At 39.2% G+C, this 72,089-nt stretch overlaps 3 protein-coding genes, 1 long non-coding RNA gene and 2 pseudogenes across 4 annotated transcripts; 3 read left to right on the top strand and 3 right to left on the bottom strand.

The window, feature by feature from the left end:
* Positions 1-17,453: 17,453 nt before the first annotated feature.
* On the bottom strand, positions 17,454-18,074 carry LOC122046418 (histone H3.2). Its single transcript, XM_042607103.1, has one exon. The coding sequence runs from the start codon at positions 18,010-18,012 to the stop codon at positions 17,602-17,604; it is 411 nt and encodes a 136-aa protein (XP_042463037.1). The 5' UTR covers positions 18,013-18,074; the 3' UTR covers positions 17,454-17,601.
* An 882-nt stretch (positions 18,075-18,956) lies between these two features.
* On the bottom strand, positions 18,957-19,634 carry LOC122046417 (annotated as a pseudogene).
* Positions 19,635-30,425: 10,791 nt separating this feature from the next.
* On the top strand, positions 30,426-63,882 carry LOC122048464. The gene is made up of 5 exons (XM_042610029.1): positions 30,426-30,450; positions 38,789-39,275; positions 40,785-40,884; positions 40,973-41,068; positions 63,485-63,882. Exons 1-5 carry the CDS (start codon positions 30,426-30,428, stop codon positions 63,494-63,496), a joined length of 720 nt encoding a protein of 239 aa, XP_042465963.1. The 3' UTR covers positions 63,497-63,882.
* Positions 37,152-37,296, top strand: LOC122049754 (annotated as a pseudogene).
* On the top strand, positions 50,302-59,624 carry LOC122046416. The gene is made up of 2 exons (XR_006130290.1): positions 50,302-54,718; positions 57,927-59,624. It is a non-coding gene; the product is annotated as an uncharacterized LOC122046416 (long non-coding RNA).
* A 2,327-nt stretch (positions 63,883-66,209) lies between the features above and the next one.
* On the bottom strand, positions 66,210-67,682 carry LOC122049298 (phospholipase A1 EG1, chloroplastic/mitochondrial-like). The gene has a single exon (XM_042610698.1). It carries the CDS (start codon positions 67,657-67,659, stop codon positions 66,361-66,363), a length of 1,299 nt encoding a protein of 432 aa, XP_042466632.1. The 5' UTR covers positions 67,660-67,682; the 3' UTR covers positions 66,210-66,360.
* Positions 67,683-72,089: the final 4,407 nt, after the last annotated feature.

Raw genomic sequence — 72,089 nt, 5'->3', positions numbered from 1 at the left:
TTGTCCCACATCAAGAATAGAACTCTCTCACGAGTGTCAAACATCAACATGCAACACAACTAGGTCAACCTTGACCTAAGGTTGCACTGACAATCTTCCCAAGTCAAACATCAAAATACAACTCGAGTCACGTCAACTCGAGTCGGGTCAACCAGGTCAACCTTGACCTAAGGTTGCACCAACAATAATGATAAAATGACATATTTTCCTTTCTCCTTTCTTAGGTAAGTACAATGATCCTCATTGACCATTTCGAAACCATAAGACATTATTACTTCATTAAATTTTATGTTCCATTGTCTTGACACTTGCTTTAGCCCATATATAGACTTCCGAAGTCTACATACTCTTTTCTCTTAGCCTTCAACAACATAACCTTCTGGTTGTACCATATAGATTTCTTCATCAAGATTACCATTAAGGAAAGCCGTTTTTATATCCATCTGATGTAATTCCATGTCATATTGTGTTACTATAGCTAATATGATACGTATTGACACAAACTTCACAACTGGGGAGAATGTCTCTTCAAAGTCAATACCCTCTATTTGGGTATATCCTTTTGCAACTAATCGAGCTTTGTATCGATTAATCGATCCATCTGCTTTCCTCTTTACTTTGAGAATCCACTTATTCCCAATAGCCCTTCGGCCTGGAGGTAGATCGACTAAATCCCAAACTTGATTCTTTCTCATTGACTCCATTTCTTTATCCATTGCAATTTTCCATTCTTTTCTAACTGAGCTTCTCAAAGCTTCCTCAACTGTTCGAGGTTCCTCATCATCAACTGGGAGAACCATCAATGCCTCATTCTCAATATCAAACCTTCTCCGAGAAATAATCTGATGACTACTTCTTCGAAGGTTAGACTGTTGAGAAACTGACTCATTCGGTGGCAAATTACTCTCACTCAGTTGACTAGATTCAGGCATCTCCTGATCTGTTGATAAAGGAACATTATCCTCCTCCTCTATCTCATATAGAGGAATTATTTTATCAACTTCACCTCGTGTTGGGAACTCAGTTTCAAGAAAAGTAGCATCTCTTGATTTTATTTCAGAGATGGTTCCATCTTGTCGCTCACCAATAAAAACATAACCCTTAGAAGTCTCAGAGTACCTTATAAAGATACACTTCTTACCTCTGGGTCCTAATTTTCCATGTTCGTGAGTCTTATCATGAACGTAGCCAGCTGACCCCCAAGGTCTCAGATTACTTAAATCTGGCTTTCTGCCTGTCCAACGTTCATGTGGGCAAGATGGAACTGACTTTAAAGGTACTTTGTTAAGTATATAGGCCGCAACTAATAATGCATCTCCCCAATAGAAGATTGGCAAATTAGCCTGCGCCATCATAGACCTAACCATTTCAAGAAGAGCCCTATTTCTTCTTTCAGCAACCTCATTTTGCTATAGAGTTCCCGGGATAGTTAGCTGTCTAATAATCTCTTTCTCATTACACATTGTCTTGAACTGATCAGACAAATATTCACCTCCACGGTTAGTGCGCAAGGTTTTAACCTTATATTCCAATTGATTCTCAACTTCATTCAAGTAACCAATAAAGCAATCCAATGCTTCAGATTTGTGAGAAATCAAATACACATGACCAAAACGTATGAAGTCATCAATAAATATAATAAAATAAGAACTCTCATTTCTAGTCTTCATATTCATTGGACCACAAATATCCGAATGAATTAATTGCAATGGTGATTCAACCCTAATAGCCTTACCAAATGGTTTTCTTGTCGTCTTTCCAGCAAGACAATGCTCACATATAGACAAGTTAATCTTAGCATGAGTGTTTAAAAGGTCCTCCTTAGCTAATCTATTCATTCATTCTTGTCCTATATGTCCTAGCCTAGCATGCCAAATTTCATCATTAACATCAGCATTTCTAGTAAGAGCAATGTTTGAAAAACAACCATCATTATTATTTGGTTCTACATCAAGAGCCATAAAACCATTTGTTACATAATCATACCCAATTAACACAGAGTTAATTTGAAGTTCCACACAACGGCTATAAAAATTTACAATGTAACCTAAATCAAGAAGACAAATGATGGAAACCAGATTCCGTCGAATCTCAGGAGCATACAAGACATCATGTAGAAACAAGGTGCCTCCACCACGTAGGTTGAGTTTACAAGTGTCAATTCCTTTGACTTCAATTCTTGTATTATTTCTTACATATATTCATTTATTGCCAACTGGTACCCGACGGTACTCCACATATGTAGCTCGATCACGTGCTACGTGGTTCGTTGCTCCTGAATCTACAATCTACAACAGATACGAATCAGCTAACAACACTATACTTGCAACATATTGCTCATGAAAAGAAGATAAAGTTGGATCTTCCTTTTTAGGCTCAGCACACTCCCAAGCAAAATGGCCCTTCTTGCCACAGTTGAAGCAATTCAACTTGCTCATAGGTCTTTGTCCATATCTCTTTCCTTTCTTCTTGATTTGGTTTTTAACAGCAACAACACTAGCCTCCTTTCCTTTTCCCTTTCCTTTCTTAAACCATCTTTTCTTATTCTTAGAACCAGAACCTTCAGCTACAAAAACTTGACCAGAAATCCTTACGGATTCAATACTCTCCGCCTCAAGTTCAACATGCCGTGAGACATCAGTGAAAGTCTTGATACTCTCACTGTGGGTCATATTCTGTTTCATCGTTTCCCAAGAATCAGGAAGGGAACGGATAACTACTTGAACCTGCTGTTCATCGGTCAACGCATGACCAGCAGTCTTAAGCTCTCGAATCATGCTACCCATCTCCCTGAAATGTTGGGCTATGGTAACATTCGAGCATTTTTTACATCTATCAAACTTGATAGTTAGCTGACGGAGCTTGCTCAGACTGACTCCACTGTACTTCTCTCTAAGGGCTACCCAGACAGCATGAGCAGATGGTAATGGCTGATACTCAAATACCAGGTCATCCACCATTAAACTAATCAATATACCCTTAGCAATGGAGTCCTTCCTTTTTCATATCTTATAGGCATCAAGGTCACGTCTGTGCTGTGCTGTAGAACCATTAATCGGTTCCTCCATGATTTGATTTACAGCCTTTAGAACTTCTTCTTCCTCAAGAACGTATTGTATCTTGAGGTGCCAGATTTTGTAGTTATCCCCATATAATTTCTCACTCTTATTGAGTTCAGCTATGATGTTTTTAGTTACCATGATCTACATAAATAAACACATTATTTATTATTTCAGTGTAATTCATATATGTGCAATTATTTATTGACTCAGTGTAAATTAGAGTTAGTTTACAAAATCAAGTGATAACATTGTTTCCACTCATCATTTGTATGTTCTAATCTCATCAACATTGATTAATCATATTACACACATCCCATCTAAAGAACGAATCATTATTAAAATGAACTAATCATTTTTCATATGAACTAATCATATGGATATATGAACGAATCATATTCACATGAACTAATCATGTCATGAAATGAACTAATCATTTCCAAGTTTGTTAACATATGATCCGGCGGTAAAAATCCGGAACCCCATAAGGAGTCAACGCCGAGGGGAGGTCACAAGGTCCAATGGCTCGCCGGAAAAGGGCGAGCCGACCGGACTCAGAAGAAAGGAAAATCTGATAGTAAAAGGCACCCTGGTAGGGACCAGGGGTCCGACGCTCAAATAAAGCAGTGCGTAATGACCGAGCGGAAGGAGGTGCCGCCCGGACGGCGCAAAGAATCAAGGCCGCCCGGACGACGTTCATCGCCCGCTCGGCGGGCCGGGCACCCTAGTCAGACGGTGGGTAAAAGACGGGGACATCTTCTGACAGTCGTCAAGTCGTATGGCTGTGCCATACTTCTAGTCTGACAACGGGTGGTCCTGCCGTCCCATCAAAGAACATGCTCGGACTGTGGCAGCATGGTGTCAGGTAAGCTCTCTGACAAGTGCATACCGTGGTATGGGTTCTTGACACGTACGCACCTCGGTGGGCGTGCATCGGTTCCTTCTCCGTCTTATATAAAGAGGCTATTACTTACAAAGTGCATAAAATCTGAATTTGGCGACCACTTTCTCCAACACTTACACGACTTGAGCGTCGGAGGACCGTCGCCGGGACACCCTCAGCTCGGTTTTGTTGCAGGTTCGCGGAGCACTCGAGGATCCATCGAGGCGCCACGTGCCCAGCATCCGCTGATTCTTGATTCGGACGAGGATCAAATTGGCGCCGTCTGTGGGGCACACGCACGCATCAGCACGACAATGGGCGGTGGGCGACAACACACGGTGGCGCTTTCGGCGGAAGAACTCGATGCTGGTCGAGATGAAGGCCGCCAAACTCATGGAGCAAAAACAAAAAGCATGCGGCCTGAGCAACAAGCAACATCTGCGTCGGTCGGCGGAAGCACCTCCGACCACCGTCGCATTCCATCGGGCCTTATTTCGCACCCTGAAGCCATACCAGCCCGAAGAGATAAAGGATCTTCCTCGGATGAAATGCCAAGGCGGGATGACAGGAAGGGGAACCGAGCTCCTCCCAGCGGATCAATCGCCAATTTTCGGAGGCTATCCTCTGCCCAAGCACTACGTGCCTCGGCGATCGGCGAATACAATGGAACAATAGACCGGATGATCATCGGGTAAGTTCGACAATCTGACCACGCTCCATGATTACGGATGGAGTAAAGTGTAAGTCTTCCTTACCACCCTCTGGGATCGGCTCAGCGGTGGTTTCGGAGGTTGCGGACGGATCCATCACGAGCTTCAAGGAATTCGAGCGGCCTTCCTCCACCACTTCGCTAGTAGTCGGCGTTATCAAAGACAAGTGTCGACATTCGCCATCAAGCAAGGCCGAGAGAATCGCGAGGCTATATTCCGATTCAACCAAGTGGCGATGGATATCCCCACGGCCACATCGGAGGCGATGATGAATGCCTTCACGCAAGGCCTTGTGGGTGGGGACTTCTTCCGGTCGCTCATCCAAAAGCCGCCGAGATTATGATCACATGTTACATCGAGGCCAGCGAATATATAAATGTGGAAGAAGCGCAAGCCGCTCGGAAAAACTCAACGGCGTGCACTGTTCATGCCGTGAGCGGACACCGCTCGTGACCACCCGGAGGACCGAGGGCGAGCAATTCGATCCTCACGTCGGATCGCACGCAGAAGTGGGTGCCGCTCATTCAAGCCAAAGAAGAGGTGGACCCTATGTTCGCAAATTCCACCAGACGGATACGCACAACACGGGATTGCGAAGCCTTCCCTTTGTGTCCAATCATGTTCCAGGAAAGCCGAACGGTCGCCTCCCATCGACAGGAGACATAGGACTCATGAAGGTGGCCGGACCCGCAGGGCGACATCAGCAGAACACCGATCGGCGCGATCCCAAGGCGGGAGAATCGCGGGCGTCGGAGAGCAGTCATGACCGTCCGCTCGGGAGGAGGAAAATAGGAACAATACTTCCCGGGGCGAGATCAACGTTATTGCTGGTGGGCCGACCGGAGGAGATTCCAACCGAGCCAGAAAGGCGGGCGTCCGGCAGCTGCAGATCCACGCGGTCGGCTGCAGCCAAGAGCGGGCAAGTGGACCGGAAATCACTTTCGGATCCGGGGACTTAGAAGGAGTAGAAGTGCCCCACGACGACGCGCTGCTCATTAAAGCAGTAATAGCAAATTACACCATTCACCGCATATTTGTTGACACAGGGAGCTCGGTCAACATCATATTCAAGAAGGCGTTCGATCAGCTGCAAATTGATCGAGCCGAGCTGCTGCCCCCGCTCTACGGGTTTACGGGCAACGAAGTTCAGCCGGTCGGACAAATCCGGCTAGCCACCTCGCTGGGAGAAGAGCCACTCAGGAGGACAAGGACAATAAACTTCGTGGTGGTCGACTCTCCCTCATCCTACAACGTCATTTTGGGACGACCGGCGCTCGGTGAATTCTGAGCGGTTGTCTCAACCTTCCACCAGAAGATAAAGTTCCCCGTGGAGGACCAAGTAGGAGAAGTGCCTGGAGATCAGCTAGCAGCTCGGCGGTGCTATATAGAGATGATCCGAGCAGAAGCTTGTTCCGCTCGGAAGGCGCCCCGAATTGAGGTACACGCCATAACCGAGAAACCTCCTGCTTTAATTTATGATGAAAAGGAGGAAGTCCAGATCCATCCGACCCGATCGGAGGCCACGACTTTTATCGCCTCTGATCTGGAGAAAGAACAGAAGGAGAAGCTGATTCAATGCCTCCAACGAAATCATGATGTCTTCGTCTGGTCGACACATGAATTACCTGGAATTTCCCCAAGCCTAGCGCAGCATGAATTGCATGTCCGACCGGACGCTCGGCCAGTGAAGCAGAGAAAAAGGGACTTCAGCGCCGAGCAGAATGCCATTATCCGGGCGGAGGTGGAAAAACTTCTGAAGGCCGGCCACATACGCGAGGTGCATTACCCGAGTGGCTGGCCAACATAGTCTTGGTCTCCAAGCCGGGCGGCAAGTGGAGGGTCTGCATCGACTTTCGAGATTTAAACAAGGCATGCCCCAAGGATTTTTATCCTCTGCCCCGGATAGATCAGCTGGTAGACTCCACGGCCGGCTGCGAACTAATTTGCATGCTTGACGCTTACCAAGGATATCATCAAGTACCGCTCGCCCGGGAAGATCAAGAAAAAGTAAGCTTCGTAACTGCTGACGGCACATATTGTTACAATGTGATGCCGTTCGGATTGAAGAATGCCGGAGCCACCTATCAACGCTTGATGAACAAGGTGTTCAAGGAGCAGATCGGGAGGAATCTGGAAGTTTATGTGGACGACATTCTTATCAAATCCGTCCGAGCGGCCGATCTTTTCAAGGATATGGAAGAAACCTTCCGAACGCTGCGCAAATATGGAGTCAAACTAAATCCCCAAAAGTGCCTGTTCGGAGCCAAAGGAGGGCGTTTCTTGGGGTATATAGTGACCGAGCGGGGAATTGAAGCAAACCCCAGCAAGATTAAAGCACTGCAAGACATGCCGCCCCCAAGAAATACAAGAGAAGTGCAAAGGTTGACCGGTCGGATAACTGCTCTATCGAGATTCATCTCCAGAACCGCCGACCGGAGCCTGCCATTCTTCAAGATCCTGCGCAAGGCTACTAAATTCCAGTGGGATGAAGAATGTGACCGAGCATTTGAAGAGTTGAAGACATATCTTAATTCTCTACCAGTGTTAGCCAAGCCGGTCGGAAGTGAGTCACTTTATATGTATCTGTCGTCAACTGAGCATGCTGTAGGCTCAGCACTTGTGAAGGCGAACGGCGGAGAACAGCCGGTGTATTTTCTAAGCCACATTTTAAAAGATGCTGAATCTCGTTACACTGGGCTCGAGAAGTTGGCCTTTGCTTTAGTTCTAGCCGCTCGGCGCCTGCGACCGTATTTCTTGGCTCATACCATTATTGTCCGGACGAACAGCCCACTTGGAAGAGTGCTGTTGAATCCAGAAGCGTCCGGACGGCTTATCAAGTGGACGACAGAATTAAGTGAATTTGACATCCAATATCAGCCCCGCTCGGCGATTAAAGCCCAATCCTTGGCTGATTTTGTGACCGAAGTGCAAAGGCCAGAGCCGGAAGCTATGTGGAGAATATATGTGGATGGATCCTCCACTCGGCTTGGAAGTGGGATCGGAATATTACTACTCTCACCTCAGGAAGAAAAGATGCACCTATCCGTCCGGCTAGATTACAAAGCTACTAACAATGAAGCAGAGTATGAGGCCCTCATAGCCGGATTACAGGCAGCACGGCATGTGGGAGCAGGTCGGGTGACACTCTATTCCGATTCGCAGTTGGCCGCTCAGCAACTTTCCGGCACCTTTGAAATCAACTGTGTTCGGCTCAAACTCTACGCTGAGGCCTTTGAAAAACTCAAAGCTGCTTTCCGAGAGGTGCTTATTCAGAAGATTCCCCGAACGGAGAACCAGGCGGCCGATGAGTTAGCCAAGCTTGCGAGCTCAATAACGCCGGTCGCCATTCAGCAACCAATTGAAAAAACGTTGCTGGTGGCGCATGTCGACCGGATGCAAGGCCTCACGTTTCCAAGTGACTGGAGGACACCTATTATAGAATTCCTCCGTTCGGGCACCACACCATCTGAGGAATATGCAGCCCGGCTCCTCAGAAGAAGAGCCGGTCGGTTCACGCTCATTGGAGACCAACTATACAAGAAGGCTTTCTCCCGCCCATTGTTGAAATGCGTGAACTCGGAAGACGCGGCGTACATCCTCCAAGAAGTGCATCAAGGATCATGCGGAGGTCATCCGGGCGGACGATCGCTGGCCAAAAAGATCCTGCTGGCCGGATACTTCTGGCCAACCCTGCAATCAGACGCCGCTCGGACCATTTCTACATGCCTTTCATGCGAAGTATCACAACTTCTCCCACCGACCGGCAGAGGAGATGAAGGCATCAACCATCTCATGTCCGTTCGATCAATGGGGAATGGATATTGTGGGTCCATTTCCGATGGCGACCGGGCAGAGGAAATTTTTACTAGTGGCGGTAGACTATTTCTCCAAGTGGGTGGAGGCCGAGCCGCTGGCAAAGATCACTGAACAAATGGTTAAAAAATTCATCTGGCAACACATCATTTGTCGGTTCGGCATCCCTCGCCGACTAGTGTCCGACAACGGGCGGCAGTTCACAAGGAAGATGTTAGAGGATTGGTGCAAAAGCTACGGCATTGAGCAACATTTCACGTCCGTGGCCTATCCTCAGAGCAACGGTCAAGCTGAAGTCGCCAACCGGGAAATTCTTCGTATTCTGCGCGCTCGGCTCGACCATTTGGGAGGGAGTTGGCCGGATGAAGTGCCGAGCGTCTTGTGGGCCATCCGCACAACGCCAAAAGAAGGGACGGGAGTCACACCGTTCCATTTGGTATATGGCGGTGAGGCTGTCATACCGGTCGAAGTCGGCGTTGAGTCAGCCCGGATCCAGAGCTATGATGATGACAACGCCGAACGAAGAAACATGGAGCTGGACTTTGTAGAAGAGGAGAGGGCAAAGGCGTCCGTTCGGCTGATGGCATACCGTCAGCGGATGAAGCAAAACTACAACCGACGCGTAATTCCCGGATCGTTCCAAGTCGGCGATCTTGTGCGGAAGAAAGTCTGGCCGGTCGGCGTCGACAAGCTTGAAGCTCCATGGGCGGGCCCTTTCAAAATCATCGAAAGCTCAGCTCCGATCTGGAGGACGAGGACGGACGGCGGCTAGATAGGCCGTGGAGCGCGAACCACCTCCAGCCTTACAAGGCGGGATGAAAGGTGTATCACCGTAGATCACCCTGTATTTCATTTTCGACTAAATACTTGAAATGCAGAGATGAAAAGTCAAAAAGCGAATATAAGGCATTATCATCGTAAGCGAAGGCCCCGAGCCGATCGGTCGGAGGTTTATATCCGAGCGGAAGGCCGGCGAGCACCGTCGTTAAAGATCGAGGCGCCGATCGGCTATAAACCTCCGGCGAGCACCGTCGTTAAAGATCGAGGCCGCGCCGATCGGCTATAAACCTCCGCCGGCGAGCACCGTCGTTAAAGATCGAGGGCCGCGCAAATAACCTCGCCGGCGAGCACCGTCGTTAAAGATCGAGAGCCGCGCCGATCGCTCCTAGCGAACCGGCGAGCACCGTCGTTAAAGATCGAGAGCGCCGATCGGCTATAAACCTCCGCGGCGAGCACCGTCGTTAAAGATCGAGCCGGCCCGGCGGCTATAAACCTCCGCGCCGACGAGGACCGTCGTTAAAGATCGAGAGCCGCGCCGACGAGCACCGTCGTTAAAGATCGAGAGCCGAGCAAAGGATGGTTAATCGGAATTAAAGAGGCAAACAAGTTTGCGCGCTGAGCGGTTGATCAGGCGCGTAATGAGACATTGAAGATAATTCGTTTGTCTGGCATAGCGAGGTGCCGAGCGGAATGGTTATAAAGAATACTTAGTAAGTTCTTGCTACAATAAAAGGTGAAAGGAACAGAAGATCATCTATTACGCAAGCTAAAAAAGTCATTACAGAGATAGTCCGGGCCGAACGGCTGGAATACAAAAAAGTTTATAAAAACGCTCCTCAGACATCAAAATCAAAGAGAGCGTCGGGGATGGTGTCCATCACGCTCGCTATATCTTCGGGGGGGATGGTCAACTCGGCAGGCAAGTGACCTTTGGTCTTTAGATATCCCACCGCCGCCTTGATCGCCTCCTCGAACGTGAGGGATATCTTGTCAGTGAACTTCTCTCCGAAGTCCTCCGAACAAAGGAACGCTTTCCTCACCTCGTCAGAGCGGGCCGACTCCCCCTCCTGGTATTCCTTGAGCGCGGCATGGGCGGCATCGCTGGCGGCTTGGAGCTCGGCCAGATCTCCGTCGAATCTTTGGAGATCCGCCGAGCGGCCCTCCTTCTCGGCGGCCAACAGGGCGTCCAAGTCTTTGATGCGTTGTTCCAACCCCCTGATCTCCACCTTCATACGGTCCATATCATTGATGGCCTGTTGCTTCCGAGTGGTCGCCGTTTTGAGCTCCTTCTCTCATTGCTTGATCATCGTTTCGAGCCGAACGGCTTTGCTCGCCAAATCGTTAGCCCTTTTCCGTTCGACATCTAGCGATTTTTTGGCCTTCGCCAGAGCGGCAGCCGACTGCTCGTTACCCCCAACGGTTTTTTGTTTTTTCAACTCGTCCTCCAGTTCGGCCAATCGATTGCTAATAGCGATCTGCACCACCCAGTTCTACCAACAAATATCCACAGGTTAGAAACCTAATTCGAATATGCAAATAAAGAAAAGGAGAGCATACCCCGGTGGCCTGTTGAAGGTTGCTATCGCCGAGCTGCCCGGGAGTCATCTTGGCTATGCGACGCCGAGCATCTAGCCAAGCTTGGGCAAGAGGGCCCGTCAGTGTCTGCTGCTCGGGAACCAGCGTCGGCGGTGACCATATGCGCCTCGGGGAGGCGCGAGCAGTCTTTATCAAGTTTTGGCCGCTCGGCTCGTTCGAGAATCGTGACCTTATCGGACGACCGGCAAAGGAGGAAGCTCACCTATCGCTGATCTGGCGCAAAGTTGGAAGGGCGGCATCTCCGAGCTGGCCCTCGGAGAGCCCTGAGGAGTTGGGGTACTCTCGAGGGAAACCGTCCCGGATAGCGCCGGTGCGCCCGCGCTCCGCTCGGGCAGTGGCTCATCAAGATTAGAGGCAGGGGCAGAGGCAGGAGCAGATTCTGGTTTTCGGCGCTTCCGAGTGCGTAGTGGCGCATCATCGGCCGAACGGCCCCCTACCTCAGCCTCGGTAGGAGGTTCCAGGTCACCCGCGGCCTCATTGTGAAAGGCAGGGACATCTGAGGCTTCGAGGACAGTTGGTGCCCCCTCACTTTCTCCACCGGTCGGATCGGATGGAGCAAGGCCCCGCTCGGCGGCCTCCTTGTTCGTCACCTCCTCAATCTGAGCAGCTTTCAGTTTGAGCTTCTCGGTAGCCTTGGCATGCCACATGACTTCAGCTGCAGAAGCAAAAAATAAATCAGTTAGAACAAAACAAATGGGAAGATAAGGAAACTTACTCATGCTGTAGGGCAGATCGGCGGGGATAGAAGACAAGCCGAATATATGCATTACTCCCGGAAGGAGCATCTCGTCAATATGATAGCGCTGACCGACTAGCCGTTCGGCTGCATGGAGATAGTCCGCGTCACCTCTAAACTTGCCGAGCTCCGGTTGGGGGCATAGCCGTCTGCCACTTGGTGCGGAAAGTCGGCCGCTCGGGAAAACGTATATAGAAAAAATGCTCCTTCCAATGTTTGTTGGAGCTCGGCATATGATCAAAAAGCACGAAGCCTATCCTAGACTGGAAAACAAAGGTACCCCACTCGGCTTGCTTGGGATAGTAAAAGTAATGGAATATTTTTGAGTCCAAGGGGATGTTGTTCAGCTTGAACAAAACTATCACTCCGCTCAGCAGCCTAATAGAGTTGGGAACTACCTGGCCGAGCGGAATGCGGAAATAGTTGCAGACTTCTAAGAAAAATTTGTGAGGTGGAAAACGCAGTCCGGCCAGAAATTGGTCTCGGAAGAAAAGCACTGTGCCGGACGGCGATGCATGAGGCCGATCGGCTGGTGTGGCTAACACTATTTGGTGGTCGGTCGGCAGGTCATAAGTCCGGACGAGACGCAAGGCGTCTTCCTCATCGAAACGGCTCTCCATGGTCGTGTACCATAGACCTGGAGCTCCGCCAGTCGACTGTGAAGTGCTAGTCATGGTCAAGGGACGAGAATATAGGATGCCGAGGGAAGGGGTGAGCAAAGAAGGGAGAAGAAGCCGATTGAAGGAAACGGGTAACAAAAAGAAGAAAGCGCTGGGAAAAGGCCTTACAAACAAAGAAGATGATCGACGAAGGGCCGAGGTTTGCCGAAGAGTTGAGGGGCGAGGTTGCCAGAAGAGAATACGAGCAGAGAAGCGCCGGAGAAGAGTGAAGCAGCGAGGCGGCGGCGGAAGCGGAGCCGCAAGCTTTATATGGCCGCCCGGAAGCAACCTCCACCGTCCGATCCAGGTCGTCGATATCGAGGTTGTCATCGGATCGTCCGTTTCAAACGGCGGCTGTCCCATCGGAAGTGACGTAACCGCCATACTCTGACAAATGTACGGTCGCCACGTGTCAGCCGGGTGCTAGCCGCATTTAATGAGCTCCCCTTACCTCGCGCAGAGCTCGTGATGGGTAGTATGGGAGAACAACGGACATCGATTCCCAGAAAATACAAGGCATGGACAAAGTATCGCCGGACAGACAGATATCGCCGCACGGATGAGCATCTTTATGCCTGGCCGAGCGGCCTAAGGCAATGATCATTGTTCGACAGATCGGCAGTCCAGTCAGTCGGACTTTGCCTCCTTCGACTAGACTCGAGAGGAAGGCAAGTGATCCGGCGGTAAAAATCCGGAACCCCATAAGGAGTCAACGCTGAGGGGAGGTCAAAGGGTCCAGTGGCTCGCCGGAAAAGGGCGAGCCGACCGGACTCAGAAGAAAGGGAAATCTGATAGTAAAAGGCACCCTGGTAGGGACCAGGGGTCCGACGCTCAAATAAAGCAGTGCGTAATAACCGAGCGGAAGGAGGTGCCGCCCGGACGGCGCAAAGAATCAAGGCCGCCGGACGGCGTTCATCGCCCGCCGGCAGGCCGGGCACCCCAGTCAGACGGTGGGTAAAAGACGGGGACATCTTCTGACAGCCGTCAAGTCGTATGGCTGTGCCATACTTCTAGTCTGACAACGGGTGGTCCTGCCGTCCCATCAAAGAACATGCTCGGACTGTGGCAGCATGGTGTCAGGTAAGCTCTCTGACAAGTGCATACCGTGGTATGGGTTGCTGACACGTACGCACCTCGGTGGGCGTGCATCGGTTCCTTCTCCGTCTTATATAAAGAGGCTATTACTTCGCCAAAGGTACGCAAAATATGAATTTGGCAGCCACTTTCTCCAACACTTACCTGACTTGAGCGTCGGAGGACCGTCGCCGGGACACCCCTCCCGGCTCGGTTTTGTTGCAGGTTCGCCGGAGCACTCGAGGATCCATCAGAGAGCGCCACGTGCCCAGCATCCGCTGACTCTTGATTCGGACAGGATCAACATATAACATAACTTTTCATTATATAATTCTATTTGTACATAACGACAGAAATTATTACATGACTCAAAAACTAGATGAGCTAACACTGTTCGTACATAACAACAGTAAACAGAACACTAATAAACTAGATAGGTCAGCACTACTCCCACTAGGACAAATACTAGTGCAGCAGCCAATATTATTCCTATTAACCTGGACTCATTTGGGATAATCTCAGATGGGGCAGCTTCAGGATTCTCTATCAAATCCATTTCTGGATCTTCCTCGAACATTTCCTGGTCCTCTTCAGACTCTTCAGGCTCTTCTTCACCCATATGGTGAAGCAGTTCCTCACACAGTTCTGAATATGTGACGCGTCCTTCATGACGTCCCCATACATAGTCTGCTATTATCCTAGGATACTATGCCAATGATTGCATTAATGCCCAAATCCTATAACTGTCTAGGATTGAAAATTCTTCTTGCTCAAGTTTCCAAAATAGTCTATCAAGCCGTCTAACATGTCTGCCAACTCCATAAGCAGACTTATACTCTATCTCCTGAATCTCCTCTCGGAGCTAGTTTCGCCGCATTTCGCGACGAGTCAATGTGGTAATAGTCCGTGCCATCTGAAAAATTGAATTTAAACAAGTTAGTACAAAACCGACTAACCAGTACAAAACCAGTTTAATTCAATTCATATAGGCATAATACCATCATTATAAATTAAGAAAAATAAATCTTCTTGATTTTCAGGAGTTTAAGTCGACTGACCCATTGGACCGATCAATCAGGAGTCCGGATCTTAAGCTTAGTCTATTGTCCTTTTTAAAACTAATTTAATTGAACAGAGATTTCTGACCTATGTTCTGCTATTGTTTAAGCTCATTTGAGTCAATCTCAAACTTATTGATCAAACTTAGGTTCGTATGATTCATCCAATGCCCATTGAATTAAGTCTGACCCAGTAGAACAAATCTAATCTTTTTTATCAAATCTAACACAACAGAACCAATCTGGTCATATTTGATCAACCCAACTTCTGTAATCAAGATCACCCCAATTAATTCAATAATAATCCGATCAAGTTAAACCAACAAATAATTTGAACCAGTTTTAGGTATCATTGAATCAAGCTGGTCTGCTTAAATCAACTAATAATTTAAACTAGATCTGGGTTTGATTGGACAAGTTGGTATGGTTCCATTTGCAGTAAATTGAACCATAACTTAATTAAATATTTATTTATTAATTAATAAATACATTTCCTTATATATTTAATTAATTAATTAATATATTTAATTAAATTTTATGCACTGTTCATGCACGTGAAGAAGAAAAAAAAAAATTAAAACATGCATGCATTTTATTTACACGTGTTTTTTTTATCACTGTGCTTCGTCAAAGCCACTGTGCATCTCCTTTTTTCAATCGATTCATGAATCGATCGAAGAACTCTGTGTAATTTTGAATCGATTGAATAATCGATTCAATTGATGAACAATATTCACTATTCATATTCTTCTTCATGACATAAGAAGAAAAAATACGAGAGTGATCTCCGCATCGATTTTCATGCATTCAAAACTATGCTCTGATATCATTGTTGATCTTTTTGAGAGCATGAAACAAAAAATGAAACGAAAGCGGTAATCACTCACAGTGATTTCCCGAAGAAATCGCAACTGAAGACGTCGGTCGACGAAGAGGTTGCCGCTGTCAGAAGCACGATCACGAGGCAACCGGAAAGTACTTCAAAGTTCACGAGACAAATCCCAACCTCTGGACGTTCACCTTTGCTCGCTGATCACCTCACACTTCGCTGCGCTCCTCTTTGATCATCTTTCAAAACCTCTGCACCCTCTTCCTCTTCTCAAAGGCTTGGACGTACCTTTATAAGAAGACTAAGAAAGACGAAGGGGAAAGGATGCCCCTTCGTCTCCTTGACGTTTGCAGCAGTTTGCAGCAATAAGAGAGAAGAAAGGACTCCGTTTCCTTTCGTCTCTTGTAACGCCCAACAATAATTTTCATCTGCAAATGGTCCTAAGTTGCCTAGGGTTAAGGTTAATTAATCTAATCTAATTAATCATTTTTTTTTTTTGCAATAATTATGAGCAAGCATTGCATGCTCCTTTGTGAAACCACTCCTATCATTTGTCTCGCAAATGAGAAATTACTAAGTTAATGTTTGTATTATCAGATTAATTGTTGATGGACGGAGAGTTAATATGTTAAAGGGTAATTCGATTTATGAATCTTTCATTACGAGGTTCCGAAAAAAAAATCTATTGTACACCACCTTATTCTACTTTTAAAAAAAACTATTTTAAATTATATATTAATCTATAAATAAATTATTTTTTTCATTAATAAAAGTCTTGCCTTTTGTATTATAAGGATATAATCATAATTTACAAAATTGATATGCGGATCGCATACTACAATCCAAAAATAATAAATCAATCCAGGATAGATTGAAATCGGATTTTGCAATAGAATTGGAAAAGGATCATTGCAATTGTACCAAATTTATGAGATCGGCATGACATTAAGTTATAAACTAAGTTATAAACAATTCTAAACACTCTAAAACCAATAACAGCATCTTCATTGGCGGGCAACGACAATAGAGTGGTCCTCGTCGGCAAGCAACTAAAGCGAAAGGGGGCATGCAAGCATTCACAAGGAGACACTAGTTTCTTACAACCAAAATCTGACAATCAACGGAGGCTATTCTTCGACTACTAACAATCAGGAAGAGAGATAGGCTTCAACCAACTGCTAACAATGGCAAGTGAGGGTAGCAACAATCGAGAGCGCACAAATAAGAGGAGCAACAGCACGAACACAAATGAGAAGAGCAACAACGAGCACACAAATGAGGAGAGCGGTGAGCAACAAGCATGTAAGTGAGGAGAAGTAAATTTTAAATTTTTAATTGAAATCTTAATTAATTAAAATATGGATAAATTTATTTTAAATTTTAAAAATCATAAATAAAATATAATGATTTATTATATATTTTTAACCTATTATTATAATTAATATCATTAATAATAATAATATTAATATTTATTATTTTTATTATTTTAATTTATTAAATCCATTTGATCATTCTATTAAATACTAAATTAAATTTTAAAATTTTTTTGATAAGATGAATTGTATTATACTACAATCAATCTCAATCTAACAATTTTAATTCCAAATTAATTCTACATAAAATCACAATCCGACAAACAATGAACATAATATTAATATTAAAAAAATAAATGGTTATAATTTAGAAGATAATGAGTTAATAAATCAATTATTTAAAGTTATATTTTAATCCATAAATAAATAATTTATTAACAAAAATGAAACAAAATTTATCTGTCTTCTTTACTTTCTCAACTTTTTCCTATTACTATTATGTAATTAGACAAAACTATTTACATTTTTTTTATTATAACGTCGTGCCAGACAAGAAAAAAAAACTACAGAAACAATTTAAAATCTAACTTGGGATGTTGATCCGTGCTAAATATATCAACTGAATTAACTAACAAGGATCAGTTTGGGATTAATAAAACCTAACTTGTCGCCATTTTATTTATTTTTGCACAGTAGAAGCTTCGACGAAACTCACACATGAAACCTTCTCCAATAAGATATTATTTTGTAGACATCGTCTATTCAATTCTGATATACTTAAAAGATCACACTCACACAGTAATAATTGAGAAAGTTTAAGGCGTGAAAACGGTTGTTCAGATCAAATGAAAGGATTCAATAGACTATTTTTGTAGAATAATTCAAAAAAAAAAAATATCAAACGAAGCATTACTAAAAGTTTAGAACAGCCGCAACAACCAGCTAGAAACGAAGTAATAAAACTCTAGATTTATAAACTATTAGAATTACATATTAATAAGTCAAAGAAAAGCAACACGTAATGTTAAGAAAAATCCATCGAGCCTTCGGGAAAAGCCTAGAGAAGACAACATCGAACAGAGAAATCGCACTCAAGCCCTCTCACCGCGGATACGACGAGCAAGCTGGATGTCCTTGGGCATGATGGTGACCCGCTTGGCGTGGATAGCGCACAGATTGGTGTCTTCGAAGAGGCCGACGAGGTACGCTTCGGCCGCCTCCTGGAGCGCCGCCACGGCCGAGCTCTGGAACCGGAGGTCGGTCTTGAAGTCCTGCGCGATCTCACGAACGAGCCGCTGGAAGGGCAGCTTGCGGATGAGCAGCTCGGTGCTCTTCTGGTACTTTCGGATCTCCCTGAGCGCCACCGTCCCCGGGCGGAAACGATGGGGCTTCTTCACGCCGCCAGTCGCCGGCGCCGACTTCCTCGCCGCTTTTGTCGCCAGCTGCTTCCTGGGGGCCTTGCCGCCGGTAGACTTGCGAGCCGTCTGCTTTGTCCTCGCCATCGCTTGCCTAGCCGACGAGGAATCCACGAACCAAGGGCGAATTGAGGGATGGAGAGCAGGTACGGAGAGGCAAAGCCGCGAAGGGGGCGTTAAATAGAGGGGAAAAAAGGCGGGACTGGAATCACGAATTCGAAGGTTTCGAGATTTTAGGCGCTGTGTTCGTCGGATTAGATAATCTCGAACGGTTAGGATGAGTTTAGTGGATGGCGATCCGTGGGGTTCCCGCTGATTGGTTGTTCTTCATAAATTTGTATAAACCCATAAATCATTGTTTAAAAAAAAATTTGAAATACATATTCTAGGTTTTCTTTTATTTGTTAAAATATTTTATATAATTTTTAAAATTATATCAGTGATCTTAAATAAATAACAATTTTATTTTTTAAATTTATTTTGCGCTATTTTTATTGTTTTAAAATAATTTTGAACCGACTGTTTTGCCTTCGTCGCTTCGCCTTGGCTCAATCTATCGTTGTTCGGTCGGCGCCGCAAATCGCCGGCGACCTAAATTTGCCGTGGAGATCGGAGCGAGAGAAGAAGGGAGGACTTGTTCCGTAGGTGAGTTCGGCTTCCCAATATCGGTTTTTGTCTCGTGGACTTGGGTTGGATCCGTGTATCTTCTGATTTTGGGTGAAAGGTATGATTTTGTTGGATTGGCTGAGGAGGATCGAGAACTGAGATTGGAGGACTGTGGTTTCTTCTTTTGATTCCTCATCCGTTTAATCTACCTCCTGAATCCTCATAGAAAGTGAGGACAAACGGCAGTTTGGAACCTCTGGTAGTATATTAGGGGATTTTGATCTCGACTTGGCTTTTGGAATTCCTAGCATCTGAGGTTTGTGCGAGACCAGAGTTTGGATTTGTGGAAGCTGACTAGAAATGAAGAGGAGGATTAATTCCCTTCGTCCCCAAGAAAGGACTGGTCGACCGGACTGATGAAGTTTGTAAGCGTTCTAGTTATTTTGATGGCGACTTCGACTCACGGTCTCATCGACGATGAACTTGAGAGAGGAACTGCCTGAAGCTCCATTCCCAGAAAATTTGTCTCCACCGGCGGTGGCGCGGTCGAAGCCGCACCGGCACCGCGGGCACTCCTCGAAGTTGGCGACGGGGAAGGTGGCGGAGAGAGGGCCGACGTAGAAGTTGAGCGCGGCGTCGCTCCGGGCGACGCTGCCGATGCGAAACCAGGCGAAGAGGACCTTGACGCTGACCCCCTTCAGGTCGGTCAGCGCCCCGGCGTCCACCTCCCGGTGATCTTGCTGTCGTACTTGAGCAGGTACCCGCCGTCCACCTTGAATTCGCAATTGCTGGCCAGGAACACCGTGAAGCTACCGTCGCCCTTCAGCTCGTAGCTCCGCACGCCCTCCGGCAGGATTCCCTTGGGGAAATCGAACTTCTCCAGCATCTCGTAGGCAGAGGGTCGCTCGCCGGCGGAGGAGAGGGTTACGGCGGAGGAGAGTAGGAGGAGGAGGCAAGATCGGATTTTGAAGGTAGGCATTGCCGAAAGATAGGATTTTGAGATGTTTTCGTGAAGATTGTCTCGCGAGGAGTCGAATCGGGTGATGATTTTGATCGGGAGAAAGATTTGGATTTTGATGATGCGTCAGATATCGACAAGTCAATGAGGTTAATTAAATTATTATTTTTATTATTATTTTTATTTTTATTTTTTAGGAGACAATTTGAAGCCTCCTGAGGCACTCTGCAATGGTAAGTGTGAGGATTTGAATGTCACATTCGACATTTTTTAACGTCCATGGAGTTAACCCACTCATGATGTTAGGTATCATGCTAGGACTCACATGCTCTTTTGAAGGAAAATAATATTAAAAATAAACAGTGAGTTTACAAATTATCAAGTCCATAAGGATTCAGAAAAGGAAATTAATTTTAAATAGTAGAATTTTGTCATATTATTATCATCAGTCACACCATTTGTTTTTAATCCAAATGCATACCTTACAAGCAATAATGGCAGCTTGCATTTTCATTTATCTACTCTATGCCAACCACAATTTAGCAAAAATAGTTTACTTCTAAGGGTGGCAAAAGATGATATGACAATTTTATGAGTTTCATTTTTAATAAAACTTATTAAACATGATTAACTTCAACTATAGCATAAATGCTCTATGTTTTAGCTTCATAACGTAATAATATGATAGGTTAAGACTTGTTTAAACATGAATTTAGTGATAGATTGACATCCAAAGTTTTAATATTTATTTGATAATATATTTAATGGAGTCTAATTAAGTCAAGGTTGATCGAATGACTAGCAAAGGTGAGAAATATACTGAGTGATTAATAAATATAAGTAGGTCAAGATGACTTGATTCTTGATAAGAGAAAAACTCTAGAGAGGGGGGGGACCCTAGATAAAGAGGAAAATCTTGATGGGAGGGGGGAGGTAACCCTAGGTACTAGTAAGTGAAGTCAAGTGGAAAAAATCCTAGAGTGAGAAAACCCTAGGTCTTGTTGAGTAAAGCAAGGTGGTGAAAACTCTAGTGAGAGGTAACTTTAAATAACGAGAAATCTTGGAGTAAAATGGCTGATGCAGACGAAGAAAGAAGAGGAAGAAATCAACATGGTTGTATCTCTTATTATAAATTCTCTTCATTAATAATTCCCATCACCAAAAGAAGGGAAATTTAGGCATCAAAACCCATTGCACACATGAGAGACCACCAACACACATGATGCAGAGGAACAGCTTAAAACTTACATAAATGACTCAGCATTGGAAAAGCTAAAAGCTAATTTCAAAAAGGATTTTTAAAAAACGCATGTAATCATCAGCAATAAGCACAGCGCAGCCATAATTACAAGGTCGCTTCAACAGAAAGCATAATTCAGCTATTACTTAACCATCCCATCCATGTTCAAAATGCAATCGAATGCTTTAGTAAAAGTGTAAATTATCATTTCAAGACTTTTACTTCTTAGGATGCAATCTAAAATAAGATTAACCTGGCCAATAATGAGCCCCAAGGATGTAACCAATATCAACATACAGGATGTTGAGTTCCTTGCTGTATCTTGGAAATATAATTAATACCGCTGCAATTCAATATCAAGAAAGGGTGAGAGGTCTGGTGTACAGTTGGATATGATTCAGTAAAAGTGGATTTGCTGATGGCACTGAAATGGATCGTAAATAAAGCAGAAGACACTATTGACAAAGACTGAGTGCATCAGTCAGTAACATGGCGTCTTCTCGTGACTGCATTGCTTGCCAGACCTTGAAATCTTCACCAAAATAGCCTTGTTCCTTCCAATACTTTAAACATACCATGCTAAATGACCCTTGCTCATTGCCAGAAGGGTCAGTGTAATGCCATATTTTATCCTTCATTCCGAATAGGAGACTTACTGGTATCTGGTTAGTTGAGTTAGAGTTCGGAACTTCTCCACCTTTGGTTTCAACTACTTGACCGCTGCTTGTTGAATTAACATGTTGCGTAATATCTTTTGACGTTTGATTTTCTACAACAAATCCAGTAAATTGAGATTGATGAACAAAAGCATTTCAAGTTTCTCTGGAAAAAAAATGTCAAGTTTTAAATCAAAAGTTCCATCAATTACACAACCAAATCAATTTATTCATTGTACAAGAGAAATTGAAAGTTCAAAAGGAAAAAAAATGCTTAAAGTGTATTTCCTACAAAAAAATATAAGAGTGGCCAACTTAAGAGTGCAAGTAGTACTTATACTTTTCTCCCTTCTTCTCTGACTTTGCCGAGTAGTCCCCTCTTGTGAGAAGATATGGAATTGACGTGCGTAGATTGTATATGTTTTTAGACATTATTTGATGTACATTCACATGCACTTGTTTACAATTTACGTTCTCACATCCTTTTCTATCATTTATCAGCATGATTACTCTATTTTATTTGGAGATATGCTCTTTCTTTGTTTTTCACGATAGAAAGTGGTTTGGAGACATTTTGGAGCGAAAACACGCTTTGAAAGGCAAATTTAGCAAGGCACACGACCATGTCGTGCCCAGAGGCACAACCGTGTCTCACCAAGGTCTTTCGAAGCTCCCAAGTGAATTCCACGCAGGCAGGCACAACCATGTCTCCTCTAACGAACAATACATGGCAGGGCCATGCCTCTTACTGTTGCATCTTACAAGGTAGCTATGCCTTTTAGACACAGCCATGCCTCATATGGCCGATGGGGTAGGCTGTGCCAATGTGGCATGACCTTGCTTTGTGTTTTTGCCAAAGGGGACTTCTCCCCTTTTCTAAGGGAAGGAGGGTTCTTTCCTCACGAAAGACCCAAGAGGGATAGATCTGACACTATCACTGTCAAGAATTGACAATTCGAAGCCAGAAATATGCATCCCATCTATCTCCAGAGCAAGGATCTCAACGACAACGGACTTCCACATTGGGCTAAGTTTCCTTTTCCATTTTGTAGATCGAGTTGATACTTGCCTATTTTTCATGTCTATGATGTTCTTTCCTTTGTTCATGGAGTAGATCTCCATACTCTAAGATGTAGGGAATAATTGTAGCGCATTTCTTGATGTAAACACTATGTATTTGAATATCGCTTGTTCTATGACATGTCTGTGCCTTGTCTGTGTTTGATTGAATGTGTATGTAGGAATCTATTACTTGTATGTGTCGTTTAATTGAACCATTGTATAGATTGATCGTCGCGTAGGGGAGATGCCCGAGATAGTATGACCGGGGGTCCTCATGTGACAGTTGGTTCCCTTAACAACCAAACATCTCGAACATCGCCTTGAAATTGTGGATAATTCTCTACAAGGGATTATCTAATCATGTTTAATGGGTTCTCCCAATCCTGTGTTAGAAAATAATCAGTGTAATATAGAGAGTATGACTGATGTGAGGGTTGGTTCCCTTAACAATCAGGCTCTTCATGTTACCTCTTCTACTTAATGGCACTAGATGCCAATGGGAGAAGCACTCTAGCGCATCTACACCGGTATCTAGTTAGGATCCCTACAAAGCACAGACATCGAGGGTAAGAGATAAACAATTCATAGTGCATCAACTAGTGTTACAATGAAACCGAAACCCTAGTTGAGCATTCCCTTCACCCCTAGAACTCTTGGACCTCTCCTCCCCCTTTTCTTTCTCTATCCTTCCTTGGAATAGAAACCAAAACCTACTCAGCCACACTAGTGCTTAACCATGGTCCCTGTGGATTCGATAACTCTTTATTACTGGCGAAGCAACTATGCACTTGTGGGAATCAACTCTATGCTTTTTTCCTTTTGCTACTAATGTCATGCCTTTCTAATTGGGCTTTTACAATAGAGAAGCTTCACCTATTCGATTGATTGACAGAGGTGAACAGAAGGGAGGAATAATGAGTTTAAAAGAAGACAGCTCATTATAGAAAAAAGTGTTTTAACAAGTGAATGGGACGAAGATTTTAATAAAGAGTTTGGCATAGTGTGCTCGTTTGGGACCTAAGGAGCACTTAATGGAACAAAGGCAAGGAACCTTCACATGATGCTTGCTTCCCTACCCTACCAACATCAGATGTAAGAACATATAGGCAACCAAAGTTTGATCACCATCAAAGTAAAATCGCCAACTAAATAGCAATTCTCTAGACTAGTTCCATGAACATTTACATAAAGGTCTGAACTGATGTTTAGTACCTGTAAATAATTAACATGGTTCACTATTAATTTACTTTTTCTCTCCAAATTGGACTATTAATTCTAGTTCACTTCGAGTTATTGCAATTAATCCCAGGAATTTAAGAAACAGTGATTTTCTAAGAATGAAAAGGATTTTCAGTATATAATAAGTATCATATCGAAATAAATTAAGATGTATAATTTATCATAATGGAAACTAATAAAAGATTGTGAAAATCAAACTATTCTTCTCCCAAATCAGGGCAATAGAAGAAGATTTTGGGAAACTAAGATGCTGAGCACAGGCGACCAGACTACGCAATATTAACTGTCTTCAACAAGAACCACAAATATTTTTAAAAGCAGTTGGTCCTTAAAAGACAAAAATTTCCCCAAACACTTCCACTACTATCCAATTTATTTATATTTTGTGAATCAAAGAACAAGAGGAAGATAAAATATAGAACTTATGTCTATGGATTCTTTTGGTCAGTATACCATGCTTAAGCTATTACTAGTAAGCATGATAATACTGGAAGTTAGCTCAGCGATGATAACCCATCATTCTAGAAAAAACAAGATTCAGAAAAATGATGTAGAAATCATAAACACAAGGTCAATAGAAATAGGAAAATAAAAATGTCGAGCATGATGAAAACAAATAAACAAAATGGGATCCGGTTTTAGTGGCAAAAAAGATTAGATCCTCCTAGGAAGATACCCTTAAATAGATGAAAGTCTTGGCAAAAAAAAAAGGCAGCAGATTCCTATTTAAAAAGTTTCATCCCTTAGTTCCAAAAACTTGAAGTTGCTAAATTTTTTGGCAGCATCAAACTACAAACAAAATTTTATAATAAATACAAGTTGGCAAACCTGCAAGAGTCATTTCATCATTGTTTTGGTGGATTGCAACTCCTTGTCCTGAACAGTTCAACAAATATAAACCTGATTGAACAATGCCACTTCTTCCAATTCACTGTGTGATGAAAATTTAATTGATAGCATGAGGTAACAGACCTGGAAATCTTGCTGTGACGTTTAGATGAACTGCAGATCCATTATATGCACAAAAAAATTGAATCGGAGTCAAACATGTTTCTATAATATGATTGTAGTTATTCTAATTATTGAGATATTTGAACTGTCAAAATTCCATTCATGCTAGTTACAAGTGTTACAACATCAATTGAGCATAGCGGAACCCAATTTATAATAAAAATTTGATTATTAAGTTACAGAAATACAGAAGACATTTTGTTAACAAAATAAGCTTGTGAAATTAACACCTAATCAAATTTAATATGGCAATAAAAAAACTGAGATCACACATGTTAGAGGAACACAAAATGAGATCCACAGGTGAAGATAACTAGTGTTCTTAGGGAAACAACATCAATCTCCTTGAAAAGAGATGGAGAAGAATGGAGAAATGCTAAAAGGAATCATTTGATATAATAGAATTTGATTGACGATTCTTTAACGTAAAGATATATAGATACTTCTATAGTGATTTGAATTCTAAACTCATTGGTATGATGGCCAAAACTAATCAAAATAATTACTAAAATTAGTATTATTAGTTTTATTCTTAACTGCAGGCACAAGCACATAGCAAATAAATTTTCAACTAATTTCCTTGAGTACTAAGCCCTTTTGTCCTACAAGCTCATATGTTTTTCCACTTTCCTGATTCACAGTACAAATGTGATATTGCTTGACTGTGAGGGTGAGGGTGAGGGTGAGGGTGGTGTTAGAAAATCGCACCATTTGTAGATCAAATATATGAATGGATTCATTCCTGACCATTCAACAACGTTTGCTCGTGGGTGAGGAGTTCTTCCTCTTATAGATTAATCTCGTCAGCGACCAGTGATTCAAAAATAACGTCCACTTCATAAAATAAAATATACCTTAGTTAGCGATAATATAATGACCAAGTTATTAAGACTTATCAAAAGAGTGGCACAACTTCGTCCTACTGGGGCTCAAGCTAAACAAGTAAAGTAGACCTTCACGTAGCCATTTGTGGATTCTAAAGCATTGGCCGCTTAGTTTCGTGGATTATGAAATAAAGGTTGGGTCCTGTTTATAATTCCTAAGGCCGGGAAGAGAAGGAAGGGAGGGCTACCATTCGGTCGACCAAGTGGCGGGATCGGCCATTTTAATGAAGAAGAAGTGATATTTTTAGCTCTTTTTCAAAGAAGACATGTCCTCAAAGAAAATCGACTTTGGGCGAGATTGAAAAAGGAAAACCCCATACTCCAATTTGTCGGGGTAAGAAAATAAATAAAGATTGCATGGTGTCGGAGGGATATCAAATAGACAAAACAACATGAACATTCCGTACATATAGCGGAATGCATTCAGGGTAAATTATTGTAAAGGGATATTAAAGTACCGACTCATTTCCGACAAGAACGAAGGCACTAGAAAACGTAGGCCTGCTACTAACTAGTCCTTAAAGAAGGTAATGTGGTTAAAAGGAAAATGGTGAGGACGAGCGTCTGGAGCAAGAATGGTAATGCGATAACTTTAAGGGAATCATACCAAAGGTAGATGGAAGCTCTATTAAAGTTATCAAAATCTGAGCAAGTGAGAGTGTACCAGGGAGCAAAGAGTTCTTGAGCCATATAAAAATATATAAAAAAACAAAGAACAATTAGAGGAGCTTATTGGATTACACCAAGAAAAAAGGAGTTTGCAGAAGAAGGATCACCGGAAAGGAGATTGGAGAAGATGAAAGGCAAAGTGATGGGATTCTATGTCATTTAGGGTTTTTTATCAAGTGTAATTTAAATTATAGCCATTCAATCAAAATAGTAGACACACAGAGGATCGTGGATTTGTAAGGAGAGAGATGTCGTTGATCTATACGGGGAGGCGTGTGTTAGAGGTCGTTTCAAAGAATGAAGAATGAAGCCACATAACATTCACCCATAAATGGATATTTATGATAGATGTGACAACCGAATCATTACACTGGTAAAGCACCTTTTCGGCATCCTCGGTACTCTCTTCTAAATTCTAAATAGCCAACCCCTGACAAGCAGTTTTTGAAAAAATATTACCAAGTGCCCAAGGGGCAAATGAAAACATGAGTTTTCGAACGACCCTATGAAGGGGGGGGGGGCAAGCAGATGAGACTCATACTTGAGTTCAGTCAGTCAGCCACATATCCTTCAACTAGACTTGAAATGAAAGTTAGTGATATAGGATGTAGCGAACGGACCCAGGGAATGACGTGGAATCAAAGTCAAGGTGAGGTGGCAGTTAAAGTTAAGAGAAGATGACATCCTCTACCCGACTTTGTTATTTGCCCAGTGCTAAGGCCAACAGTGCCAGGCTGATCGGATCATAAGTCGTTCGGACTAAGGTCAGCCGACCCTTAGACCGGTCGAACATAAGAGAGTTAGGGCTTTATTCTTGAACTAGAAGTTTAGCATGTCGGTCATTCAATAGCAGATCCAATTTAAGGGAGGTCCGATCAACCATAAGTCTAGTCAGCATAAGGGTCGACTGTTGGACGTTTAGGCGTTACTGGAGACGAAAGAGTTCGTCCCTTTCACTGTTGCAAACTGATGTTTGCTGCAAACGCCAGGGAGACGAAGGGGTGTCCTTTCCCCTTCGTCTTCCTCAGCCTTCTTATTTAAGGTGCGTCTAAGCACATATCCGAGGTGAAGGTGAACAGCGAGCAAGCGATCGAGGTGATCAGAGGAGCAGCGGAGGTGATCGTGTGAGAGCAAAGGGAGAACATCCGTAGGTTGGGATTTGGCTCGTGAACCTTGAAGCGCTTTCTGGCAGTTCCGTGATTGTGCTTCTGACAGCGGCAATCTCTTCATCGATCGGCGTCTTCGGTTACGGTTCTTCGGGAGATCACTGTGAGTGTTTATGGTTCCCGCATTGTTTTATCTTTATTTAGATTTAGTTTCATGCTCTCAAAACTACCTACAATGGTATCAGAGCGTGCTAGATTTGAAAGCATGAAAATCGACGCGAAAAAAACTCGCGTTTATTCTTCTTCTGTCGCGAAGAAGACGATGAACAATGAATACTGTTCATCAATTGAATCGATTAATCAATCGATTCAATTGAATTGAATCGATTGAAATGTAATTCAATTGATTCAAAATCATGCATAGTTGTTGGATCGATTCATGAATCGATTAAAGAGAAAAAAAACACATGAACAATGCCATTTTACGAAGCACAGTGAGTTGCATTTTTAATTTTTGCATGCACTTGAATCGATTCAAGAGAAAAAACGATATGAACAGTACACAGTACCGTTCGTTTCTTAAAAATGTGGAACCGCCACATTAGCGGCCCCCCTAGACCCGGTCCCATGGATATGGGAGGAGGTAAATGCAGGTGCACAGGTGGAAAGTGCATAGCGGAGACGTTAATCCCAGACAGTGACACCCCGGGGATCGACCCCTGAACCTTTCAGCCATAGAACCATGCACTCCCCATCTGTGCTACGCCCTGGGGACCAGTATCATTCGTTTCTTGCATGCATGAACAGTAGTGCACAGTTGAAAAAAATGTGTAAGAAAAAAAAATGAAAACGTGTATATAAAAAATAAAAAAGGTGTATGCATGGTTCATTTTTTCCTTCACGTACAGACTATCTAAAAATTAATTAAATATTTATTAATTAATTAATAATACATATCTATATGTATTTAATTAATTAATAAATATATTTAATTAATTTATGGTTTAATTTACCAAAAATAGAACCCTACCAACTTGATCAATCAAACCCAAGTCTGGTTTAAATTATTAATTGATTTAGACAGACCAATTTGATTCAATGATACCTAAAGCTGATTTAAATTATTTGTTGGTTTAACCAGTTTGGTTTATTATTGAATTAATTGGGTATTCTTGATTACAGAAGTTGGGCTGATCAAATATGACTTGATTAGTTCCGTTGTGTCAAATTTGATCAGAAACATTAGATTTGTTCTAATAAGTCAGACTTAATCTAATGGACAATTGGACGAGTCAAACGAACCTAAGTTTGATTAATAAGTCTGTGATTGACTCAAATGGGCTTAAACGTTAACAGAACATAGATCCAATTAGATTAATTCTAATGAGGACAATAGATTAAGCTTAAGATTCGGATTTCTGATCGACCAATCCAATGTGTCAGTCACATGAGACTCCCCAAAATAAGGAAATTTATTTTTCTTAATTGCTTGTGTATACTGTATATTTTGTTCTATATCTGGGAATTAAATTTGATCGGCTTTGTTACTGGTCAGTCGGTTTTGTACTGACGTCATGATTTTCAATTCCAGATACAAAGAACGATGTACACGATGACTGGTCGCTATGAACGACAACATGAGCTGTGGGAGGAGATCAAGAAGCTGGAATATGACCCAGATCATGGAGTCGGTAGGCTTATTGGTCGGCTCGATTGGTTGTTCTGGAATCTCGAGCAAGAAGGGTATCCAGTTCAGGAAACAGAAAGAAGATGGTATCTGGTTTATTCATTATCGGAACATCTAAGGCAGATAACATTCCAACTCTGGGATGAGTCTGAAGGGCACTTCTCATACTCAGAGATGTGCAGACAGTTACTTCATTTGGAATGGGGTCCTGATGAATCTGAAGAGAATCCAGATCCCGAAAATATGGACCTCGAAGAATTTGAGGAGGATCCAGAAATGGATTCTGAAGATTTAGAGGAGGATCCAAATCCCGAAGAATCTGAAGATGATCCGGAAATGGACCTCGAAGAATTTGAAGAGGATCTAGAAATGGATCCTGAAGATTCAGAGGAGGATCCAGAGATGGATCCCGAGGAGGATCTAGAGATGGATCCAGAAGAATCAGAGGAAGATCCTCAAGAATGTGTAGAAGATCCAGAAATGGATCTGATGGATACATCTGAGGCTAATCCACCCATCATAGAATCCAGGATGAACGGGATGCAATTACCCACTGCTCTAGCATTTATCCTAGTGGGAGTAGTGCTAGCTTATCTAGTCTATTAGTGTTCTGTTTACTGTCGTTATGTATGAACAGTGTTAACTCATTTAGTTTTGAGTCATGTAATAATTTCTGTTGTTTTGTACGAACAGAATTATATAATAAAAGTTATGTTATATGTTAAATAACTTGGAAATGATTAGTTCATTTCATGATATGATTAGTTCATATAAATATGATTCGTTCATATTAAATGATTCGTTTATTAGATGGGATGTGTGCAATAAAATTGATCAATGTTGATTAGATTAGAACATACAAATGATGAGTGGAAACAATGTTATCACTTGATTTTGTAAACTAATTATAATTTACACTGAGTCAATGATTAATTGCACATATATGAATTACACTGAAATAATAAATAATTTGTTTATTTATGTAGATCATGACAACTAAAAACATCATAGCTGAACTTAATAAGGGTGAAAAATTATATGGGGATAACTACAAAATCTGGCACCTTAAGATACAATATGTTCTTGAGGAACAAGAAGTTCTAGAGGCTGTAAACCAAATTATGGAGGAACCGGTTGAAGGTTCTTCAGCTCAGCACAGACGTGACCTTGATGCCTATAAGGCATGGAAAAGGAAGGACTCCATTGCTAAGGGCATATTGATTAGTTCAATGGTAGATGACCTAGTATTTGAATATGAGTCATTACCATCGGCTCAAGCTGTCTGGGTAGCCCTTAGAGAGAAATACAATGGAGTCAGTCTGAGTAAGCTCCGTCAGCTAACTATCAAATTTGATAGTTGTAAGAAGCGCTCGAATGTTACCATGGCCCAATATCTCCGGAAGATGGGTAACATGATTCGAGAGCTTAAGACTGCTGGTTATATGTTGACCGATGAACAACAGGTTCAGGCAGTTATCCGTTCCCTTCCTGATTCTTGAGAAACGATGAAACAGAACCTGCCCCATAGTGAGAGTATCAAGACTTTCACTGATGTCTCACGCCATGTGGAACTTGAGGCGGAGAGGATTGAATCCGCAAGGATTGCGGGTCAAGCTTTTGTAGCTGAAGGTTCTGGTTCCAAGAATAAGAACAAGTGGTTTAAGAAAGGAAAGGGAAAAGGAAAGGGCGCTAATGCTGTTGTTGCGAAAAACCAAATCAAGAAGAAAGGAAAGAAAAATGGACAAAAACCTAGGAGCAAGTTGACCTGCTTCAACTGTGGCAAGAAGGGCCATTTTGCTCGGGAATGTGCTGAGCCTAAAAAGGTAGATCCATTTTTGTCTTCTTTCCACGAGCAATATGTTGCAAGTATAGTGTTGTTAACTGATTCGTATCCTTTGTGGATTGTAGATTCAGGAGCAATGAACCACGTAGCTCATGATCGAGCTACATATATGGAGTACCGTCGGGTACAAACTGACAACAAATGTATATATGTAGGAAACAATGCAAGAATTGAAGTAAAAGGAATTGACACTTGCAAGCTCAACCTACGTGGTGGAGGCACCTTGTTTCTACGTGATGTCTTGTACGCTTCTGAGATTCGACGGAATCTGGTTTCCGTTATTTATCTTCTTGATTTAGGTTACAATGTAAATTTTTATAATCGTTGTGTGGAACTTCGAATTAACTCTGTGTTAATTGGATATGGTTGTTTTACAAATGGTTTTATGGTTCTTGATGTAGAACCAAATAATAATAGTTATTTTTCAAACATTGCTCTTACTAGTAATGCTGATGTTAATGATGAAATTTGGCATGCTAGATTGGGACGTATAGGACAAGAACGAATGAATAGATTAGCTAAGGAGGGCCTATTAGGCACTCATGCTAAGATTAACTTGTCTATATGTGAGCATTGTCTTGCAGGAAAGACGACTAGAAAACCATTTGGTAAGGCTATTAGAGCTGAATCACCATTACAATTAATTCATTCGGATATTTATGGTCCAATGAATGTGAAGGCTAAAAATGGGAGTTCTTATTTCATTACATTTATCGATGACTTCACACGTTTTGGTCATGTGTATTTGATTTCTCACAAATCTGAAGCATTGGATTGCTTTATTCGTTACTTGAACGAAGTTGAGAATCAATTGGAATGTAAGGTTAAAACCTTGCGCGCTGACCGTGGAGGAGAATATTTGTCTGATCAGTTTAAGACAATGTGTAATGAGAAAGGGATTATTAGACAACTAACTATCCCTGGAACTCCATAGCAAAATGGGGTTGTTGAAAGAAGAAATAGGACTGTTCTTGAAATGGTTAGGTCTATGATGGCGCAAGCTAATTTACCAATCTCCTATTGGGGAGATGCATTATTTGTTGCGACCTATATACTTAACAAAGTGCCTTCAAAGTCAGTTCTATCTACCCCACATGAACGTTGGACAGGCAGAAAGCCGGATTTGAGTAATCTGAGACCTTGGGGGTCAGCTGCCTACGTTCATGATAAAACTCACGAATATGGAAAATTAGGACCCGGAGGTAAGAAGTGTATCTTTATAAGGTACTCTGAGACTTCTAAGGGTTATGTTTTTATTGGTGAGCGACAAGATGGAACCATCTCTGAAATAGAGTCAAGAGATGCTACTTTTCTAGAAACTGAGTTCACAACACGAGGTGAAGTTGATAAGACAATTCCTCTATATGAGATAGAGGAGGAGGATAATGTTCCTTTATCAACGAATCAGGAGATGCCTGAATCTAGTCAACCGAGTGGGAGTAATTTGCCACTGAATGAGTCAGTTTCTCAACAGTCTAACCTTCGAAGAAGTAGTCGTCAGATTATTCCTCGAAGAAGGTTTGATATTGAGAATGAGGCATTAATGGTTCTCCCAGTTGACGATGAGGAACCTCGAACAGTTGAGGAAGCTTTGAGCAGCTCAGTTAGAAAAGAATGGAAAGTTGCAAGGGATGAAGAAATGGAGTCAATGAGAAAGAATCAAGTTTGGGATTTAGTCGATCTTCCTCCGGGCCGAAGGGCTATTGGGAATAAGTGGATTCTCAAAGTAAAGAGGAAAGCAGATGGATCGATTAATCGATACAAAGCTCGATTAGTTGTAAAAGGATATTACCCAAATGGAGGGTATTGACTTTAAAGAGACATTCTCCCCTGTTGTAAAGTTTGTGTCAATACGTGTCATCCTAGCTATAGTAGCACACTATGACATGGAATTACATCAGATGGATGTAAAAACGGTTTTCCTTAATGGTAATCTTGACGAAGAAATCTATATGGTACAACTAGAAGGTTATGTTGCTGAAGGCCAAGAGAAAAGAGTATGTAGACTTCGAAAGTCTATATATGGGCTAAAGCAAGCGCTAAGACAATGTAACATAAGATTTAATGAAGTAATATTATCTTCTGATTTCAAAATGATCAATGAGGATCATTGTGTTTAGCTAAGAAAGAGAAAAGGAAAACTTGTCATTTTATCATTATATGTTGATGATATACTAAAAGCTGGAAGTGACATAAAGAGTGTGATAGAAGTCAAAAGTTAGCTTTCATCACAATTTGACATAATAGATATGGGAGAAGCAGAGTACATCTTAGGAGTGAAGATCGTTAGAGACCAATCTAAGAGGCTTTTGGGTTTGTCTCAAGAAGCTTATATCACTAAGATGCTACAACACTTCAATATGTCAGATTGCAACATTGAATAGACGCCTATTGCGAAAGGTACTGACTTGAGCAAAAGTATGTATCCCAAGACTCCTGAGGAAATAGCCGAAATGAAGAAAAAATCATATGCAGTGCTATTGGTAGTTTGATGTACACTATATTGTGTACTCGTCCCGATATAAGTTATGCTGTTGGCTTAGTTAGTCGTTTCCAGTCAAACCCAGGATCGAGACACTGGAAAGCGGTGAAGAGGATATTCAGATATCTTAAAGGAACAACTGATTATTGCCTCTGTTTCCAAGGATCAGATATGAACCTAAGTGCTACTCAGATGCAGATTGGGTAGGGGACCTTAATGAGAGATAATCCACATCTGGCTATGTCTTCCTGCTGAATGATGGTGCCATCTCATGGAACAGCAAGAAGCATGCTTGTGTAGCCTTGTCAACAATGGAAGCTGAGTATGTGGCTTGTGCAGCGGCTGTACAAGAGGTTGTCTGGCTAAGAAGGTTCCTAAAGCATTTGAAGATTGCTGAAGATAGTGAGAGTCCTGTTACTGTGTACTGTGATAGTCAAGCTGCGATAACTTTTTCCAAGGATCCCAAATATCACAGCAAAGGCAAGCATATAGAAATTTAATATAATTTTGTAAGGGATATTGTTGACAAGAAAAAGGTTATTCTTGAGTACATCCCTACACGGAATATGTTTGCTGATCCTTTTACTAAGTCATTAACTAAAGAGTCATTTCATGGGCATATGAAGTCTTTGGGACTTCGAAGAATGTAACAATTGTAAAGACATTTTGATAAATGAAAAATAACATGATCTATTCAGTGTATATGTCTTGGTTATATTCGAACAAAAAGTCTCGATTAGCATGTTGGCAGATTGGGATTGGTCCATTCACATGGACAATCATCTCTATTTGTTAAGTATGAATAGAAGTAAGACCATTGCTTATGAGACAACTTATGTAGCTGTGAATAGAGACATACCCATAAGTTAAGGTCGCCTTGATATTTGTGTCAAGATGAGATCATTTGTGTAATGATTAGAGTAAATGCACCCACCATTTACTGAATCTGCTTGAGGCCAGATTAGAATTCATATGTTGAATTCAGAATTAGACATTGAGAATGTCTAGATCGAAATCTGCACGATGTTAAATTTTGAGAAAAACATGCGCTCTTTTTGGAAAAGAAAATAACATCGTAGCATGTGATTCATACCACATGTGCTATGGCGACAAGAAGGGTAGTAGGAGAATGAATCCCTGTTTCTCTATTATGTGAGACCCTTGAGATTATAAGTTAATCTCGATTTTACCCTAAGTGACTATTTAGCTGTCTACTTGAAGTTCTGATTAATGTCTACTACTTTAGCATGTTTCCTATTGGCTATGGATGATTCGGTCTATGGAGCATAACTAGGAAAGTAACTGATTAGAATAAATGGATTCTAGCTAAAAAGGAAGATTAAGATTGATTTACATCTGTGACATTTATTCACTAGTACCGGTTATATTTTTAGTTCAGTACATAAAATGTAATTGTGAATAATTTGTTTGATTGGAGATGTTGAACTTGCTCTTGACATATGGTCAATATGAGGGATTAGAGATGTTCATGATAATGTAAATAATCTAATCTAGGATAAAAGCAGGCCATTTATGTCTTTGATTCGTTCTATGGACATTTATGTCTCTGATTTGTTCTATGGAGCAGCTAAGTAAGGTGTGACAATCTTCTTAGCAATTGAATACTCACTGTGCTTGCTGTCGCACGAACCATTTTCCCTAATGTATGGAATGAATGTTCTTATTTGGTCTTTGTGACTAAATTTTACTCTGGTCTTCGTGACTTGATCCTCATAAAGTCTTCGTGACTAAATTTTGCTCTGGTCTTCGTGACTTGATCCTCATAAAGTCTATGTGACTTATTTAGTCTTTGAGACTAATTTCGCTTTGGTCTTCGTGACTTGATCACATTGTAGTCTATGTGACTGACATGGTCTATGTGACCATATGGATTGACTTAGAAGAGTTGGAGATGTTGGACGTTTAGCCGTTACTGGAGACGAAAGGGTTCGTCCCTTTCGCTGCTGCAAACTGATGTTTGCTGCAAACGCCAGGGAGACGAAGGGGTGTCCTTTCCCCTTCGTCTTCCTCAGCCTTCTTATTTAAGGTGCGTCTAAGCACAGATCCGAGGTGAAGGTGAACAGCGAGCAAGCGATCGAGGTGATCAGAGGAGCAGCGGAGGTGATCGTGTGAGAGCAAAGGGAGAACATCCGTAGGTTGAGATTTGACTCGTGAACCTTGAAGCGCTTTTCGGCAGTTCTGTGATTGTGCTTCTGACAACGACAATCTCTTCATCGATCGGCGTCTTCGGTTGCAGTTCTTCGGGAGATCACTGTGAGTGTTTATGGTTCCCGCATTGTTTTATCTTTATTTAGATTTAGTTTCATGCTCTCAAAACTACCTACATCGACCTCCCCGATTCTTATAAATCTATATACAAACCAGACTATACTTCAAAATCTTAGGATTCACTTTACGTATTAAATATTATCTGGACGATTAACCTAAAGTCTCGATCGAACCTCTCATAATACAATTACATCTCTCTGTGTCGCCAATTACATGGATGATCGGATAAAAGGCCGACCGGGCCTAGGACACTTATCTTTATATTATTTCCCAAACAGATTTCCAGCACACCTAGTCTTTCATATTATTTCCTGAAGGGATTTCCAACACTCCCAGTTTGTCATATTACTTCTCGAAAGGATTTCCAACACACCCAATGTAGTATTTGCCAAGCAAGATTGTTAGCGCCATTCATCACATAACCAAACAGCTTAATGCGAGGACAAGTATAAAAATGACTAACCTTATAGGCCTGCCGATGCATACTTAGCAGACAAGTTGGTCGGAGAATCTTAATAACCTATCAGAATAACAGTCATATGTCAAAGAATATTTTTCTGGAACCTTCTTCAAGAATTATCCTGTTTCTTATTAGCCGACTACTTGTGATAGCATATTCCTTCAGTCATCTCATCAATGACATAAACTATAAATGACAAAAGAGGTACATATATGGATAAGGAAAGATTTCTCAGACAATTATAACACATTGTCGAGGTTATACACATTACCTAACAAACTCTGATATTTTTCGCCATCTCATGATTACGGAGGTCATGTGAGGTGGTATATAAAGGGGGTCCTCTCAATTGATAATGTATGTTCTATCAACATCTCAGGCTTACTCTCGCACGCACGTTCTTTACTATCCTTCATTTGCCCTGCCGGAATTCATACTTACTTGAGTGTCGGAGGGTCATTGTCAAGGACCCCCTCCTTGGTTTTTGGATACTAACGTCCTGTTTGCTCATTTGAGTGTGTGCATAGTCAAAGGGAAGCCTCTCCTTTGATTAAAAAGTCTTTCTCCCAGTTAACAACCAAGCCACCATAGCCAGCGCGCCATCTCTTCAGTTTTTAGATAAGATTATATTTGACGCTGTTTATAGGAACTTTAGTCTAAATATAAAACGTGAAGATGGAAGAAGCTGAACAATTCACTACCGCCACTCTATCTCAAGAGGATTTTGAGTTACTGTTACAGTCCAAGCTCAAAAAATGATGCAACAACAATAAGCGTCAGCCGCTGACATATTGCCTCATGACCTAGCTAATGGCGTATTGTTAGAGGATGAGACAAAATTATAATAAAAGGAATTTTTCTCATTAATCAATCAGGGATCTAAAGTTCGAGACTCAGGTACGGCATATTATTAAGAATTTTTTTCATTAATCAATTAAAAATTTAGAGTTCTTTTTAGTTGCACATCTTAGAATTGACAACTCTGTGAGAAAAGAAATTTCTATAAATATCTTGGGTCGTTGATGTTAGAAAACATACTTTTCGTGACTTTTTGGCTAAGATCAAGTATGATATTAAATTAATTTTTTTATAAGGGGGAGTCCGTTATAGTAACTTACTGCTGGGATTCTCGAGTGTCACCCTAGCATTGCACTATTACATGGGTTCGACACACCCTTATCTAATTTATCTTTTGGTAAGATTAAATGTATTATTTGTTCTTATCAGTTTAATATTTGATATAAAGAATTAAATTATTTTTTTATGAAGCAAAGTTTGTTAGTCGTACGTGTTCATGTATTATACTACACATGTAACTAGGGGCGGAGCCATGTATAACTTTAGTGGGACGGTTACTCCACCTCAATTTTTTATAAGTACCTCTAGAGGTATTTAAAATTATAAAAATATTAGAGTTTTCCCCTACTAAAAAAGTAAAAGTAGAGACAATACTGAAAAATTAAAATTATTTTTTGTAGTCCAATTTTTCTTTTCTCATATATTTTCCTATATTGCCATATGCACATGCATGATCACTAGTGTATATAAAAAGACTGGTTAGATCGAACACATATTCTTTACTTATTTGTCTAACTAAAATCTAACATACCTGATTTTTCTAAAAAATTGTTGGATTTTTAAACTTTGTTAAATTTTATAGTGGGTTAGATTTATATAAAAATATCACTTTTAAAAAATTTATGAAATAGTCTCTATTCCATATTTTTACTAAGATATTCAGGTAAAACAATAACTAAAAGCACAAAGAACTATTTTTTAATTTTAAAATTAAAATATTTATTTATATTTTAAAATAATATCATTAGAAAAACTATTTTTTAATTTTTTTATTTTAAATGAAAATTCTTTTACATGGAGATATATAGATTTTTAAATAAATAATAATAATGGATGGAAATAATATAAAAAGGAGTATTAAAAATGGCTAGATTTTAAAAAATATTAAAGAGACCTTCCCTATTAAAAATTACGACACCTCCCACTTTCTAAAATCTCTCAGTGTTCTTTAGTAATCACATATAATATAAAGTCTCAATTTAAAGTCATTTTTTATTCATATGTGCTATATGAATTTTTATATTAAACTTTTATTAAAATCATATATCCGCCGTTGTTTCAAGTAAAAAATAAATAAGTAAACAACAAAATAAAATATGAAATTCACTTGAACTTTTATACGTAATTTGATTGAAATAGGATGAAAAGTTCACTTTGTCTAAGTATTGTTGATAATGAACATTTTTTATATATTATTTTAACTTTTATACTTAATATTTTTATCATCTTGTATATTTAAATCTTATTTTATATCATATTTTATGAATTAATATATATTTAGAGTCTTGATATAATTCTTCCTATATTTTATAATATTTTATCTAAAAATATATATTTTATTTATAGGGAAGTAATCTGGAAAGATATGAATCATCCATAAAAATCATCATCATCCAAAAACAGAGTCCATTTTGGATCCAAGAGGAGAGAAGCCCAAAATAAATCTTAAACCCAATTTCACCCTCTAATGGATCCACATCATCTAATGGATTTGGATCTTCTTCCACCAACTCAAAATCCGGATCCATTCAAACTTTATCTCATCCTCAAATCTGGTCCATTGATTCGAATTGAAGAGCATCCAAGGGTTGAGGAAAAATCCCTAATTTTGGACCCCTATTCCTTTCTTCTTCTCACGCTGCCTTCACGCCGAGGGAGGCCTACGCGTGGAGAGAAAACGCGACACCGCCTTCTACTTCTTCCTCCTTCACCAACGGCCGGCGACCACCTCCGTTCAACCACCGCCGCCGGCCGGTCGCCATCTCCTTCCCTCTCCGATTCACACCGCAGCCAAGAAGCTTCTTCTTCTCGGCTTCTCATGCTCCAAACACTACTTCGCCGCAAGCCGACAACCCCTTCCTCTTCGGGTTAGAGGAGGAAGGTTCGATTCTTCCATCATCATCAGCGATTTCTTCCACATCTTCACAGATCGCAGCTAGGGCACGCGACTTCACTTCCGGCGCCCATACTCTTCGTTCCGGCAAGCATACAGCCACCTCTCCTCTTCGGGTTAAGAAGAGGAGAGTATACCACCTATTCCGGACAGCACCTTCGCCGACGGGCAGCAGCTTCCTTCCAACGTTAGTTTGATTTTCATGTGTTGGTTGTGTTGATTTGGTTATGCATTGGTTTATTTATGTGGATTGTTATTGTTGAATGTCAAGTGCTTGTATTGATTTGAACTCCCTATGCTTAGATTGCATACACTTTGGCTAATTTGATTTTTTCACGCAACATGTTCGATTAAATGTCCCAACACCTTTTGTTATTTCAATTGTCGCATTTAAGTTCGTTAAACTTCTTGCAATGTTTATTCTTGTCATGTTTCTGCTTATTTGAATGTTAGTTAGATTTGTATCTTTTATTTTCATGCAATTAGGTTAGGTTAGATTAGATTTCTTTAATGCTCTAAGTTGCATTCCATGCTTAGTTTCATTATTTGCTTACTCTATGTTGTCTCTAATTTCCTTGCAATCATAGTTTAAGTTAGACTAGGTTTTCTTACTTGCATTGTCTTTCATTTACTAGATTAGGTTTCATTTAATGCTTTGCTATTTCATTCCTTAGTTTAATTCCATTAATGGTGAAATTGTAGCGTAGAGTGACAATGCGTTGTGAGATCACTATTAATGGGTAGATAGGATGTCTTTTATTCCTTAGGACTAGATTTCATACTTTCATTACTCTTCATTCCATAGACTCAAAATTCAAAACCCAAACCCCCGGTTTCATATCAAAAATCCAAAAGTCATAACCAATCCTGAAGTTATCATCCTATCGTTACATTCTTTGGGAGACAGTCCGAGTCATTTCTATACTACTTTAGTGTAGAGGGGTTCGGTAATTTTAATTGTAATTTGATAAGCTCCCGTAGCACGACACTCGAGCTCATATCCATTGTCCATATGTTGTATTTCTCTATACTTCGATCTTTTTTTTATAAAAAAACTATTTTAGTGAATTTATATCAGTGGCAAAATAACAAATGCCCCATTAGGATATATGAGATTAATCGAGGAAGAGGGTCACCAAAGAAGAAAAAAATACAATTCATTTAAATATAGATGAGGATATAATAGGGATCGAGCCAAATCTCCTTGGAGGATTCATATAGCCGATCGTACTTAATGAGATAAAGACTTGGTTGTTGATGCTGATGTATAGTAGGGGCAAATGCTACTGAAATTGAACTAATTTAAGTTGTATATGACAGTACATACAGCTCAATGGGCTCATGAGATCCATCTAGCTGATTCAAATATCTGTTGCACTGTATGTTCTTTACTAAATACTTAGGTATGATCATCGATGGCATGATGAGATTCATATAGCTGACCCAAATATCTATCTTACACAAGTAGTTGATGTTTGTTACTTTCATACCTAGGTACAATCATCTAATCTTGACAACTTTACATTTTGTTTGTTTCCTGAAACTATTGGAACATTTTTGGTTGATTCTTTAGCTTATTATCTGTTTGTTTGTAGAATCTTGTACAAATTCTCTATTATATTACATTTTTGAATTAGTTGTTGTCAGGTCTGCATTGTTTATTAATGTCTTTATCGTATTTGAATGGCCATGATAGTCCCATTTGTTCACACATCGAGTCAGATTTTGGTGCCACTGAAAGACAAGGTGTGAGACTTTACTATGGAGCTAGAAACCTTCAGAGAATGACATATCAGGTTTCAGATATGAGTCCATCATTCAACCATGATTATAAATCTTAATATCGTTAAACTTATTAAAGAAATTGAATGCAATTCTGCTTAGGAAAGTTTCAAGGACTGGGAATCAATTGGAGTCAAAATAATACCTATTCTGTCCCAACCTGATGAAAGATGGAGTGGCGAAAGAGGATATGTACAGGTTACTCTTCTAACCAATTAATTTTTCTTTGTAAACTATACTTTCCGTCAAATATGTTTTTACGACATTGCTGACAACTTTTTCAAGAGCTAAAGATATACTAAATCCTTCATCAACTGTTGTTGTGCTTTGTGGGCGCAAACAAATGGCTGAGGTATGTTTTTCAAAGACATTATTGTAGCCATTTGCAAGTTATCTTGCAAAATTTTTCGAGTCCATGTTATTTTAATCTACGTATTCTATAGTTTTGGAATTTACTTGATTGATTTCTAGCTGTGCCTGTACCGTGAATTATATGGTTTCTCTTCATAATGTTGGCACCAATCAGTTGGAAGCTACTTGGTTTCCTCAATCATTTCAATTGTCATAGAGAGTCAGTCCTAGAATATATATATATATATATATATATATATATATATAGCTAAATTTCTTGCATTTTATTCCGGAAATTGGTAGGAAGAAGCTGCCTCATCTGTTGACCGTTTGAATTGCTCGAATAGATGCTTGGGGGATTTTGATTTATAACCGATTTATTATAATCGATTAGCTAATTACTTTTGTCAAAATTTGAGGTGTTCGAAAATGGAGCAGTCTATATACTTACATCCTTCGTATTCCTCGAGATATTCATTTGACTGGACCAATGACGACACATTGAACCGACTACAATGATATTATCATCATAGCTAGATTTTGAACACGGTATCTCCTTATTACATGTATTAAATATCTCCATCATATGTATGGTCTGAGATGAATTTTTAGAACACAGTATACCCAGGACAGGGATCAGTGGTTAATGCATGGGAGTTTGCACAATAGAGCCGGGTCGATCCTCGGCAAAATGCTGAGATTAAAAAGACCTTCCCATGCATTCGTTATCTATAGTTTCTTGATTTACCTCCGGTCGTGAATTGATTGGCGGGGATGCTAGAGGGGAATATTTCTTTTTTTACACAATGAGATGAATTTTTATTTATATTTTGATTAAAATTGTTACATGAGCTTATACTGGCCAAAATTTATAACTCTGCTATTCTACTAAGCTTCTTAGAACTTCTTTAAGTCATTTTTATGTTTTTTAGTTTTTGATTTTAATCAATGTAAATACATGTTGTTTCAATCGCGAGATGGATTGGGTATCTTATATGGATCTGGTGTGGATCCAATTATGTCATTCCGGCCCAGTTATTGTGGTCAGACTCTATTCTTCTTCTTTCGTCTGACTTTTTATTGTTTTTTTAACTATCATAAGAATAGTAGTGGATTCTTGCCTCTCAAATACTAGTCTCGAGTCCTGACTACCATAAGGATAGAAGCGGGTTTGGGCCTCTCGAATCCTAGTCTTTGATCTCGATTACCAGAAGAATAGTAGTGAGTTCAGACCTCCTAAATTCTAGTCATAGGTCTCGACTATCATAAAAATAGTAGTAGGATAGGACCTCCTAAGGACTTGAGTGACTCTTTCTTCCTGGACTGATATGCCTAGGCACTTAGTATTTGACCTTGAACCCAAGGATCGGGGTCTATATAAGTGATTGGGCGGTCGAGAGTATAGTTGGGGCTTATAAGGCATCAGGAGGTGTTAAAATTTAGGGCATGAGCGGAATGTAGGGAGGTGAAGGGTCTAGACGAGGAGGACCCAGAGGGATAGACTTTTTGGGATGCTACATTAATGAGATGATGGCAAGAGAACCACGTTGGTAGTTGGTATGGACTGATAGTGAAAGTAAAGAACAGAAAGCGACCATGGAGATATATCAAATATGAAGAACCAAAAAAGTGGTTATCAATCATCTTCATCCTCTACATTTCAATTCATTTCCTTCATTTGTATGACCACTTAAGCATCAGAGAAGATTCGCTTGATCACTTCAGCGACCTTTTGACTTGTATTAAATTTGGACAGATATCTCCACTTGAGGAGATTCCAAGATGTGCTCGATAAAAAGATGAAGTACAAAATTCGACTACAACATTCATATATTCAAAAACCATTATAGTATTGGTCAAAATACAAAAGGAATTTAGAGCTAACTGATTTAAAGGAACCTAGTAGAAAGACAGAAGATCCAAATAAACTGGTGGAATGCGGAAGCATAGTCCCCTTCAAATTGCCCAACAAAAAAACGGACAGGATCCTCTAGACCCATACCTTTGGTCCTCTCCTCGACTAGGGGTACCTCATAGGTGGGATTAGGTTCAGAAGATCCCACCATGAATGGAGTGGTCCATCCTTTGGACCGCATTTTGAGGTCCAGAAGATCCGCGCTCAACAAAAAAGGCTAATGCTCCTAGAGGCGGTTGATGAGGATGCTCAAACAGTGTAGGGTGGTCAATCTGACACTCTCAGTAATGAATTTGTTGCTATGAAGGGCGAAGGGGTGAGATAAGGACATTTGAGCTGCGACATTTTGAAACCAAAAACCCTTGGATATTGAGGTCTCTACTTCTGAATGGGGGTTTTGACATTGACGAGGATTTTTGGGAGCCATGAACAAAAACAAAGTTGAGATTCGACTTATTAGGTTTGTCTGAAAAAATAGTCAAGCTCAGGAAATCTAAAAGTTGTGACTCACTGAATAATGGTGACAAGCTTCTAGTCCTCTTCGAGTGTTGTAAATAGTGGTAGGTGGTGGTAGGGTGTTAAATAATATATTAGTTAAAGTATCACAAATTAAATAAGGGATCAACAATTAGAAAAAAATTATATATATATAGGGTTTGGTATTTTTTATTTTTTTATTAAACTCCCGATTATATATATATATATGTTGCGGGCAAAACCCTACAGATTTTATCCGCGCTGGTACATTTTTTATTTTTTTATTAAACTCCCGATTATGTCAATAAAGTTTTGCCTTTAGGATTTAAGAGTTGTGTTATAGTACTAAACAGAAAAAAAAAAAAATTCAAACCAAAATTTTTTACAAGATGAGCAGCATAAGATATATAGGGCAACAATGATATATATATATATAGTTTTTTTCTAATTGTTGATCCCTTACTTAATTTGTGGTACTTTAACTAATATATTATTTAACGCCCCACCACCACCTACCACTATTTACAACACTCGAAGAGGACTAGAAGCTTGTCATCATTATTCAGTGAGTCACAACTTTTAGATTTCCTAAGCTTGACTATTTTTTCAGACAAACTTAATAAGTCGAATCTCAACTTTATTTCTTTGTTCATGGCTCCCAAAAATCCTCGTCAATGTCAAAACCCCCCAGTCAGAAGTAGAGACCTCAATATCCAAGGGTTTTTGGTTTCAAAATGCCACATCTCAAATGTCCTTGTCTCACCCCTTCGCCCTTCATAGCAACAAATTCATTACTGAGAGTGTCAGATTGACCACCCTACACCGTTTGAGCATCCTCATCAACCGCCTCTAAGAGCATTAGCCTTTTTTGTTGAGCGCGGATCGTCTGGACCTCAAAATGCGATCCAAAGGATGGACCACTCCATTCATGGTGGGATCCTCTGAACCTAATCCCACCTATGAGGTACCCCTAGTCGAGGAGAGGACCAAGGGTATGGGTCTAGAGGATCCTGTCCGTTTTTTTGTTGGGCAATTTGAAGGGGACTATGCTTCCCCATTCCACCTGTTTATTTGGATCTTCTGTCTTTCTACTAGGTTCCTTTAAATCAGTTAGCTCTGAATTCCTTTTGTATTTTGACCGATACTATAATGGTTTTTGAATATATGAATGTTGTAGTCGAATTCTGTACTTCATCTTTTTATCGAGCACATCTTGGAGTCTCCTCAAGTGGAGATATCTGTCCAAATTTAATACAAGTCAAAAGGTCGCTGAAGTGATCAAGCGAATCTTCTCTGATGCTTAAGTGGTCGTACAAATTAAGGAAATGAATTGAAATGTAGAGGATGAAGATGGTTGATGACCACTTTTTTGGTCCTTCATATTTGATATATCTCCATGGTCGCTTTCTGTTCTTTTCTTTCACTATCAGTCCATACCAACTACCAACGTGGTTCTCTTGCTATCATCCCATTAATGTAGCAGCCCAAAAAGTCTATCCCACTGGGTCCTCCTCGTCTAGACCCTTCACCTCCCTACATTCCGCTCATGCCCTAAATTATAACACCTCCTGATGCCTTATAAGCCCCAACTATACTCTCGAGCGCCCAGTCACTTATATACACCCCGATCCTTGGGTTCAAGGTCAAATACTAAGTGCCTAGGCATATCAGTCCAGGAAGAAAGAGTCACTCGAGTCCTTAGGAGGTCCAATCCTACTATTATTTTTATGATAGTCGAGACCTATGACTAGAATTTAGGAGGTCTGAACTCACTACTATTCTTCTGGTAATCGAGATCTAAGACTAGGATTCGAGAGGCCCAAACCCGCTTCTATCCTTATGGTAGTCAGGACTCGAGACTAGTATTTGAGAGGTAAGAATCCAGTACTATTCTTATGATAGTTAAAAAAAATAATAAAAAGTCAGATGAAAGAAGAAGAATAGAGTCTGACCACAATAACTGGGTCGGAATGACATAACTGGATCCACACCAGATTCATATAAGATACCCAATCCATCTCGCGATTGAAACAACATGTATTTACATTGATTAAAATCAAAAACATAAAAATGACTTAAAGAAGTTCTAAGAAGCTTAGTAGAATAGCAGAGTTGTAAATTTTGGCCAGTACAAGCTCATGTAACAATTTTAATCAAAATATAAATAAAAATTCATCTCATTGTGCAAAAAAAGAAATGTTCCCCTCTAGCATCCTCGCCAATCAATTCACGACCGGAGGTAAATCAAGAAACTATAGATAACGAATGCATGGGAAGGTCTTTTTAATCTCAGCATTTGCCGAGGATCGACCCTGCTCTATTGTGCAAACTCCCATGCATTAACCACTAATCCCTGTCCTGGGTATACTGTGTTCTAAAAATTCATCTCAGACCATACATATAATGGAGATATTTAATACATGTAATAAGGAGATACTTTGTTCAATCTAGCTATGATGATAATATCATTGTAGTCGGTTCAATGTGTCGTATTGGTCCAGTCAAATGAATATACCTCCGACCACAATGGGATTTAAGATGAGCCAAAATAGGAAATTTCCTTCTCTTCTTCTTTCCCTCTAAGCAACCGGCCACCTTCTTCTTCCTTTCCTCTATACCTCCGGCCACAATGGGATCTAAGATGAGCTCCAAGCAAGGTCGCTGACCCTAGGTTATGGAAGCAAAGTCGCCGGCCCTAGCTTGGATGGAATCCTTTTGTCCTGCCGGTTGTAGAAGGAAGATGAATATTGTAGCCGGTCCTTAAGGAAGGGGATGAGGGAAGGGTCTGGCACCAAGGGATTAGGAAGAGAGGGAACTTACGTTGTGTGTCTCATGAGGCACCCACTCATTCTCTTTTATAATCCTTGGTCATGGCAAAAAAGGAAAGTTTTAAATATAATTAAAACTTTCTTATTTGTGGCTCTCTTAAAAAGGAAATTTTAACAACAGTTAAAATATGTCTTTTCTAAATTTCTTATTGTACATGACAATAAAGGAAAGTTTTAAAATTAATCTCTCTTTTAAAATCTCTCTCTTTTTATATATGTTCATTGTTGTGACATGCTTAGGAATCTGTGTTATTTTTAGGATTTTTTTTCCTTACTGGTTTGAATTGTTCTGCAACAAACCTAATTTATTTATGTTCATTGGTGGATGCCACCTATGTATGTAAATGGGTATCCAAATCAATGAGTACTCGGGACAAAATGTGAGCTCGAGGGTATCCATCACTTTAAGCATATTCAAAACCGTCTTGCATATATATTTTACTATACAAACCTGATTATTTGGTACTCGAACTTGGCTTAAACAAATTTTGTATCTGTGGATATGGGGCTATTAGAGACCTACTGCCATCCCTAATTCCACCACAGAAGTTAGTTATCTTCCGTTAATTAGGTGAGGTGAGTGCTATTGCATTTCTTGTCATCTTCTTATTGCATTTCTTGTCCTGACCAGTGCTTGCATTTTTTGTGATCCGGCTAGAAGTGGTTTTGATAATTTTTTTATCTATGGTCATTGTTGTGACATTCTTAGGGATTTGTGTTATTTTTAGGGTTTTTTTTACTAATTTGAATTGTTCTGCAACAAACCCAATTTATCTTATGTTCATTGTGAATACCACCATAGAAGTTAGTCCAAACAAATCATTATTCTATTTTATCTTCAGTTAATTAGGTGAGGTAAGTGCCATGCATGTTTAGGAATCATCCATTGGAGATTATAATTTTGCATGTGGCAACTTTATTTTGTCTGCACTTAAGAATCCGTAATCTTTGTGATACTTACTTTTAAATGAACTTCCAAGACTGACAAATTGCTATACCTCAAAATGAGTTATATTTCTTTACAGAAGGATTGCTTTAGTTACTTTCCTTGGGAGTTATGGAAAAAATGTACTAGTTCGCTAGTCTTCTTATCAAGCACAATCTCATCCATCGATGTTGTTATCTATTTGATCTGAATTTATTTTCAATGGTATTTATGTAAGTTATATGTTTTTTTCTTATTTTATGTTTAAAACAATTTGAATTGATTAATGTGGAAGTGGTAAGGGGTAGGAGACCAAAAACTATATATATATAGCATTGTTGCCCTATATATCTTATGCTGCTCACTTTGTACATATCTAATTTTTTTTTTTGTTTAATACTATAACACAACTCTTAAACCTTAAAGGCAAAATTTTATTGACATAATCGGGAGTTTAATAAAAAATTAAAAAATGTACCAGCGCGGATAAGATCTGTTGTTATGTTACGGACTATTTCCTATGGATTGTTAGGGACTGGTTTTGTGGACTTCCATGTCATTTTTTTTTAAATACAACATTTTCTCTTTTTTTTCCCCTTCTACTTTCTCGCCGACCACGCCTCCTGGCCACCCGCTCGACTATCGACCACTGCCCCCTGTAGAGCGAGCATCTACATGGAGCTGTGGGCGAGGTGACATGGAGCTGTGGGCGAGGTGGCAGAGCTGGTGGAGGTTTCCAATGATAGGAAGTCTCGGTACCGGGGGGATCCGGATGCTACTCTTAGTTGGCCGCTGGCCAGGAGGAAGAATGTGGAGCTATGGGCAACGAGTGGGGTCGTGTTGGGCAGGTGGCCGGATTTCGATGCGATCGCGTCTGGTCATGATTGTGCTAGAATTCGGACGCGATCGCACCATATTTCGGACGTCTGGCCATGATCGCGACGTATTCTGGTCGCGATTGCCCTTGGATTCCGGCCACGATCGCGTTGATCGTGTCAGATTCCGGATGCGATCGCGCTGATCGTGTCAGATTCTGGACACGATCGTGTCTGGCCGTAATCGCATCAGATCGCGGTTGGAATCCATCAACAATTGAGCTGGATAGTGGCCAAAATCCATGCCGCGATCGAATTGGATCGCGGTCGGAAGCCATGCCGCGATCCCCCAAGGGTTCACCTTTCCCTCCTGGCTATAGTTGGGTTGCGTCCAAGCTGTCGGCGGTGGGCAGGCAAGCGGGCAGGTGGCATTGGGCGAGGAGGCGCGGTGAGCACGACAAGCATTTCGACGAGAACGAAGAAAAAAAAGAGAAAATGTTGTATTTAAAAAATTAAAAAAATGATATGGTAGGTCCACGTAAATAGTCCGTAGCATAAGAATCCTCCCTCTCTCTCTATATATATATATCTTGGGTGACATGTCTTGGCTCTCACTACGAGGTTGGAGTCATTATCGGGTTCACCCTGCGGGTCCAGGCTCGTTGCCGGGCATGTGCGACTAGTTTGAACTCATCGCCGGGCTTAACGGTGGGCGAGCAGACGATGAATGATGATCAATGGCGGCGATGGGTTGTAGCGGCGATGGCGGTTGTAGCTGCGGCAATTTAAGGTGAAAGGAGGTGAGTTTTTTTAAATTAACTTATATTGTTGGATCACCTTATAGTTTCCAACAAAAGCGGGGAGGATAATGTCTGCCTAGGCAGCTTCCTCAAACGTCATTTAGAACACTATTTTCTCCATATTCTCTAGTCACAGTTCTTTTCGGAAACATCCTATAAAATCATAAGGACTAACCCTCTCTAATCAACCAGGGAAACTAAAGCGCCAACGTGATAACCATCCAATCATATCATTTGGCAAAAAGAGAAAAAATATAAAAAGAGATTTTATAACCAAAACTATTGGAAAAGTATTATAACGAAAACTCTTTTCAGTGACAGTTAGTCAACCCTCTCCAATAACAGAATCCAAACAGAGTATTACATTGTTTGATAAACCATAAACTTTAGCTATAAAAAATTTGTTCAGTCTGAATAATCTCTATAACCTTTTGCAAATTTGTTGGGGCCCGCTGAACCAGTGCTATTTCCTTGAGATGGTGGTGGCAAGCATAATTTTTTATAATAGTTTTTAAAGTTTCTTCCACAAACACATGTTTGTATGATGGTAATTCAAGATATTCTCTAATATCCCTATTTAAATAAACAAAAAAAAATAAATTAATAAATTTTAATAAAAAAATAATTAAAATATTAACAAATTTATTTATTTTTTATCTGTAATGCAAAATCTATGGTTTTACCATTTATCCATCGCCAAGTTGCATGAATTCAAATAAAATGTTACCATAGATTTTGCATTGCAGATAAAAAATACATAAATAAATTTATTGATATATCAATTATTTTTTTATGAAATTTATTAATCCATTTTTTATTTTGTTTGTTCAAATAGGGATATTGGTGAATATCTTGAATTACCATCATACAAACGTGTGTTTGTGGAAGAAACTATAAAATCTACTATAAAAAATTATACTTGCCGCCACCATCTCAAGGAAATGGCACTGATCAGTGGGCTCCAACAAATTTGCAAAAGATTATAGACATTATACAGATTGAACAACTTTTCAATAGCTGAAGTTTATGACTTATCAAACAATGCAATATTTTGTTTGGATATGTTTTTTTGGAGAGAGTTGACTAACTGCCACTGAAAAGAGTTTTCGTTATAATACTTTTCCAATAGTTTTGGTTATAAAATCCTTTTTTATATTTTCTCTCTTTTTGCCAGATGATATGATTGGATGGTCACCACGTTGGCGCTTTAATTTCCCTTGTTAATTAGAGAGGGTTAGTCCTTATGATTTTATGGGATGTTTCCGAACACAACTGTGACCAGAGAATATGGAGAAAATAGTGTTCTAAATGACGTTTAAGGTGATCCAACAATATAGGTTAATTAAAAAAAACTCACCTCCGTTCACCTCAAATTGCCGCAACTATAGCTGTCATCGCCGCTACAACCCATCGCCACCATTGATTATCATTCATCGCTTGCTCGTCCATCGTTAAGCTCGGCGATGAGTCCAAACTAGTCGCACATGCCCGACAACGAGCCTGGACCCATTGGGTGAACACGACAATGACTCCAACGTCGTAGCGGCGATGGCAGCTGTAGCTGCGGCGATTTGAGGTGAACGGAGGTGAGTTTTTTTTAAATTAACCTATATTGTTGGGTCACTTTAAAGTTTCCAATAAAAGCGAGAAGGATAATGTCTGCCTAGACTGCTTCCTCAAACGTCATTTAAAATACTATTTTCTCCGTATTCTCTTGTCACAATTCTCTCCGGAAACATCCCATAAAATCATAAGGACTAACCCTTTCCAATCAACCAGGGAAACTAAAGCGCCAACGTGGTGACCATCCAATCATATCATTTGGCAAAAAGTGAGAAAATATGAATAAGGATTTTATAACCAAAACTATTGGAAAAGTATTATAACGAAAACTCTTTTCAGTGGCAGTTAGTCAACTCTCTCTAAAAACAGAATCCAAGCAGAGTATTGCATTTTTTGATAAGCCATAAATTTTAGCAATAGAAAATTTAGCAGAGTATTGCATTGTTTGATAAGTCATAAACTTTAGCTATAGAAAATTTGTTCAATCTGAAAAATCTCTATAACCTTTTGCAAATTTGTTGGAGCCCGCCAAAACAATGTCAGTTCTTGAGATGGTGGCAGCAAGCATAATTTTTTATTGTAGCTTTTATTGTTTTTTCCACAAACACTCGTTTGTATGATGGTAATTTAAGATATTTTCTAATATCTCTATTTGCACAAACAAAATAAAAAATAGATTAATAAATTTTAATAACAAAATAATTGACATATTAGTAAATTTCTTTATCTATTTTTTATCTGCAATGCAGAATCTATGATTTTACTATATATCCATCGACAAGCTGCATGAATTCAAATAAAATGTTACCATAGATTTTGCAATGCAGATAAAAAATATGTAAATAAATTTATTAATATGTCAATTATTTTTTTATAAAATTTCTTAATTAATTTTTTTTGTTTGTTCAAATAGGGATATTAGAAAATATCTTAGATTACCATCATACAAATGTTTGTTTGTGGAAGAAACTATAAAAGCTACTATAAAAAATTATGTTTGCCGCCACCATCTCAAGGAAATGACACTGGTTCAGCGGGCTCTAATAAATTTGCGAAGGTTATAGAAATTTTTCAGACTGAACAAATTTTTTATAGCTAAAGTTTATGACTTATCAAAAAATGCAATACTTTGCTTGGATTCTGTTTTTTAGAAAGGGTTGACTAACTGCCACTAAAAGGAGTTTTCGTTATAATACTTTTCCAATAGTTTTGGATATAAAATCTCTTTCCATATTTTTTCTCTTTTTGCCAAATGATATGATTGGATGGTCACCACGTTTACTAACAGTTGTGTTCGGAAACATCCCATAAAATCATAAGGACTAACCCTCTCTAATCAACCAGGGAAACTAAAGCGCCAACGTGGTGACCATCCAATCATATCATTTGGCAAAAAAAAAGAAAATATAAAAAGGGATTTTATAACCAAAACTATTGGAAAAGTATTATAACTTATAAAAACTCTTTTCAATGACAGTTAGTCAACTCTCTCCAAAAATAGAATCGAAGCAGAGTATTGCATTGTTTGATAAGCCATAAACTTCAGCTATTGAAAAGTTGTTCAGTCTGAATAATCTCTATAATCTTTTGCAAATTTGTTTGAGCACGTTGAACCAGTGCCATTTCCTTGAGATGGTGGCGGCAAGTATAATTTTTTTATAGTTGTTTTTATAGTTTCTTCCACAAACACACGTTTGTATGATGGTAATTCTAGATATTTTTTAATATCCTTATTTTAACAAACAAAATAAAAAATGGATTAATAAATTTTATAAAAAAATAATTGACATATTAATAAATTAATTTATCTATTTTTTATTTGCAATGCAGAATCTATGGTTGTACCATATATCCATCGACAAGCTGCATAAATTCAAATAAAATGTTACCATAGGTTTTCCATTGCAGATAAAAAATACGAAAATAATTTTATTAATATGTCAATTATTTTTTTATTAAATTTATTAATCTATTTTTTTTTTGTTTATGTAAATAGGGATATTAGAAAATATCTTGAATTAACATCATACAAACGTGTGTTTGTGGAAGAAAGTATAAAAACTTCTATAAAAAATTATGCTTGCCGCCACCATCTCAAGAAATGACACTGGTTTTGCGGGCCCCAACAAGTTTGCAAAAGCTTATAAAGATTTTTCAGATTGAACAAATTTTCTATAACTGAAGTTTATGGCTTATCAAAAAATGCAATACTCTGCTTGGATTCTGTTTTTGGAGAGAGTTGACTAACTGGCACTGATAAAAGTTTAAGTTATAATACTTTTTCAATAGTTTTGAATATAAAATCCCTTGTCATATTTAATCCCTTTTTGCCAAATGATATGATTGGATGGTCACCACGCTGGCGCTTAAGGTGATCTAATAATATAGGTTAATTTAAAAAAACTCACCTCCGTTCACCTCAAATTGCCGCAGCTACAGCTGTCATCACCGTTACAGCCCATCGCCAACATTGATCATCATTCATCGCCTACTCGCCCAACGTTAAGCATGGCAATGAGTCCAAATTAGTCACACATGCCCGACAACGAGCCTGGACCCGTTGGGTGAACACGACAATGATTCCAACCCTCGTAGCGGCGATTGCAGCTGTAGCTGCGGTCATTTGAGGTGAACGGAGGTGAGTTTTTTTTAAATTAACCTATATTGTTGGATCATCTTAAAGTTTCCAATAAAAGCGGAAAGGATAATGTCAGCCTAGACTGTTTCCTCGAACGTCATTTAAAATACTATTTTCTCCATATTCTCTTGTCACAGTTCTTTTTGGAAACATCCCATAAAATCATAGTTCAGATCCTCTGTCCCTATTTCTCTCTATCCCCGTGTCCCATTGTCGGTCGGACGGATCAGATTAAATCTCAAGGTATCATGACATCTTTAATATATGTGCAGTATCCTCGTGATGTGCAAAGTATCCTTGAGATTTAATCTGATCGACAATGAGACACGAGGATAGAGAGAAATGGAGACAGAGGATCTGAACTGATAAAATCATAAGGACTAACCCTTTCCATTCAACCAGGGAAACTAAAGCGTCAATGTGGTGACCATCCAATCATATCATTTGGCAAAAAGAGAGAAAATATGAATAGGGATTTTATAACCAAAACTATTGGAAAAGTATTATAACGAAAACTCCTTTCAGTGGTCAGTTATTTAACCCTCTCCAAAAACAGAATCCAAGCAGAGTTTTGCATTGTTTGATAAGTCATAAACTTTAGCAATAGAAAATTTGTTCAATCTAAATAATCTCTATAACGTTTTGCAAATTTGTTGGAGCCCGCAAAACCAGTGCCATTTCTTGAGATGGTGACGGCAAGCATAATTTTTTATAGTAGATTTTATAGTTTCTTCCACAAACAAGCGTTTGTATGATGGTAATTTCAAGATATTTTCTAATATCCCTATTTGTATAAACAAAATAAAAAATAGATTAATAAATTTTATAAAAAAATAATTGACATACCAATAAATTTATTTTCGTATTTTTTATCTGCAATGGGAAACCTATGGTAACATTTTATTTGAATTCATGCAGCTTGTCGATGGATATATGGTACAACTATAGATTCTGCATTTCAGATAAAAAATAGATAAATAAATTTATTAATATGTCAATTATTTTTTTAATAAAATTTATTAATCTATTTTTTATTTTGTTTGTGCAAATAGAGATATTAGAAAATATCTTGAATTACCATTATACATACGTGAGTTTGTGGAAGAAACTATAAATGCTACTATAAAAAATTATTCTTGCCGCCACCATCTCAAAAAATGTCACTGGTTTTGCGGGCTCCAACAAATTTGCAAAAGGTTATAGAGATTCATCAGACTGAACAAATTTTCTATAACTGAAGTTTATGCCTTATCAAACAATCCAATACTCTGCTTGGATTCTGTTTTTGGAGAGAGTTGATTAACTGCCACTGAAAAGAGTTTTCGTTATAATAATTTTCCAATAGTTTTGGTTATAAAATCCCTATTCATATTTTCTCTTTTTTTGCCAAATGATATGATTGGATGGTCACCACGTAAGCGTTTTAGTTTCCTTGGTTGATTAGAGAGGGTTAGTCCTTATGATTTTATGGGATGTTTCCGAAGACAACTGTGACCAAAGAGTTTGGAGAAAATCGTGTTCTAAATGACGTTTGAGGTAGCTGCTTAGGCAAACTTTATCCTCCCCGCTTTTGTTGAAAACTTTAAGGTGATCTAACATTATAGGTTAATTTAAAAAAACTCACCTCCTTTCACCTTAAATCGCCGTAGCTACAGCTGCCATCGCCGCTACGAGGTTGGAGTCATTGTCGGGTTCACCCAATGGGTCCAGGCTCGTTGTCGGGCATGTGTGACTAATTTGGACTCATTGCCATGCTTAACGTTGGGCGAGTAGGCGATGAATGATGATCAATGTTGGCGATGGGCTGTAACGGTGATGACAGCTGTAGCTGCGGCAATTTGAGGTGAACGGAGGTGAGTTTTTTTAAATTAACCTATATTATTAGATCACCTTAAAGTTTTCAACAAAAGCAGGGAGGATAATGTCTGCCTAGGCAGCTACCTCAAACGTTATTTAGAACACTATTTTCTCCATATTCTCTGGTCACAGTTGTCTTTGGAAACATCCCATAAAATCATAAGGACTAACCCTCTCTAATCAACCAGGGAAACTAAAGCGCAAACGTGGTGACCATTCAATCATATCATTTGGCAAAAAGAGAGAAAATATAAAAAGGTATTTTATAACCAAAACTATTGGAAAAGTATTATACCGAAAACTCTTTTCAGTGACAATTAGTCAACTCTCTCCAAAAACAGAATTCAAGCAGAGTATTGCATTGTTTGATAAGGCATAAACTTCAGCTATAGAAAATTTGTTCAATCTGATGAATCTCTATAATCTTTTGCAAATTTGTTAGAGCCCGCTGAACCAGTGCCATTTCTTGAGATGGTGGCGGCAAACATAATATTTTATAGTAGCTTTTATAGTTTTTCCACAAACTCACGTTTGTATGATGGTAATTCAAGATATTTTCTAATATCCCTATTTGCACAAACAAAATAAAAAATAGATTATTAAATTTTAATAAAAAAATAATTAACATATTAATAAATTTAGTTATCTATTTTTTATCTGCAATGCAGAATCTATAGTTGTACCATATATCCATCGTCAAGCTCCATCGACAAGCTGCATGAATTCAAATAAAATGTTACCATAGGTTTTTTATTGCAGATAAAAAATACGAAAATAAATTTATTGATATGTCAATTATTTTTTTTATAAAATTTATTAATTTATTTTTTATTTTGTCTATAAAAATAGGGATATTAAAAAATATCTTGAATTACCATCTTACAAACGTGTGTTTGTGGAAGAAACTATAAAGTTACTATAAAAAATTATGCTTGCCGCCACCATCTCAAAAAATTGCACTGGTTTTGCGGGCCCCTACAAATTTGCAAAAGGTTATAGAGATTTTTCAGATTTCACAAATTTTCTATAGCTGAAGTTTATGGCTTATCAAAAAATGCAATACTCTCCTTGGATTCTGTTTTTGGAGAGAGTTGACTAACTGCCACTGGAAAGAGTTTTCGTTATTATACTTTTCCAATAGTTTTGGTTATAAAATCCCTATTCATATTTTCTCTCTTTTTGCCAAATGATATGATTGGATGGTTACCACGTTAGCGCTTTAGTTTCCCTGGTTGATTAGAGAGGGTTAGTCCTTATGATTTTATGGGATGTTTCCGGAAACAACTGTGACCAGAGAGTTTAGAGAAAATCGTGTTCTAAATGACGTTTGAGGTAGCTGCCTAGGCAGACTTTATCCTCTCCGCTTTTGTTGGAAACTTTAAGGTGATCCAATATTATAGGTTAATTTAAAAAAACTCACATCCTTTCACCTTAAATCGTCGTAGCTATAGCTGCCATCACCGCTACGAGATCGGAGTCATTATCGGGTTCACCCAATGGGTCCAGGCTCGTTGCCGGGCATGTGTGACTAGTTTGGACTCATCGTCGGGCTTAACGATGGGCGTGCAAGCAATGAATGATAATCAATGGTGGCGATGGGCTGTAGCGGCGATGGCAGTTGTAGCTGCGGTAATTTGTGGTGAACGGAGGTGAATTTTTTAAAATTAACCTATATTGTTAGATCACCTTAAAATTTTCAACAAAAGCGGGGAGGATAATGTCTGCCTAGGCAGCTATTTCAAATGTCATTTAGAACACTATTTTCTCCATATTTTCTGGTCACAGTTGTTTTCGGAAACATCCCATAAAATCATAAGGACTAACCCTCTCTAATCGACCAGGGAAACTAAAGCGCCAACGTGGTGACCATCCAATTATATCATTTGGCAAAAAGAGAGAATATAAAAAGGGATTTTATAACCAAAACTATTGAAAAGTATTATAACGAAAACTCTTTTCAGTGGCAGTTAGTCAACTCTCTCCAAAAACAGAATCCAAGCAGAGTATTGTATTGTTTGATAAGCCATAAATTTCAGTTATAGAAATTTTGTTCAGTCTGAAGAATCTCTATAACCTTTTGCAAATTTGTTAGAGCCCGCTGAACCAGTGCCATTTCTTGAGATGGTGGCGGCAAGCATAATTTTTTATAGTAGCTTTTATAGTTTCTTCCACAAACTCACATTTGTATAATGGTAATTCAAGATATTTTCTAATATTCCTATTTCCACAAACAAAATAAAAAATAGATTATTAAATTTTAATAAAAAAATAATTGACATATTAATAAGTTTATTTATCTATTTTTTATTTGCAATGCAGAATCTATGGTTGTACCATATATCCATCGACAAGCTACATAAATTCAAATAAATTGTTACCATAGGTTTTCCATTGCAGATAAAAAATACGAAAATAAATTTATTGATATGTCAATTATCTTTTTATAAAACTTATTAATTTATTTTTTTTTTTATGCAAATAGGGATATTAGAAAATATCTTGAATTATCATCATACAAACGTGTGTTTGTGGAAGATACTATAAAAGCTACTATAAAAAATTATGCTTGCCGCCACCATTTCAAGAAATGACACTGGTTTTGCGGGCCTCAACAAATTTGTAAAAGATTTTTCAGATTGAACAAATTTTCTATAGCTGAAGTTTATGGCTTATCAAAAAATGCAATATTCTGTTTGGATTCTGTTTTTGGAGAGAGTTGACTAACTGCTACTGAAAAGAGTTTTCGTTATAATAATTTTCCAATAGTGTTGGTTATAAAATCCTTTTCATATTTTCTCCCTGTTTACCAAATGATATGATTGGGTCATCACGTTGGCGTTTTAGTTTCCCTGGTTGATTAGAGAGGGTTAGTCCTTATGATTTTGAGGTAGCTGCCTAGGCAGACATTATCCTCCCCGCTTTTGTTAAAAATTTTAAGGTGATCCAACAATATAGGTTAATTTAAAAAAACTGACCTCCGTTCAGCTCAAATTGCCGCAGCTACAGCTACCATCGCCGTTACAACCTATCGCCACCATTGATCATCATTCATCGCATGCTCGCCCATCGTTAAGCCCGGCGATGAACCCAAACTAGTCACACATGCCCGACAACGAGCCTGGACCCGTTGGGTAAACACGACAATGACTCCAACCTCGTAGCGGCGATGGCAGCTTTAGATGCGGCGATTTGAGGTGAACGGAGGTGAGTTTTTTTTTAAATTAACCTATATTGTTGGATCACCTTAAAGTTTCCAATAAAAGCGGGAAGGATAATGCCTGCCTAGACTGCTTCCTCAAACGTCATTTAAAATACTATTTTCTTCATATTCTCTTGTCACAGTTCTCTTCGGAAACATCCCATAAAATCATAAGGACTAACCTTTCCAATCAACCAGGGAAACTAAAGCGCCAACGTGGTGACCATCCAATCATATCATTTGGCAAAAAGAGAAAATATATGAATAGGGATTTTATAACCAAAACTATTGGAAAAGTATTATAACGAAAACTTCTTTCAGTGATCAGTTAGTCAACCCTCTTCAAAAATAGAATCCAAGCAGAGTATTGTATTGTTTGATAAGCCATAAACTTTAGATATATAAAATTTGTTCAATCTAATGAATCTCTATAATTTTTTGCAAATTTGTTGGGCCCGCAAAACCAGTGCCATTTATTGAGATGGTGGCGGCAAGCATAATTTTTTATAGTAGCTTTTATAGTTTCTTCCACAAACACACTTTTATATGATGGTAATTCAAGATATTTTCTAATATCCCTATTTGCATAAACAAAATAAAAAATAGATTAATAAATTTTATAAAAAAATAATTGACATATCAATAAATATATTTTCGTATTTATTATCTGCAATGGAAAACCTATAGTAACATTTTATTTGAATTCATGCAGCTTGTTGATGGATATATGGTACAACCATAGATTCTGCATTGCAGATAAATAAATTTATTAATATGTCAATTATTTTTTTATTAAAATTTATTAATCTATTTTTTATTTTGTTTGTGCAAATAGGGATATTAGAAAATATCTTGAATTACCATTATACAAATGTGAGTTTGTGGAAGAAACTATAAAAGCTACTATAAAAAATTATGCTTGCCGCCACCATCTCAATAAATGACATTGGTTCAGCGGACTTTAACAAATTTGCAAAAGGTTATAGAGATTTTTCAGACTGAACAAATTTTCTATAGCTGAAGTTTATGCCTTATCAAACAATGCAATACTCTGCTTGGATTCTGTTTTTGGAGAGAATTGACTAACTGCCACTGAAAAGAGTTTTCGTTATAATACTTTTCCAATAGTTTTGGTTATAAAATCTGTTTTCATATTTTTTCTCTTTTTGCCAAATGATATGATTGGATGGTCACCACGTTGGCGCTTTAGTTTCCCTGGTTGATTAGAGAGGGTTAGTCCTTATGATTTTATGGGATGTTTCCGAAGACAACTGTGACCAGAGAATATGGAGAAAATAGTGTTCTAAATGACGTTTGAGGTAGCTGCCTAGGCAGACATTATCCTCCCTGCTTTTGTTGGAAATTTTAAGGTGATCTAACAATATAGGTTAATTTAAAAAAACTCATCTCCTTTCACCTCAATTCGTCGCAGGTACAGCTGCCATCGCTGTTACGAGGTTGGAGTCATTGTCGTGTTCACCCAACGGGTCCAGGCTCGTTGTCGGGCATGTGTGACTGGTTTGGACTCATCTCCGGGCTTAACGGTGGGCAAGCAGGCGATGAATGATGATCAATGGCGGCGATGGGCTGTAGCGGTGATGGTCGTTGTAGCTGCGGCGATTTGAGTTAAAAGGAGGTGAGTTTTTTTAAATTAACCTATATTGTTGGATCACGTTAAAGTTTCCAACAAAAGCAGGGAGGATAATGTCTGTCTAGACAGTTACCTCAAACGTCATTTAGAACAATATTTTCTCCATATTCTCTTGTCATTGTTATCTTCGGAAACGTCCCATAAAATCATAAGGACTAACTTCTCTAATCAACTAGGGAATCTAAAGCGCCAACGTGGTGACCATCCAATGATATCATTTGGCAAAAAGCGAGAAAATATGAAAAGAGATTTTGTAACAAAAACTATTGGATAAGTTTTATAACGAAAACTCTTTTCAGTGACAGTTAGTCAATCCTTTCCAAAAACAGAATCCAAGCAGAGTATTGCATTGTTTGATAAGCCATAAACTTTAGCTATAGAAAATTTGTTTAGTCTGAAGAATCTCTATAACCTTTTGTTAATTGGTTTGAGCTCGCTGAACCAATGCCATTTCCTTGAGATGGTGGTGGCAAGCTTAATTTTTTATAGTAGTTTTTTTAGTTTTTACACAAACACACGTTTGTATGATGGTAAATGATATTCTCTAATATTCCTATTTAAACAAACAAAAAAAAATAGATTAATAAATTTTAATAAAAAAATAATTGACATATTAATAAATTTATTTATCTTTTTTTTATCGGCAATGCAGAATCTATGGTTTTACCATATTTCCATCGACAAGCTATATGAATTCAAATAAAATGTTACCATAGATTTTGCATTGCAGATAAAAAATACGTAAATAAATTTATTAAGAAGATTTTATTTGCATTGCAAATAAATTTTATTTACATTGCAAATAAAATGTTACCGTAGATTTTTCATATTTGAGATTGAGAAGATTGGACGATGGATCATTGTTGTTTGTATAATAGTTCTAGAATATCTATATTTGAAAATAGTTCAGTACCAAATTCAATAGTGTAAGAGAGCTTGAAGAAATTTTAGTTTACAATTTGCACCTGTTTGAATGTGTCTAGGTAGTTCTTGCATTGTGTTGGGACTTGACCTTGGATAATGCAAATCCTTTCATTTTTCATGTTAATCCTAGATTCCCAATTCTCTAATAGCCTAAGTAGAAAAAAAGTACCGATACGGAAGGTGGGTCTTTGTGATAGTTACAGTAAGAAGGAATTATTTGGGATGTGTGAGTGTTACTGGAAAAACTCATTAAGGATTCCCGTTTCTTCTTTTTCCTTGCACTATTCACAATTCCATATTACAAATAGATTCTTGACTATTGTAGTATTTACATTATACTTCCTATACTATTTATATATGGGTGGGTGTCTAATACTCCCTTTCACGTTGGTTCAAATATAATGTGACAACTTAGCTTGTTATAAATATAGTCAATCTTGGGACCTCTTAAAGGCCAAGTGAGTAAATTTGCTAATTGTTTATTGAAGCTAATTCATGTAGGGAAAATCTCAATGGATTTCTCTTTCTCAATGATGTAGTGAGAATCAAGCTTGTTCTCTCATAAAACACTAGATTAGAAGGTTTGTGCATAGCAATTTGGTTATTATGAAAAATTTCATCAAAGCCACAGGTCCACGGCATAACTAATGATCTAAATAAGTTCATATGTTGCTACCACCATTGCTCTATATTCTGCCTCATCATTTGATTGAGCTACTATATCTTGCTTCTCGTTTTAAATTGGAAATTAAGTTGCTAGGTAGGAGAACACAATAGGCTGGAGTAGATCAGCTATCTGTAGATGAGGTTCTCATTCTACATCAATGTATCCTACAACATGTAGGTGACTTTGATTGTGGAATAAGAGCCCTTTTCCAGGACTATTAAGAAGTTGCTCTTTAATGATCAGAACATGGAGCCTCTACAAGGTGACTGAATCCTCAAGTTTTTGACTTTTGTAACTATAAGATAATTTAGTTTTCCCATTTATGTTTTAAATTTTCCATGATAAATTAGTGACTCCCCCTATCTAATCACCATTTTGAAGTTTGGATTCATAGGAGTATTTGCTGGTCTGGTACCTAATATGCCAGTCTCCTCAAGCATGCTTTCCATGAGAGTTGTAGATATCTCCCCTATACGTGTCACCTCTATACCAACAAAATACTTGAGATCGCCTAAGTTCTTATTTTGAAAATGCTGGTGGAGATAATCTTTCAGTTATGCAATCCCAACTGCATCATCCTTGCTAATGATAATGTGGTCCACAAACAAGAAGAAGAATGCATCTACTTGACTGAGAGAAGGTGAAAAATCTAGTCATCTGTTGCACTTATCATTATGAAATTAAGGAGAAGAGCTGAATTAAAATTGCCAAACCAAGCTCTATTTCTTTAGCTTGTAGATCAATTTCTTTAGTTTGCACACAAAGTTGATTTCTCTTAAGCAACACATCTTAAGGTTGCTTCATATGTACTTCCTTAGTAATATCGTTAGAAAGCAAAATACTCTTAGTATCTAGTTGGTGAAGAGGCCAGTGAAAAATAATTGCTAATGTGAAGAATAGTCAGATTGCAGTAATTTTGACCATTGGAGAAAAAGTCTCTCAGTCCACCCTACATAGTTGAGTTGATACTTTAGTTGTCAAACGAGCCTTTAAGAAGTTTGCAGTACCATTGTGGGAACATCTGATTGTGAAGACACATTTGCAACCTACCTTAGATTTTCCTAAAATAAGGTGTAATTAGTTCCCAAATGTCGTTAGAGTGGTGGGCATTCATTTCCTTGAATATTGCTTGCCGCCAGTTGGGGTTTGAAAGAGCCTCTTAAACATTGCATGAAATTAACTGTGAATCTAGGAAGACAAAGGTAGAATATTTGGGTTATAACAAATCATATGATAGGAATCGAGAAAGTGGACGTGAAGTAGAGTACTGTTAAATACTTTTACATAAAGCGATCTACCACATGAAGTAGAATACTTTTAAATACTTTTACAGAAAGCGATGGGTAGATCACAGTTGGTGGGCAGATTTGGGACGACAACAAGTGATTGGCAATTGAGTCTTTATAGGTGATTTCATGTTTTTATGGGATAATACTTGGAAATAGCATGAACTTAAGCAGTTCCTTGGATTCTAGCTGAAATTTTAATTTGTTTGGATTATATGCACCAGCTGTTACTGATTACAATCATGATCACATGGAAATAGGCCTGTTCGCCAATGTCGCGCCACATGTCTAACCCTATCATTAACACGGGCTAAACCGATAATCAGACACCTCAAACATGGTGTTTCCCGTCATCTCAATGGCAGAATGTTCCCAAGGCACCTCATGTCACCTGTTTGATTCCATGCCATTCAAGTTACATTAGAAATAGATGAAACTTTAACCATAATTGAATCGAAACAAAAGTAGATATATACGATTGAAACTAGTTAAAATATTAGGTGGATCTTAAAACATGCTCAAACCTCATGCTACTTTATTTGCTTAATCATACTGTCCCTTCAGCTCGCATCCTTAGTTGCTTCAGGATCTATACTTTCTTTCGGAACCTTTTCTGCTAGTAATTGGGAATTATGGAAATTAAATTTCCTTAAGCTACTCGAGAATTGTCTCAAACTAATCATTAAATTCACACTTGTTTTCTTATATTTTTTTGTAGGAATTATGTTGAGGCTCTGTTTGATGAACTTGTAGAAAGTACAAGAAAGCTGATAAAAGCAACTTCTAGAGAGATTGAGAAATGGAGATAAAATGGCAAATATGTTGCTCTTCTCCATGTAAAGGCGTACAGAACTATCCAACCTTTAATTTCTTACGTCGTTAAGAAAAATTAATTGAATATTTAAAGATTGTTAAGTCAGACTACTAGTGGCACGTTTTTTGTGTTTTTTTTCCCTTTGATTTGGTTGTGGTGCAACTTTAAATCATTTCTTTTTCTCCACGTTGTATTATTGAAATGGTTGAACTGAATTTGATGGTGATGCTTCCTCAACCTCAACTGAGATGGAAAAAGAATTTTGATAACAAGGCTTTTCACAGTTTATGCAGATGCCTTGCTCAAGTTCTTGAGATTCTGACAAGATTTCTTACCGTTTTCCACGGGCGAGATGGTCAACATTTGATTGTATCTTATGGACTACATCTAGAGGTGTCAATTGGCTAGATTTAGGCACGACAATGGCTCGATTGTGGGGTCGGGATTATTTAACAAGATTATCCAAGTGTAAAAAAGTTATTGGTGTTCTAGAATAAACAAAAAATATCTAAATACATTTGACACTATAATTTTTTATTTTTATTTTAAATTGATAGAAGGTATGGTATGAATCAAGAGTTTTTGGACATGATGAGATTCAAGAGAGTCAAAGAAACGTATCAGATACGGTTGGGACTAAATTTGATTTATTTGGGTTCATCAATAAGTTTTGAATAAAATTCATTGAGGGCTGAAATTGATATATGGTATATTGAACAATGAATATTTAAATTTAATAAAATATTTTTTTTACCATAAATTATCTTAAAACTTTAGCATAGATAAAATTATGAGAGTATGAGGAAGTTATTGGTGATGTTCTAATAGATCAGAAATGCCTAAGTTTAAATATGGTGTCCTATTAAAAGTAAAAAAGATTGAACTTTTTAAATAATGTCTCTAAATTGATAAAGTCGAATCCAAAGTAGTTGGACATGGTGAGATTAAAAAAAAAAAATCTATTAGATGAGCTTTGGACTAAATTTGACTTATCTAAATTTATTAATAAATTCATTGATAATTTAAATGTTAAATCTTAAAATTTTAAATAAGGAGAGTGCAAGAAGCTATTGGTGTTGTCTATGTTCGATATTATACTCAATAGAGAAATCTTGAAATCTTTTTTTGTCTAATTTCTCTAGACCAATAGGGTCGTGAGTTACCAATTTTGGGATACGGTGAGACTCAGTAGGGTGGAAGGGATTTATTAAATTTGATTTGGTCAATATAATTTGTTTAGGTTCATCAAATGAGTTTTGATAAAAATTCACTTAAATGCTTTCGAAATCTTAAAACTTTAGCACGGACAAGATCGAGAGAGTACAAGGAATTGAATATTGATGTTATCCTACTGTAAATCAAAAATGTTTATCTCTAGATATGATATCATGTCAGAAGAAATAAAACTGATTTTTTTTTTGAATAATTTCTTCATACCGACAGCCTTATAAGTCAAAAGTTTTTAGGCATGTGAAACTCATTCCACCTTTGGTGCTCCAAAGGTGGTGCTGCTTTAACCCCAACAACACCAAGGTTTTTTTTTTTGCATTTTTCTTTTTAGTTTGTTTTATTCTTTCTCTTCTAATTAATTATTAAAAAATAGAAGGAAAAATTATTTTATTTACTTTTATTAGCATTCTTTTGTAATTTTATAAATGTTTTAATATATTTTAAGGTTTCAAAATTAAAAATAAAAATATGGATAAATTTAGAGAACCATTATGAGTGCAATGATCTAAATTTAGAATAAAATTGAGATTAGGACCATGACTTTTTGTTAAAACTATATATATATATGGAGTGTTATGCTGTACACCTCTTGTGGATGCTATGGGTGGGCACCTGAGTACATGCGGGGTGCTAAAAAATGAGCACTCGGTACACTTTTAAGCACCCCACTACACTCAAGCGCCCACGCAAATATATATGCACATGCGTGATAGTATGCACACCCCCTATGGGCGGTAGGCAGGCATGGGCGACTCTCATAGGTGGAGACACCTGAATCACTTCCAAACATCCTGATCAATTTGATTGTAAGGGGTGCCCATGGTAGTCGTCCATGGGGTGTGTAGGTAAATTTTAGATTTTAAAAAAATTTAATGATTTATATGAAAGTTATTTTTTAAAAATTTTTATTGAGTTTTAAAATTTAAAATACAGATAAATTTTGAGGGCCATCATGTATTTAATGATGTAATTCTTTTTTTAAAACAATTAAACTCTTCAGATCATTAATGTCTTTTATATGATTGATGAAATAATTAAGTTTTTAGTTTTTGCCTTGGGCAGTTTGGCTCGATTTAAATTAGAAAAGTTATTATTTATTTTAATTTAGAGTTGAAATAGACAGAAAGAATAATAGTCTTAAAAAAATATGTCCTTTCATAAAAACTCAAATAGGGTGCATTTTTTGCGCCAATGATGTGATGTAGTGGTAAAAAATTAGGAGAACAATTAGAGTTCAAATCCTAAAAGAATATTCTAGAGGTCTTTCTCTATCTGGATTATAAAGAGAGAGAGGGGGGATGGCCCATTTGATAATTCTTAAAAATTGGTTAATCCTTTGTTAAAATGTCAGGAGTATCTATTATTTTGTATATAACGCCTTCAATTTCTTTGTATATAGTTTGAGATAAAAAAATTAATAAATAATCAAAAAATGTTGTCGAGTGGACATGATTCTTAAAAAATACATGTCTCTTTAATAATAAAAAAATGAAGTGATTTTTTTTTAAACCACTTTGTTCATCGATCGGCGCCGGCCGGTCGCCGGAGGGTTAGATATTTAGTAGCTGCATCCAATTGCCCAGCTGCATGGCGGCGTCTTGCCACGTCCATGCCTCCGCCACTTGGACGCTGCTCAGCAGCTCCCTGGCCTTCCTCGCGATGTCGCCGGCGGCGTCCCTGTTCCTCTTCGCTTGGACGGCGGCGCCGTTCTTGGGATGGCATTTCAAGAGCCGGATGTAGGCGTCCAAGTCATGCACACAAACCGGGTCCCGCACCTTGAAGAAGTCCAAGGCCAGCTCCACCCCGACGTGGGCGTAGCTGCTCAGGCCGCCGCCCATCGGATTCCTGAAATTCTCATTGAAAATGACCCCCGGCAACTTCGTCACCGGGTCGTTCACGTTCGCCACGCGCAGCACCTTGACGCCGAGCTCCTCGCACCGTCGCTTGAACCCGGCGTTGCCGACGCGCGGCCCGCCGTAGGAGTAGACCATGACGGGCGCCCCCTGGTTGAGGCCGAGCTCGGCGATGTCGTAGCCGAGGAGCAGCGCGAGGGCGCTCCCCATGCTGTGGCCGGCCAGCGTGATGCTCACCTCCTCGCCCTTGTACTTGTGGAGGAGGCGGGACACCTCGGCCAGGAGCTGCTCCCGGCAGCTGCCGCTGCCGAACTTGGTGGAGCTGTCGCCGGAGGTGTAGAGGTTGAGGAAGCCCGAGGCGACCTTGACGTCCGGTCGGGGGTCGTGCGGATCGAACCGCGCCACCTCCAGGGAGCTCATCAGGTTAGCGATCCACTCGGTGCTAGTGACGGTGCCGCGGAAGGAGACGACGATGTCGCGGCGGCCGACGTCTGAAGAAGAGACGGCGACGTAGCCGATCCAGCGGCCGCAGCAGGTGCTGCCGCTCTGGGTCGGGATGGGGAGGCTGATGTCCGGGGTGGCATACACGTACTTGGTGACCTCGTAGCCGGCGTCCGGCATTCCCACCCCCCGGAGCATGTTCTTCTTGCCGTACTTACAGTTGAGGTAACGGTCGGAGGAAGGATCGAGGTCGAAGGCCTTGTAACAGGCGGCAACCAGCTCGCCGTACCGGACGATCTCATCTCTGAGAACCGGATGCAGCGGCGCCACCAGAGCCTCCCAATTATCCTCCTCCATCTCCTTCCTCATGTTCGCCTTAGCCGGAACCGGCGCCGGCGCGTGCTGCACAGAGATCCTGGGCACTGCCGCGACCGACGCGGCTAGCTCCGCCGTCATGATCGACTGGGCCGCGGCGGCGGCGGCGGCCGAGACTCGCCCCCGCCGGCACTCAGTGATTGCGGCACAGGAATTGGATGCCGGAAGGCGCGACGCCATGGGTCGAGCGAGCGGTCGGTCGGTCCGTGGGTCGGTTGAGGAGAGCAGTAGGAGATTGCGTCGTATTTATAGGTGAACGCGGTTTCGGCGTTCGTCAAACTCGTTTACTGAAATAAGCGTTGACTTTCGCGTCACATCCATACTTTGTTTGTTTGTTTTTTTTCGTTGTAGTTTTTAATTAACTTGTCTCGCCTAATTGGTCGGTAGAATATATTATATATCTATCGGAGGGCGTGGGACCACAAACATGATTGAAATAAATGCCGTATATCTTTTCCGTCCGTCCTTCCTTCCGTCTGAGTGTGATGACATCTCGACTGGGAGAATTTTTATGCTATATCCGACTCGGCGACGACGACGTCTGATGATGTGGAGGTAGCGTTAAGGTCAACGCGGGGCACGTTAAAGCAATTTAAGTCAAATAGTGGACCGGTGGGGTTTTACCACTACTGCGGCATAATGGAAATGATTTAAAATTAGCGGGGGGTTTGGATTTCGTTTGAAACGTGGAGCGCGTACGTTTGACAATGTTCCGGTGATGTTAGATATATCAAGCCTTCTCCGTCCATGAGATGTGCCAACGCAACAGCTGGGACAGGGACAAGTTTGAAAACCTGATATATGTGAGGAAATTAATGTCCGGATTAAAGCTTCTGATGACCGGAGGGAATGTACGACCGTTGGATGGACGGAAGTGTGAACATGAACGATGGGTGTGAGAGAGACGTGAGGATTTCGATAGGGATGACAATTGATCTATTTTATATCCTTCATTTTTATCTTATTATTATATATATATTCATGCTCATCACGTATACATGTATTCTATTACGTTTAGAACCGTCAATTTGAGTTGGACCCGTCGGATTGGCCCGCCCCGTCAAATAATTTAAACGGATTGGGTTGGAATTTTAATTTATCAACTCAAGTCCACCGTGGGCCGATCCGCCTAGGCCCGCGACCCGCGCGGGTTGGCCCGCTCGGGCTTGGGTTGGCCCGTGGGTTGAAAAACATATGTAAGTTAAGTTTTAGGTCAATTTATTATCTTTCTTTGTTATAATTTTGAAATAAAAATAATACTTTTCATCCAACATAAGTACTCGTTTGTGTTCATTTATATTTAAAATACATGTTTATGTATACATTTAATTGTAGAAAACTTTTTCGAAGTAAAATATTGAAGATATGAAATATTTTTTATTTTTTTTTAAAATTTTTGATGGACCCGCGGGTTGGCCCGCCAAACCGACAACCCGCCTTAGAATGGATTGGGTTGGAAATTTACTAATCCGTCAAGTTGGCGGGTTGGCCCGCCCCGTTCCGCCAAATGATTAGCCAGCCACGAGCCAACCCGTCCCGCCACGGGTTGACCACTCCACCTAGTAGGATTACGCTAGCTACCATTGTATTTTTTTTTAAAAAAAATTGAATTATTTTGATTTATCAAATTCTTAAGAAGAAAAAATAAAATAAAAATTAGTAGAAGAAATAATATAATAAAATATTAAAATAATTTATCCCAACCTATTATCCTATAAAAATAATTTAATTGGATATTTAATCGGTCCAAAAAATCGCTCCATATTCTCCTTCTTCATCTAAGTTCAAAGGAAACTGTCATCTAAGTTCGAAATCGTTCGATCGAACAATATATTTAACATAGGAATAGATCCTGTCAAAAGCGATGAAGGTGGATGGTTGAGAACGTGGCTTAGATGTTTACTAAACGAGGACTCCTCGGGGTCTTGCGTGTCACAAAGAGTGTTAATGTCGGACTAGGGAAGAGGTTCCTAATATTGGTCCTCCGACGTTTAAATCAGTGATCGATTTTTTTTAAGAGGAATAGTGAAACGAACCGTGACAATAAGCGTGTAAAATTTTATAGCGTCACGTACCTGTGCCTGTAGATGGAGAGTCCTTTTTATAGCATCATTGTTGTGCCTATGCACGAATTTCAAAGCACTTCCAGAAAACGACAAGTCATAAAGAGACTCTAAAATCTTTCTTAAAATAAGCATACAATCTCTACGATTTTACATGCTAGAAGCTTCGAAAGCACATTTTGCCTACAGAATATTTTCTGTTCTTCGTGACACAAAATGTGAAAAAGGGATGCGAGGTCGTTGACCCACTGGACCCACATAGGGTCTCCTAGCCCAGCGGTCGAGTCCTTGATATAGTCCGACCGGCAACCACATGTGGGAATCACTAGCTCGGCCTTGTTGAGCATAGTTGGCGATTCGGTTTTCACTCGGCCACCTCATTTGGCTCAAGCGCACAATGTGTCCAATCCGTCTATAAGTTCAATCGCTAGAACAATCGGTCGAGCTAGTTAATACTTGGTTTCAGGCCTTGTCCCTGTGCCAAAGATCAAGACATGAAACCTACTTGGCAAGAATATCTTGTCGGGTGACTTCTCAATCCGTCTTAAACGTCACCTATGTGTAAGGAGAAAGGAGATCGGGGTCCGAGGCCCGGTCGGCATAGGGTCTGATTAGCTATAGAGTCCGGTCGGATGAGCTCCTAATCTTATTGGTGGCTTAGAAGGTTGACTCGTCAACCGACCTCCTAGATTTTGACATGGATTCAGAGGGTCCATCCTAACCATCGTATCAGGAACCCTTTGAATCGAGTCGAGCTGAGTTCTATAACACTTTCGACAAATCCAAACACCTCGAGTGAAACTGCTGCAACCTTAACTAAAGCTGGTTGTAGGTAGTAGATTTTGGAATGATTGAGTCTCAGTTTATACTTAAGAGCGGAGCCATGTATTGTGGGGCCCGATGAGTTGAAAAAGAGGAGAAAGGAAAAATACATAGATTATCAGCAAATTTTTTTTCGATCAACCATTTTGACTCCGCCATTGTTTATACTCGTATTATTATACTTATGTTTATAGAAATATAACTAACACGATTATCCGATATTGCACGAGCTTTATTACAACATTAACAAACAAATCACGTGTAAAACACAAAATATTGATTGTAAAGCTTTCTAATGTCTTTGTTCTTACTACGCAACGTAACTAGCTAGCAAATATTCTAGCAGTTTAGGCATAATTTTGAACTTCTTGTAACACAATTAATAACTATACATTGGAAAATTCTACCATATTTTGGTAAATAAATATAGAATGTTTTGCCAATTAAAACATATTTTGTTTCACTAGAATATTCTACCATAATTTGCAGTTTCTTGTTTCTAATTGATTCGGTCTGAGATCTAGAGATGGAATGACTCAATAAAGTAACAACGATTGAGTACTTTCAACCGGCTAGATACTCTTCGGGGTTGACTCTCTTCCAGTCGAGAAGTTAGCCCTACCAGATAGGTCGGGAGATCAGCTCTACTCAATAGGTTTGGAGATCGACTTTCTTTATGTGATCGGCTTCCAACTGCCAAGCCAAAAGAATCTTCAGACAAAGGTATGGAAAGATTTAAGGAAAATGTTAGAAGAGGACAAGACAGTCTTGGCAAAGTACTTTTGATTGGCAAAGTACTTTTGATGCTAAGACATATCTTAGAGAAGAAGATGAAAAAAATGAACGGAAAAATAAATAATAAAAAGAGTAAAAAATAATTAAATGGTTTGTCTTGGTGTTGCAATCGGTTAATAGAAAGTGAAACGATAACTCTTATTTTAAAAGTTACATCTCTTCCTTTCTTTACCGAAAGATATTCGTTTGGTGATCAGCGCTTCAACAACCACATTCTTGGATGATCAACACTACAGCAAGTGCTGAGTTGAATCGGAGTTCCAATTTGGACAGACCAAACTTAAATATGACTCGAACGTACATTAAAATCGGAGTTCCACATTATTCTACCATTGCTATATGCATTCAATCCTACTATTAAAGTCAAATAGAACTGAATTAATTGAAATCAAATAAATTAAGATATTTTGAATCAACCGAACGACTAAATTTTTTAATAAAAATTGAATAAATTAAACTAATAAAATATTAATTAATTTGATGAAAATCAAATTAATCGATTTTTTTAATAATGATGAATTTAATCAAAATTGAAATAGAATTTTGTTAATAATCATCGAATCATGAGAGATTTACCAGTTCACTTTAGTTTATTCAATTTAACCGAATAAGAAATTTAAAAATCGAAACGAGATGAATTGAATTAACCGAATAAATTATTTTTTTTTTGAAAAAAAAAATGAAATACCAAAATAACCGAATCAAATTTTCAAGTTTGATGAGTTTATTCAATTTAACTTAATTTTTACACACCACTAAATGGGATCTCAATGCTACTAGAGAACTTAAAAAAGGAATTGAAATGTGAATATAAACTAATGAAATTGTAGTAAACAGAGCCATATAAACTAAGGAAAGTGGAAGTGATTTCTTTTCATTACCTTTCTTTTTGTTTATTTCCCCCTAAGATAGTAAACACAGCCTTGGAGT

This window comes from Zingiber officinale, chromosome 2B (assembly GCF_018446385.1).
Source record: "Zingiber officinale cultivar Zhangliang chromosome 2B, Zo_v1.1, whole genome shotgun sequence".
Lineage (NCBI taxonomy): Eukaryota > Viridiplantae > Streptophyta > Magnoliopsida > Zingiberales > Zingiberaceae > Zingiber > Zingiber officinale.
This window is presented reverse-complemented; position numbering and strand designations above follow the sequence as displayed.

What these genes read in the sequence shown, in the direction of transcription:
- LOC122046418 (XM_042607103.1), bottom strand. Translation starts at nt 18,012, where the DNA reads ATGGCGAGGACAAAGCAGACGGCTCGCAAGTCTACCGGCGGCAAGGCC.
- LOC122048464 (XM_042610029.1), top strand. Translation starts at nt 30,426, where the DNA reads ATGGCCCAATATCTCCGGAAGATGG. An exon ending in GGCAGCAGCTTCCTTCCAAC is followed by an intron (nt 39,276 to 40,784) that starts GTTAGTTTGATT and finishes TGGCCATGATAG; the next exon opens with TCCCATTTGTTCACACATCG. An exon ending in TTCAGAGAATGACATATCAG is followed by an intron (nt 40,885 to 40,972) that starts GTTTCAGATATG and finishes AATTCTGCTTAG; the next exon opens with GAAAGTTTCAAGGACTGGGA.
- LOC122049298 (XM_042610698.1), bottom strand. Translation starts at nt 67,659, where the DNA reads ATGGCGTCGCGCCTTCCGGCATCCAATTCCTGTGCCGCAATCACTGAG.